The sequence below is a fragment of the Mixophyes fleayi genome, chromosome 6, assembly GCF_038048845.1.
Source record: "Mixophyes fleayi isolate aMixFle1 chromosome 6, aMixFle1.hap1, whole genome shotgun sequence".
Taxonomy (NCBI): domain Eukaryota; kingdom Metazoa; phylum Chordata; class Amphibia; order Anura; family Limnodynastidae; genus Mixophyes; species Mixophyes fleayi.
Window position 1 is genome coordinate 134,718,960 of NC_134407.1, and position 72,089 is coordinate 134,791,048.

Here is a 72,089-nt window from a genome sequence, read left to right on the forward strand (position 1 = left end):
TCAAGACTGCTTTCAGGTCCACTTCACATGTGCGAACCAGTTAGCCGATTTACACGTGCACATACACACTGAGACTGGCCTTGTAAAGTTAACCTTTATGGCTCTGTACCACTGTTGCTAGGGCAGATGAGTGTCGACAGATGCAGCAGCAATAGTGTATTGATAAATTGAGATAGCAAATGCTTATTTTAATTGCTGCAATAAGCATTAATTTAAAAAATCTCATATTGATAAGTAGGCCCCTTAAAAATACAACATTTGTGTAAAGTAATTATACATACATTTGTTGCACTAGCCAGGCACAGCCTCAGAAAGATGATGATCATTCAGCCAGGTGATACATCAACAAAACACAGTAGATCCATCAAGCCAGAGCTGGATTTAGACCTCATGGGGCCCTAGACAATATACTAGTTGGGGGCCCCCCTCCCAATAAAAATCCATAGCACTATGTTATTACCTTGATGTTTACGAGGAGCTGCGGCCATGACCTTGGCTATGGCAGACAGGAGATAACCACCAACCCCCTCTGAAGAATTAATGTGAGAATGTAGCAAGGTCTGTGCAAAATCATGCACAATGAGTGGTTAAGATGAAGATAAGACAGTTAGGGGCACAGTTTGCTGAAATACGTGACTTTATGTAACCAGAGTGCTATAAGTATGTGAATTTTGGAAACAATAAAGTAGAGTTAATTGCGCACACAGAACTTTCGGTGTCTATTATTCTCTCTGGCTGAAGAGCTCATAAACTGGTAAACTGACACTTACAGGTGAACTGACTGATTAGATCCAACTGCATTGGTGATCCACAGGGCCTGATCAACCAATAGGCTGATCAGGCTGCAGCCTGGGGAGCTGGGACCTGGGCTGGCGCAATGCTGGCAGCATTTATGATTTTGTGCCCCACCTCTTCCTCACTGTCTGTCGGGCGTGATGTCAAAACGTCCTGACTTTGTCAGTGAAGAGCTGCAGTCAGAGGAGCTGTCTGCTGGTGAAAGAGAAGAAGACAGGTAAGTAGATTTGTGTTTATGAAGGGGGCAGAGTGTGTGCAGAAAGGGGGACAGAGAGTGTGTTTTGTAAGGGGTAGAGAGAGTGTGTTATTTAAGGGAGAGAGTGTATGTTCAGAAGGGGGACAGAGTGTGTGTGCAGAATGGGGGCAGAGTGTGTTCTGAGGGGGACAGCATGCAGAAAGGGGTACAGAGTATATGTGCAGAAAAGGGGACAGAGTGTGTGTAATTTGAAGGGGGGCAGAGTATGTTCTGAGGGGGACAGTATGCAGAAAGGGAGACAGAGTGTGTGTTCTGAGGGGAACAGAGTGTATGTGCAGAAAGGGGGACAGAGTATATGTGCAGAGAAGGGGACAGAGTGTGTGTGTTTTGAAGGGGGGCAAAGTGTGTGTTTTGAAGGGGGGCAGAGTGTATGTGCAGAAAGGGGGACAGAATGTGTTCTGAGTGGTACAGCATGCAGAAAGGGGGACAAAGTGTGTGTTCTGAGGGGAGCAGAGTGTGTGTGCAGAAAGAGGGGCAGAGTGTGTGTGCAGAAAGTGGAACAGAGTATATCTGCAGAAAGGGGGACAGAGTTTGTTCTAAGGTTTACAGCGTGCAGAAGGGGAAACAGATTGTGTTCTGGGGTGACAGCATGTAGAAAGGGGGACAGAGTGTGTTCTGGGAGGACAGCGTGCAGAAAGGGGGGACAAAGTGTGTTCTGAGGGGTACAGAGTGCAGAAAAGGGGAGAGAGTGCAGGGGAGTCATGAATTGGGCCGCTGCAGTGTGATGAAATAGCTGGGGGTCATGATTTGGCTGGTTGAGCCTAATCATTGAGGGTTTGCAATGTTTGCAAATTTTCAAAACAGGACCACAACTTTCCAGAAGACAGCTAACAACAAAGCTGCAAGAACAGGTAAGAGAATCTGTCTAAATTTGTTTGCTGGAAAATACTATTGAATTTTCCTTTAACGGTTGGGGGGGGGGCACTACGGGTGTATTAGCCTAGGGTGGCCAGAACCCTTAATCAGGCCCTGGTGATCCACACCGAGACTGCTGACCTGAGCTAAGTACAGACAACATTGGAGGTTGCCCTGGACATAGGACTCTGACTATAACACGGGTGAGTAGAGTTTTCTACTCGTCAGGTTCCTCTATTTAGAGCTTCCAAATGTCCGTCTAAGGTATCAGGCACGCAGATCTGTAAGTTTCAAATTTACACAGTAATTACTATCTCAATTTTTTTACTGTTATTATAATGGTAATTAGATTTCTGAAAGATGAGTGATTTTTGAGTACATGTGTGACATACCAGCACCATCCCCAGAAATGTAGATGTTTAGATGAATTTTGCAGACCTTCATCCCAGATACTGTCAAAAAGTCTATTCTGCATAGACATCTAGTGTAAGGAGTTTAAGAATTGGACATCCAGTGTAAGGAGTCCACAGAACTGGACATCCACTGTAAGGAGCCCAACAGAATCAGACATCCACTGTAAGGAGTCCACAGAACGGGACGTCCACTAATAAGACAACCCACATAAACTAGATTAAAATCTCTATTGGGACTCAACAGAATACTGTCAATATGGGAAATATAGACAGTAAGCAGATAGATGATAGCAACTCCCCCATAGACATGATGCGCAAATATTTTAATATAAGGGGAGAGTAGAAGGTATGCAAGTAATTTTTCAAGAAAGCGGGGATAGTCAAAGAATGAATTGATATGTTTTGAGTGGATATGCTAAATGCATCAGAAGCTGAATGATATAATGAATCAAGTAGGTTGTGTACTATAAATGTATGTTTGATGCTGCACAGCTGAAAAAGTAAAATGTTCCCACTTTATTCTGTGTAAAAGATTTCAGTTTGTTAAGATAAGAAGGGGGCTATGGGCAGCGGGGAAGCTGCAAATCTCTCTCCCCCTATCTGTCTAGTGCGAAAGAAATCTTGCAAAAGGATTTTGTTATCTGACAATGTTTGTAAAATTGATAAGTTCACACTGTTTGTCAAGAGTAGCTAAATGTGTCCGGAGTGGTAATAATATATTGAAGCTGACTTGTATTTAGTTTAATGCTGGTACAGAATATATTCTGTTGAGTCCCAATAGAGATTCTAATATAGTTTATCTGGGTTGTCCTATTAGTGGACGTCCCGATCTGTTGGGCTCCTTACAGTGGATGCCCAATTAATTTTTTTTCCTCTGTGAGATTTGTCTTTGTCTTACTGTGTGTGAGGGAGATCCGTGTTTGTCTGTCTTGACCGTTTAACAAGAGACGTGTTTCAAGGTCGGAATAGTTGTATGTTTGTAAATGTAATGCCTGCATTACTCAATTGCAAGCTTTTGAAGAGATGCAAAAGAAGTTTTAAATCTTTGGTCCGTCACTGCACGAATCAGTGGATAGACAAAACTGTAAATAATGTACACATAGTGACAGGAGAAAACACTGACCTCCAGCTGGCTGGGGTCCAACGAGCTTTTTCTGTAGTTGAACAAAATTATTTTGTCTGTGTATTTGAGGAAAAATATCTTTCACTTTAAGTTAAAAGAGAAAGGTGCTAGTAAGCTTTTACATGCAGATGTTAAGTGGTTTTAATTTGTGTGAAAATGGCGCTGATTAATGTTCTCAGAAATCAGGGGGGTTTGTTATGCCCATAAAGAAATGTTACGAGATAAAATGCCGTCTGTGAGTGAAACTTGTTTAAGTGAATATATTTGTACTTTCGACACGGAAATCACAGAATCTGGAAATATGTGTGAATATTTGATGATGGGAGATTTTGTTGAGAAAATGTTGAGTGATTTGCAGGCACAATGCGAGGTGTCTAATGAGTACTCTGATTTATGAGAGGAGCAGTGTTGCTTTCAAAATGGCTGAATGCCTTGAACCTTTTGAGAACTGGTTGATTGAATGTTTGAAAACTAGGAAGACACATCAGAGTCATTCAAAGGGGCTGCACTAGGTGATGATGAGAAAAGAGTGGCTTTGAACACTCGCCCAGGTTACGTCACTTTGACATTCCCTGTTTCTGAGATTAGGGACTGCCCCTTTGTGGAAATTATATTTTCATAACATGGAACGCATTGTCTCACAGTTAAGCTACACAGAGAAACAAGCAAGTGTCTTATTAGTAGCTTTTCATTTCAAAAATGTTCACTGGTTATTTGATAATGGTGTACTGATACGGACAAGCATGTTACATGCAGCAACACACACTGATTGGGAAATGTGATTTAATGACAGTTACTGTAATCCCAAATGAATAAATGTTAATCTTTATGCAAAAGTTTTATCTCTTCACAAAAGGTCTCCAGCTACAGAGAAAGACCCTTTAGGCAATCCAGATTGAATTTATCCAACTTCCAATGAATAGAAGTTTGCAATATGTTTTGGTCCACAACCACAACAAACATAAGTAGAAACTAATGAAGGATTAAAATAACGTAGACTCTGCTGAGTAATGATTACTGTGTTTTGGAAAGAGATATTAGACTTTATGGGCTATTCGCATAGCAAATGCATGAACTAGGTGGTTTTTCTGTATGTCATAGAAGGTCAGAAGGTATGTTTTTAAAGAGAAAAGAAGAAATGAACTAACATAGTTGAATAGGAAATAGTGTTTGGGTTTGTTTTTGGGGTTTTTTTTTAGCCAAATTTTATATTGTTTGAAAGAAAGTAATGTAATGTCAAATTATGGTAAATAACAAAATGTTTTTATTTTTTTCCTCATAATAGTTTTGAGTCAATTAGTATTGTAAAGACATTAACTGCTCTTATTTACTGTACTATAATCGTCATATACTACAAGTACTTGTCTGTATCGTGGGTATGGTAATGCATTGATGGGAATTCAATGTTTGTACATAAATGGAAAAGACTTAAGACTTTATGAGCTATTATCCATTCTCCTGCATTAGCAATTTTGGCTGATAGTAAGTAATTTACACTATCCTCTGAGCAGAACCAAATGTTTAACCAATTTTAAGCTGAAGTAACTTCAGCCCAGCACTGGCTTTGCCAAATTATGACAAGCCTATCACATTATATTGTCATGAAGTCAGTGCATATGCACAAGGGGTACTGACACAGATACATTGTCACAAACAAAGGCCACATGCATACTACTCTGCACAATTAGACCTAATCATACGAGCAGCATCTACTTGTGTTAAAAGTAGAAGCTGCAGCTGATGTACTGCTTGAAAAGAGTATAGATATTGTGCTAGGACACCCAGTTACCTTAATGGGTCCGCATGCTGTGACAGAAATTTAAAACCTAGCACAAGAAAAACATTTGTCACTGGCCAGATTTACTATATATAAAGTAGTATTAATATTGCATGTTTTTAAAATATGGGAGGACACGTCAGGGTTCCCCTAGTGGAGGAATCCCAGTTTAAAAATGTGTTCCCCTAGCAGGGGAATCTCAGTTTGAAAAATAAGAAAAAATATACACACTATTTTTTTCTGAATATGATTGTGTAAAACTAATGAGACAAGAATCTCTAGTTTTATCTGACATTAAAGATACACATCAATCTTTTTGTAGATGGTTCACGCTAATACATAGATGTGTCCTCATACAGGGTGTGCTGTAACCACACACAGAGAAATAGTGATTCAACAGACTCTACCGAGTCACATGTCAGCACAAGAAGCTGGACTAAAGGTCCTGCCACTTGCATGCATATATGCAGAAGGACAAAGAGTAAACATTTACACTGATTCAAGGTATGCATTTGGAATTGCGCATGATTAAGGCCCTATATTGAAAAGCAGGGACTTTATGGGATCAGCAAGCAAATCAGTCCACATGAACACACCAGGGCACTGTTAACCGCATTCCATTTGCCCTCCAAACTGTCAGTGATGAAGGTGAAGGCACACACAGAGACACTACCTCTGAAGCCAAGGGAAATAGACTGGTAGACCAGGCCGCACGAGAAGCCGTCATAGCCCCAGTACCCCAAGAGGAGCCTTTTGACCCCAAGTTTGACCATACCACACTCCAACTTATGCAGAGACAAGCAACAGATAATGAGAAAAAGGCTTGGGCAAAACATGGAGCACTAGAAGTGCAAGGAGAGTGGTGTAAAGCTCAGTGTGTGTGTCTGCCAAAAGCACTTTATCCCATTATGGCCAATATAGCACACGGGAAAGTGCATCTGGGTAAAGATGCTATGGTTGCACTCACTAGTAGGTTATGGATAGCGGCAAGGTTCACCCAAGCAGCACAGGCGTTAGTGGCAGGATGCCTAATCTGTGCACAGAATAACCCGGGTAAGTCTGTCCCAACTCCACAGAAAAGCACACCCCAGACACAGTATCCCTATAAGAGGATACAGATAGACTTTATACACACTTTCCAAATGCTTGGGCTTTGAGAATGTGCTAGTCTGTGTTCACATCTTCAGTCGCTGGATGGAGCTGTGGAATGCAGGACAGCAAATACTCAAACAGTAGCCAGGGAAATTATGAGTGAGGTAATTTGTAGATATGGGGTACCAGAGGTCATTGAAAATGACAGAGGGACACACTTTACGGGGCAAAGATTCCAGGAACTGTTAAAAGACATGGGAATCACGTATGCTCTTCACATCCCCTACAGCCCCCCCCAAAATTTGGGATGTGTGGAGCACTTTAATGGTACTCTGAAATTAAAAATGCAGAAAATAATGGCTGAAACAGGCCTATCATGGATCTCATGTTTACCTATGGCCCTGCACTCAGTAAGAAGCACTACTAGGAAAGACACAAGTTTAACACCATATGATATCCTGTTTGGCACAGCAAACAGAACAAGCTATTATTTTCCACAGCAACTGCAGCATGTACATGTTGATTTGTTGAACTATGTTGCCTTATTACAGAAACAACTAACTGAGACACATGGTCAAGTGTTCTCTTCCATTCCAGACCCTAATTTTGAGGCAGGTACCCATAAACTGCATCAGGGGACTGAGTGGTCATGAAAAAGCACATCAGGAAGAGTCTTGAACCCAGATGCGAGAGTCCTTTCCATGTCTTATTGACGACTCCCATGGCAGCGGAAGTACAGGGAAATGATACCTGCATCCCACTGCAACATCTTCAGACAAGGGGAGTCTGAGTAAAATGTATTTTACAAGTTACCTAAAGGTCCAAGGGACACCAGAGAATGGTGTTCAATGATATTTGCAGGAGGGATATTGATTGCACGTTATTTTCTTTTACTCTAGGCTGTAGATGTGTACCAGTCTAGAATACAAAGCCAGGTCTGGAAGAACCAGTCTCACGCCAATAGTAATATAGAGATCATTATACATAATGATAAAAATTCCAATATAAATGTTCAACCCAACCAAATAAAGAAAAGAGCAACCCATGACTGTAGGGGTTTACACCCAATACAGAAATGGCCCAACACATTATTACATTTACACAAGACAATAGGTTAATATTGGACTACCTGACAGCTTAGTCTGGATGGTACAGCCTGACTGTAAATACTCAATTTGGAGCCCAGGGTTGCACTTTATTCATTAATGACACAGATGATTTAGAGAAAAAAATTGATGAACACTTACAAAAAATAAGACATGAAATATACATTTTTTTAAGGAGCATGCTGGAGATGCTTATCTAGAAAGATAGTTTTCATGGCTGTACCTGACCGATTCGTTCAAGGGTATAGAAGGATGGGCATCAGGTCTTATACATGTTGTACTTCAAGGACTGTTACTAATCATTATATATATATATATATATATACCGTATTTTTCGCTCCATAAGACGAAAAAGTGGGGGGAAAAGTGTGTGCGTCTTATGGAGTGAATACTGCAGAAACTCTCCGTTGAAACACTATTTTGATTCAATCCGGCACCCTTAGACTGGAAGTGGAGAGATTTGCGTTCCACTGTGGAACGCAGTGTATCCGCAGGTCTCTGTTTAGACGAGCTTGAACGCTGCGATCATGCCGCCCGTTCTGAAGGGGGACACTCGATCCCGGTCTTCTTTTGTCAGGCTGCATTCTCACGCATCTACAATCATATTTAGCGTGAGTCCATGTTTGACATTTACACCCGGAACACGGTCTTATTTTCTGAGTGCTTTTGTATGTGTTTTTATGTTTTTATTTGTGTATCTCTGGTCTGTATGGCCATTTTGTTCAGCCATTAAATCTTAGATTATTACCTTTCCCTATTTCCAGTCATTTATGGGACATTTTCATTATCCCCCACTCAGTTACTATTCTAGTATCATTTTCATTCGTGTTGCATTTTTGATTATTGCCTCCTTTCCATCCGATTTAGTTTATTGTTTTTTTCATATTGCAAATCCGCTGACTGCTACCCCCCCCCTTTTCTCTTTCCCTTACCTTTTGAGGTTTTATCCCAAGCAAGTGTGGACATATTGAGACTTTCTGATTTGAGCTCCAAATGCCATTTGAGAGACCTATTCACATTCATGTGAACCACCAGCCTTTATATTGCTATGTGTGTGTAATCATACGAAAGCTTTATTATCATCCTTTTTTGTGCCAATACCCACTGTCAATATATATTTATTAAAAATTTTATTACACTATTTGGTTCAGAATACTAGGTGCGTCTTATGGTCAGGTGCGTTTTATGGAGCGAAAAATACGGTATATATATATATATAGATATATATAATGAAACTGATGATGTGGCTTATTAACAAGTGTATTAAAGCTATGTGTTTCTCTTCCAGAAAAATTAAAGTTACCACACCTGTCTTAACCGCTGTACTGTACACTCCATCTAATGAGTGTGAACCTTGTGGAACTCTCAGTACTACTGCCACCTGTGATCTGTGCAGAAACCAAGAACCTTTTCCTTGGAAACCATATGCTCGTTTCTGAAGCCTATCCTTATGAAGATATACAGCAGAATGGACAATCCCTTCAATTGTGAAATAAGTGGACATATAACACTTGCCGAGGAAACTGTGTCATTTCCCCCTCCCTTTCCTTTTTTTCCTTCCCTAAGAAATCCATAGTTAGGAGACAAAATGGAAGCCCCAGAGCTTCTCATGTTCACTGATATATGTGAATATCTGACATCAGGACATGCAGCGGGTGCAAGACGGTTGTCGACTCATTGACCAATTATTAATATCAGCTAGGAAAGGGATCATGGACTTGCTACTGGTGGGGGATGAGTTGTTCTATGTATCCAGTTTTAGGCATCCCTATGCATATGTTCTGTTAGAAGGGTGTATGTGCATAAGTACCCATTTAAAACCGACAGCAAGAATGTGATCTCTGACAAGTAGTGTAGGGTAAATAATTAATAAAAAGATGGGAAATGAGAAATGTGATTTTTCTGAGCAGACGCCATCTTGTTACCTGTCACCCATTTAGTCCTTGTACAGATTAAAGACAGCTTAGATACAGCCAGCTTTCAGAAGTTATTTATTATTATCTTGTTGTTTATGAGGAGCTGAGTCCTTGACTTTGGATATGGCAGACAGGAGATAACCACCAGCCCCCTTGGGAGAATTCCTGTGAGAATGCAGCAAGGTCTGTGTAACAAAATCATGCACAATGAGTGGTTAAGACAAAGATAAGACAGTTAGTGTGTAGTTTGCGGAAGTACGTGATGTTGTGTAACCTGAGTGCTATAAGTATGTGAATTTTGTAAACAATAAAGTAGAGCTAATTGCACACACAGAACTTGCAGTGTATTTTATTCTCTCCGGCTGATGAGCTTATAAACTGGCAAACTGACACTTACAGGTGAACTGACTGATTAGATCCAACAACGTGACGCCCAGCATTCAGTGGAACGCAACTGAGCAGGAAGGAGGAGAGGAGGCTGCTGGTGGCCGCTGCAATCATGTGAATTTTTTTTATTTTCTTTTTCCTCCCTCGGTGACAGTATTTTTTTTTCTTTGCTGGCACCCCCATCTGTAAATGAGGAGCCAGGAGGGGAAGAAAATAATTATATATATTATTTTTAGTATTTATTTTATAATTTTTTTTACAGACAGCCATAAGCTTTCGGAATGTAGTGTAATATTGTTCAGATGTTTATGTGCATCCAATACCTACAAACTGTATGACCTCATTGACAAAAGCGCAAAAAAGCATTAGGCTACATTGACTAAGCCTACAAATTAGCTGCACCACTGTGAATAGGTGGCCAGTGTACTTTCACTTATTTATTTAAGACGATTCAGTCCCTGCATTTATTAAATATAAAATACATCATGAGGGGTTTGTTACCTTTTGATAGTGTCGAAGGAAGACAGCAAAAAAGAAACAAGTGGTTGCATTGAGATTTAAGCTAAGCATTTCCAATTTTCTTTCCTTGTAAACACTATTTAGTGTTAAAAAACTATTTTATGGCAGATTGTAGGTGCCAGATCTCTCCTCTGACCTTTAAATCAAATTTAGTACTTCACTGGGCGATTCACCTTCAAGCAAATCCTGACAGCTTAATAAAGTGAAAATTTCTACAATAAATCCAGCACTACCGTCATCCTTTAACAAAACGTGGCTGAAACCTTTGCCCGCAGGTGACTTCTTTGGCTTAAAAATGTGATCACATCCAGGTATAAACAAACTTCTCTAGTGATATACTAGACTGGAAGATGAATCTCAGTTTTCATGTAACCTTAGGTTCTTTGGCTGTATGCTTCATTTCAGAAAAAGCAGCTTCGCTCAATTATTTCCCACTGAGGTTAATTCTCTGTCAGATTAAAAGTATAGAGTCTAGACAAGTACATTCACTGCTGGCCCCTTCCCACTCCTGCATTACCTTTGAGTCATGATACAGCAAGAAACAGGATGAGCCAAGAGTAGTGAGATCTGTACCTATAGCTGCCATGTGCATATTCCTTTTGTATTATTTTTCAAGGCTTTTCTAATACAACACAGATATCCCAGGAAGAAATCATAGCATGCAGCAAAGTTACAGAGAAGAGTAAATAAAAGTTAGTCATTAAGGCTCATTTACTCATTACTAAATGTGAAATGAGAAACCTAGCTTAATTGTCATCCTGCTGCATACAGAGGCTTATAACTGTTTCTCAGTTTGGGAAGTGTCCCTATGCAAATGCCCTGTAGGACTGTTTGTAGGATTGTGGGTATTGATTGACCTCTTGTTACTGCTACTAAACAATCTTCATCTCATATGGAAAGGAACTCTGTTTGAATTACACTCTATATATGCAGACATAGCAGGAAGATATGTAATTGTGGATGTAACATTAAGTGAACAAGTTATATTCTTTGCAACCTCTATGCTCCAGACACATACAGCAGGACTTTCATTCTTGAGTTAGTCTATAAACGAAATAACCAATCAGATTCTCAACTAATCATAGGAGGAGATTTTAATATTGTCGATTTACAAATACTATACAGGAAAGACCCCTCCAAAGCCTAGCACCACCAATATGAAATAGACATAAAATATATGTCTAAACAACTACAGGAATCAAATATCTGGAGATTGACCAGGCCTCCTTGGAATACACATGTTTACCTTTATCACTCAACTCTTTCTAATGAATTAATTACTTGCCTATTTACTATTACATTCCAATTCACTAATGAACACAACACTAGATACATAGATTAAACCAATAGGCCTCTGGGATAATGCTACTGTTTGGGTGACAATTGAGGGAACCCATACACTGGGTGGCCTTAGGCAATAGAAATTTCCTACCAGTTTACTTCATACAATTTGAAACATATATTGAAATATAGACAAATTTGAAAATGTAGACAATCAAGAACACCTCACTGGTCCAATTCTTATTGTCAAGCAACCAATGCAGTGCTTAGAGGCGAAATACTTTAATTCAAAGCAAAATTTTACCAGAACCAGTCCGAAGCATATCGAGTGGCGCAAGTAAACTTAACTTAGACCTTTTAATACACTAAAAGGGCAACAACAATGGAAAATAAAATAGGCACAATGAGAAGACGGTATATTTTGAAAATATTGTTAAACAAATTGATCCAAAGTATATAAATAGGTAAATTTCAGTTCTATAAACTTGGAAATAAAACAGGAAGCATGCTGACTAACTTACTGAGAGGGGAGAGGTCCAACACTTATATTACAGCATTAAAAAACCCTGCAGTGACTATTAATCAAGTGGGAAGACATAGTAACCATATTGCAACCCTTTTATGAACATTTATATAAGCAGAATAATTTGTATCATGTGGCCAAGAATAATTTCTATGATAACATTATATTACAACAGATTACTGAACAACAAATAGAAAAGCTTTTTAAAAAATATATTTTCCCCATTTCAGTAGATATATTTAATGCCATCTTACAGAGGTTCTAAATTTAGTGGCGCCACCACTAGGGTGGATTTTGCTGTGATTCCCAAGTTTGGATAGTATCCTAACATTTGTATCTTTTCATTGCTTAATGCTGCCAAATTCCTAGCCAACAGACTGGCAAAAGTCATAACCTCAATTGTCTACCTGGTTCAGGTGGGCTTAATCCCATGTATATAAACTATGTATAATATCAAGAGATATAATATAACTATACAGTTGATCCAAGTTGCTTACTCCATGGCTCTCCCTGGACAATGGCAGACATAAATATCTCATTGGGCTTTACACACCTGCCCGCTATTAATGTATGGGGAAGCACACTTACTAATTATATGTGCTTATTACATGATTTCAACTCCTGAACAAACTATCTGCCAAACTATCTGTAAGTTCGGAAACTATCTGCATGCACATATTAAATTTAGACAATATATCAATTGGCGCTTTCCTTGTATCATATCTTAGGAACCCCTCCAGCCAGTACAGCAAAAACCGGAGTCTGCTCCGAAAGTCTGGTGTTCACTGTTGCCCCTAGAGGTGGGGACAGACTTGGCTGCAGAGAAACAGAGGGTCGTAAGATGTGCACTGATCCTGGGAAGAACCCAGGATCAGAGTTACCGAGGTCGTAGAATAGGAAGTGCAGGAGGGAGCCAGCAGAGACACCGAGTGGATGGTGTCAAGACTGATATATCACTCGTGGCCACTTGAATAAATAAAGAAACAGCTGATGTTCAGTTTTTAGGTGGAATCATCTGTGGATCATGTTAGGTTTATCTATATGTATAAGACATGGGCAATTTATCTATGTTTTTATTCTATAGAGGCAATATATTTATATATATATTTTATGTGAAGATCTGTCATCCAATTATTTATTATTATTTTTTTATTATTTTTATTATTTATTTATAAGGATAAGCATCCGTTGGACTTGGCTCCTTTAATTATTGAGATCCATACCACTGGAGATTGTATATCTCCGTGAAGTTTGACAAATTGGTCGGCTATTTTCGGATTACTACTGACGATCACGTGACTTAATTTGGAAGTTCGGCCATCTCCGATAAAGAAAATCCAGTTGTCGGACATTTCCGGAAAGTCAGCTGTTGATCACATGACTGACCCCATGTGACCGTTTGGATGTATTTAGACCAGCGCGGCTGTACTTTATTATTATACTTACCTCTGAAGAAGCGGCGGGACGCCGAGAAACGCGTTAGAGGTGTTACATATTGCAAATTTCACCAGGTGCTGGCCAGCCCAAACCAATAGTTGTTTTTGGATCCTTTCCGGGACCATACTTACGTGGATTGCTGTTTCCATTTTCATCTGAGTTACCAGATTATCTTCATGATGGGAGCTTGAGATTCACAGATGAGCATAGCGAAGCTAAGTATCCATTTTTTAGTTCTACAGTGCTTACCGCATTTGTGTTTGAACCTTGGTGTCACGGGCACTAGGAGTCTTTACCCAGGAATCACCAGATGGTAGGCTTACCAGAGCAATGTAGATGGTAATAGGGTACTCTGGTAGCTGGGTGATCACGGAACATGAAATGATGACCGATGAGATGCTCAGGAAAGTCTATGACTAGCAACACTGGTAATAATGAGGTAATGATACACAAGGAACTGTATGGACAAGGACACGTGAAGGTAGTCAGTGGTCTGCGATAGCAAGTTGTACCACTGCTATAGTGAGGAGGAATGTCCAACAGAAACAAGGAGGTGATGAGAGTCAGCGGTCTGCGAGTAGCAAGTTGTACCGCTGTCTGAGTGAAGGAATGGAATCCAAGTGGAGGTATCCAGGTAGTCAGTGGTCTGCGGTAGCAAGTTGTACCACTGCTATGTGAGAGGATAATGGAACAGGTGATACCGGAAACAGGGATCAGTGGTCTGACATCAGCAAGTTGTACCGCTGCATATATATGAAAGGAGGTGCACGGGGGAAGACTGCAACACAGGATATACACAGGCACCTTATACACGATCCACAGTAATATGCACAATATAGGTATATATATATGTAAATGACTGATCAGGTCTGCAATCTAGAAAGTCTCTTGAAGTAGTCCAGCACAATGATAACACAGTCAATGATGGCAATAGACTCAGCGGAGAGCAGACTCCAGAGAGAACCAAACACAGTCCAGCAAGATATGCAATACACAGCACAGTCAATGAGAAGTATGCATACCGTGGTTCAGCAGTAGCAGTCAGATGGGATTGCAGCGGTACCTGAGCGGCTGGAGGCCGACTGGATAGGAAGTCCCTGGATAGGAGAAGCAGCGGTCTAGCAGGTGCAGCGCACAGGTGAGTAGACCGACAGGGACACGAATCCACAGGAGTCAGCAACACGTGGAACTGGACTCCTAGGAAACCCAGGAGAATGGAGATGATCCAGCAGAGGGTAGTAGAAGAGATACAAATCCAATGCTGACAGGAGGGTAGAGGCCAGTGGAACACGTGAAGGCGTGGAGAGTGGATCAGCAGGAGATGGACGATAGCGCTGACCACAGCGGCAGGACTCAGCGGCACACGGAGGTAACCAGTAGCAACCACAGGAACCAACAGCGATGGGAAACAGGAGTGCAGCGCAGGGCAGGAGCTGTAGATCACGAAGTGAAGCAGATGGTAATGAAAAGCGGCAGTCTCGAGGAAGGCACAGCAAAGATGAGATGAGAGTGTAGTGCACGGAGGCAGCGGATAGTAATCAGCTGGCAGTCACGATGTTGAACACAGGCGAGTTGCAAGCAGGAGACTGTAGTGCACAGAGGCAGCGGATAGTAGTCAGCTGGCAGTCACGATGTTGAACACAGGCGAGTTGCAAGCAGGAGACTGTAGTGCACAGAGGCAGCGGATAGTAGTCAGCTGGCAGTCACGATGTTGAACACAGGCGAGTTGCAAGCAGGAGACTGTAGTGCACAGAGGCAGCGGATAGTAGTCAGCTGGCAGTCACGATGTTAAACACAGGCGAGTTGCAAGCAGGAGACTGTAGTGCACGGAGGCAGCGGATAGCAATCAGCAAACAGACTTGATGAGAAGCAGGTGAGTGAGGTAAAAGCTGGAGTGCACGGAGGCAGCGGATAGCAATGAGCAAACAGTCACATTGATATAAAATAACGTTGAAGTGGTGTAGAAGACTGTAGTGCACGGAGGCAGCGGATAGGAATCAGCAAACAGTCATGATGATACAGATGATGGTAGAAGTGGTATGGAACCACAGTAGTAGAAGTGGTTTGGAAACCACAGGAATCAGCAGCACTGAATACACAAGTAATACAGGAACACCTTCAGAGACTCATGAGGAATGAGACTCCAAGATCAGGCAACGTGGTAGTGACCACAGGTGCTTAATATAGGGAGGTTGCCTGATCTGCCAATTAAGTTAAAGGGGTATACACTGAAGTATAGAAAAGGGCTGCGCATGCGCAGACCCTCAGGATGGTGGACGGCCACGGTTCCTAAATGTCCGGGAAGAGGCACTCACGGTCCGGTGAGTGACAGTACCCCCCCTTTTAAAGGTGGGCACAGAACGCCTGGAACCGGGCTTGTCCGGATTTTTGGAGTAAAACTTCTTCAAAAGGGCAGGAGCATTAAGATCTTCAGCTTTGATCCAAGAGCGCTCCTCAGGACCAAAGCCCTTCCAATGAACGAGGAAGTGGAGGACTCCTCGCGAAATTTTTGCATCTAGTACCTCGGTAATCTCAAAATCCTCCTCCTGATGGACTTGAACTGGCTGCGGAGCTGAGGGAGGAGTTGAAAAACGGTTGATAATAAGAGGTTTGAGCAAAGATACATGGAAGGCATTAGAAATCCGAAGACTCTTAGGAAGAAGGAGTTTCACACATACTGGATTGATAACTTGAATGATCCTATATGGACCAATAAAACGAGGGGCGAATTTCATGGATGGAACCTTCAAACGAATATTTTTGTGGATAACCAGACACGATCTCCAATTTTTAGTGGTGGAATAGCCCGCCTCTTCTTATCAGCGAAAGATTTATATTTGACAGATGTCTTCTTTAAACAGGTTCTAACCTGAGACCAGATATTTTTAAAGGTCTGACAAACAGTCTCCACCGCAGGAACTTGGGTGGGCGGGAGGGCAGGAAATTCCGGAAAAGACGGATGGTGACCGTAGACCACAAAGAATGGAGTTTTGGATGATGACTCATGGTACATGTTGTTATGGGCGAACTCAGCCCAAGGGAGTAACTCTACCCAGTTGTCTTGATTGGCTGATGAAAATATCCTTATAAAAGTCTCAAGATCTTGATTGACACGTTCGGTTTGTCCATTGGATTGTGGATGGTAAGAAGATGAGAGTGCTAATCGTATGCCCAAGGTTTTACAAAGGGCTCGCCAGAATCTGGACACGAATTGTACTCCTCTATCAGACACAATCTCAGATGGACATCCATGGATACGGAAGATCTCTTTAATGAAATGTTCAGCCAGGATAGACGAGGAAGGCAAACCAGACAGAGGGATGAAATGAGCCATCTTCGAAAATCTGTCCACTACCACCCAAATAGTGTTATGGTTCTTACTAGGTGGTAAGTCAGTAACGAAATCCATACTAATATGGGTCCATGGTTTGGACGGAATGGGTAGTGGTCGCAGCAACCCTGCTGGGGTTCTGCGGGAGGATTTGAATTGCGAACATAATTCACAGGAAGCAATGAACTCTTTGACGTCTCTCCTCATTGAAGGCCACCAGTAACTTCGAGAGAGGATCTCAAAAGTCTTGTGTTCACCGGCGTGTCCAGAAAAACGAGAGGCATGGAACCACGAAAGGATTTTCCTCCTTAGAGTAGAAGGCACGAGGGTCTTCCCAAATGGTAGCGTTTTGGTGGATGAAGCAGCCAGTGAGATACATTTGGGGTCTAGAATGGTATGGTTGGAAACCTCTTCTATATCAGAGGACGTAGCAAAGGCTCTAGATAAGGCATCAGCTTTTTTGTTCTTGGCAGCTGGTTTGAAGGTAATTATTAATTCAAAACGGGAAAAGAAAAGAGACCATCTTGCTTGACGAGGGTTCAAGCATTGGGCAGACTGGAGATATGACAAGTTCTTATGATCCGTGAAGATCGTCACCGGATGGCGAGCTCCCTCCAACAAGTATCTCCATTCCTCTAATGCGGCTTTGATAGCCAGTAATTCCTTGTCTCCGATGGTATAATTCTTCTCTGCGGGTAGGAGACCCCGAGAATAGAAGGCACAAGGGTGGAATTTTTGCTGTTCCGAGCGTTGGGAGAGAATAGCTCCTAAGCCCACATTAGAGGCATCTACTTCTAGGAAAAAAGGGAGAGTCACATCAGGCTGACGAAGGATTGGAGCCGAAGAGAAGGACTCTTTTAATGTTTGAAAGGCTTGAATAGCCTCAGTAGACCATTGCTTAGGATTAGCCCCTTTACGAGTCAGGGCCACAATAGGAGATGCAATGGAAGAAAAATCTTGAATGAAGCGTCTATAGTAATTGGCAAAACCTAAAAAACGCTGGATGGCACGAAGAGTAGTTGGCTGGGGCCAATGTAGTACAGCATTTACTTTGTCAGGATCCATCTTCAGACCAACTCCGGAAACAATATACCCCAAGAATGGAATCTGGGGTAATTCGAATGAACATTTTTCTAATTTACAGAACAATGAATTTTTCCGTAGCCTGGAGAGGACTTCTGCCACATGTTGGTGGTGAGAAGGCAGGTCCTGTGAAAAAATCAATATGTCGTCCAGGTAGACGACGACACATACATATAATAAGTCCCGAAAAATCTCATTAATGAAGCCCTGAAAAACAGCGGGGGCATTACATAGCCCGAAAGGCATTACCAGATATTCGTAATGCCCGTCTCTGGTGTTAAACGCCGTCTTCCATTCGTCACCGGAACGGATTCTGATTAAATTGTAAGCACCACGAAGATCCAACTTAGTAAAAATACGGGCTCCCTTGATGCGGTCAAATAGCTCAGTGATCAACGGAATGGGATACCGGTTCTTGATAGTAATGGCATTGAGTCCACGAAAATCTATACAAGGGCGTAATGATCCATCCTTCTTTTTGACAAAGAAGAACCCAGCTCCAGCGGGCGAGGTGGAAGGTCGAATGAACCCACGCTGGAGGTTCTCCCGTATATATTCAGATGTAGCTTGAGTTTCAGGTAACGAGAGTGGATAGACCCGGCCTCTGGGAGGAGTCTTGCCAGGAAGAAGATCAATCGGACAATCCCAAGAACGATGAGGAGGAAGACGTTCAGACTGAGCTTTATCAAAAACATCGGTAAATGAAGCATATTGAGGAGGAAGTCCCGGTGAAATAGCTGAAATGGAAGCTTGCTGTACCTTGAGAGGAATGACTTGGGAAAGGCAATGATGGTGACATTCAGGCCCCCAAGACGTGACTTGAGGGGTGCGCCAGTCAATCTGGGGAGAGTGACACTGAAGCCATGGAAGGCCTAGGACAATCGGACTTGTCGTAACAGGAAGAATTAAAAACGATATCTCTTCATGATGCAGAGCACCAATCTGAAGGGTTACTGGAGACGTACTCTGGGTGATGAGACCGTTGATGAGACGTGATCCATCGATAGCCGTCACAGTAATGGGAGTTTTTAAGGTAATCATTGGTAGAGACCATTGATTAACTAACGATTTGGAAATAAAATTTCCTGCTGCTCCGGAATCAATCAATGCCTGTGACTCAAAGGTCTTGGTAGCAAAGGAAATAGTCACATCAAAAGCGCAGACTTTAGATTTCATAGACGATGGAGAGGACTCCAGGGACCCTAACTTCACCTCTCCAGAACTAGTTAGGGCCTGGCATTTCCCGATCTCTTAGGGCAGGAGCTGAGGACATGAGTGGAATCAGCACAATAGATACAGAGTCTATTCTTGACTCTTCGTTTCCTCTCCTCAGAAGATAACTTGGAACGTCCAATCTCCATGGGAATCACAGCGGGTGACACTGGACGAAATTGAGGGTTAGAGCGAAAAGGTGCTTTAGCAGAAGTCGTTTTCTCAGCCTCTCTTTCACGAAATCTCATATCAACACGATGGCATAGAGAGATCAAATCTTCAAGTGACGAAGGAAGCTCTTGGGTAGTCAGTGCATCTTTAATTTTATCGGAAAGCCCCTGCCAGAAGGCGGCAACTAGGGCTTCAGTGTTCCACTGAAGTTCAGAGGCTAAGATCCTAAATTGAATGACGTACTGGCCTACAGTATGAGATCCTTGTCGCAGACGGAGGATGCTGGAAGCAGCGGAGGTCACACGACCTGGTTCATCGAACACACTTCGGAATGTAGAAATGAATTTGGCACTATCTTGTAATATTGGATCGTTCCTCTCCCACAGAGGGGAGGCCCAAGCCAGGGCTTGTCCTGAAAACAAAGAGATAAGATAGGCCACTCTGGAACGATGGGTAGAAAAATTTTGAGGTTGGAGCTCAAAATGGACTGAACATTGGTTAAGGAAACCCCTACAAGTTTTGGGGTCTCCATCGTACTTTGACGGAGTAGGCAGGTGAAGCGTGGAAGCTATAGACACCTGGGATGGCAATGGGGAAACGGAGGAAAGCACAGGAGCTTCAGTAGTAGCTGTCACAGTCTGTCCAGATGTTCCTTGGGAGGTTAATGACTGATAACACTGAAGTAACAGCTGTTGGCGGGCATCCTGTTGCTCCACACGGCTAACCAGATGTTGCAGCATCTCTTTGGCGGTAGGTTCCACATCTGGGTCTGTCATGGCCTGATCTTACTGTCACGGGCACTAGGAGTCTTTACCCAGGAATCACCAGATGGTAGGCTTACCAGAGCAATGTAGATGGTAATAGGGTACTCTGGTAGCTGGGTGATCACGGAACATGAAATGATGACCGATGAGATGCTCAGGAAAGTCTATGACTAGCAACACTGGTAATAATGAGGTAATGATACACAAGGAACTGTATGGACAAGGACACGTGAAGGTAGTCAGTGGTCTGCGATAGCAAGTTGTACCACTGCTATAGTGAGGAGGAATGTCCAACAGAAACAAGGAGGTGATGAGAGTCAGCGGTCTGCGAGTAGCAAGTTGTACCGCTGTCTGAGTGAAGGAATGGAATCCAAGTGGAGGTATCCAGGTAGTCAGTGGTCTGCGGTAGCAAGTTGTACCACTGCTATGTGAGAGGATAATGGAACAGGTGATACCGGAAACAGGGATCAGTGGTCTGACATCAGCAAGTTGTACCGCTGCATATATATGAGAGGAGGTGCACGGGGGAAGACTGCAACACAGGATATACACAGGCACCTTATACACGATCCACAGTAATATGCACAATATAGGTATATATATATGTAAATGACTGATCAGGTCTGCAATCTAGAAAGTCTCTTGAAGTAGTCCAGCACAATGATAACACAGTCAATGATGGCAATAGACTCAGCGGAGAGCAGACTCCAGAGAGAACCAAACACAGTCCAGCAAGATATGCAATACACAGCACAGTCAATGAGAAGTATGCATACCGTGGTTCAGCAGTAGCAGTCAGATGGGATTGCAGCGGTACCTGAGCGGCTGGAGGCCGACTGGATAGGAAATCCCTGGATAGGAGAAGCAGCGGTCTAGCAGGTGCAGCGCACAGGTGAGTAGACCGACAGGGACACGAATCCACAGGAGTCAGCAACACGTGGAACTGGACTCCTAGGAAACCCAGGAGAATGGAGATGATCCAGCAGAGGGTAGTAGAAGAGATACAAATCCAATGCTGACAGGAGGGTAGAGGCCAGTGGAACACGTGAAGGCGTGGAGAGTGGATCAGCAGGAGATGGACGATAGCGCTGACCACAGCGGCAGGACTCAGCGGCACACGGAGGTAACCAGTAGCAACCACAGGAACCAACAGCGATGGGAAACAGGAGTGCAGCGCAGGGCAGGAGCTGTAGATCACGAAGTGAAGCAGATGGTAATGAAAAGCGGCAGTCTCGAGGAAGGCACAGCAAAGATGAGATGAGAGTGTAGTGCACGGAGGCAGCGGATAGTAATCAGCTGGCAGTCACGATGTTGAACACAGGCGAGTTGCAAGCAGGAGACTGTAGTGCACAGAGGCAGCGGATAGTAGTCAGCTGGCAGTCACGATGTTGAACACAGGCGAGTTGCAAGCAGGAGACTGTAGTGCACAGAGGCAGCGGATAGTAGTCAGCTGGCAGTCACGATGTTGAACACAGGCGAGTTGCAAGCAGGAGACTGTAGTGCACAGAGGCAGCGGATAGTAGTCAGCTGGCAGTCACGATGTTAAACACAGGCGAGTTGCAAGCAGGAGACTGTAGTGCACGGAGGCAGCGGATAGCAATCAGCAAACAGACTTGATGAGAAGCAGGTGAGTGAGGTAAAAGCTGGAGTGCACGGAGGCAGCGGATAGCAATGAGCAAACAGTCACATTGATATAAAATAACGTTGAAGTGGTGTAGAAGACTGTAGTGCACGGAGGCAGCGGATAGGAATCAGCAAACAGTCATGATGATACAGATGATGGTAGAAGTGGTATGGAACCACAGTAGTAGAAGTGGTTTGGAAACCACAGGAATCAGCAGCACTGAATACACAAGTAATACAGGAACACCTTCAGAGACTCATGAGGAATGAGACTCCAAGATCAGGCAACGTGGTAGTGACCACAGGTGCTTAATATAGGGAGGTTGCCTGATCTGCCAATTAAGTTAAAGGGGTATACACTGAAGTATAGAAAAGGGCTGCGCATGCGCAGACCCTCAGGATGGTGGACGGCCACGGTTCCTAAATGTCCGGGAAGAGGCACTCACGGTCCGGTGAGTGACACTTGGACTTTGCCTAAGTAAGTGAATATTGCCATTGCCGACCAAATACCTGATCAACTAAATATCGGCAGTAGAAGATATAAGCAATTATTCCTGCCTTTTGGGGTGCATAACATCTTTAGTGGATTCTCCTATAATCATGATGCAATTAACAGCCTTGTTTGTTAGCGCAAACTGACACACTATCCTTCTACCATCTGGACTGATATCGGGGTCCATTGTACCTTATTGGTGGAATTGACTCAGAATTACCAGTTTTGTGCACCATTCCATTCCCGGATTCAGCTCACTAAGATTATAATCTCAATATTTACCATTAAACCGAGATTGGATATCCAACGGCTATAAATTAATATTGCGTCATATGGTACCATATGCTAATCAATTTGGCCACATCTTGTTCTAACCATTGGTCAGTTTTACTATATATTTAGCTTTTTGTCCAATGTGTCAATAGTCTATTTAGCTAATTGCTTATCTCATATTGTATTTGTACATGCTAATTAAAATTGTAATTTAATGTACTTGGTGCTTTGCGCTCCTCTCTTTGTTGGCAAGTTTTATTTGAATATTTGACAGATCCAGATTCTGTCTCAGAAGAGCAGCAGCCCAAGTTGTTGGAAGGGTGTTTGCAGCGCCTTACAGTTATTTTGTTTCTGATAGAGAAGTTCCCTGATACACAGCAGCCTCTGTACCGGTGCTTGTCCAGAAAGAAACAGAACTTGCAGTGATAGGTAAAGATGATAACACTGAATGTATACAGTAGCCAAGAGTAACTACAACCCAGAGTAATGGTGAGAGTCCGGAGGTTTTAGGGAAACATTACTTAGGCGGTTGCCAGGGGTTACTACAACCCGCAGCACCGATGAGAGTCCGGAGATTTAGGGGTAACAGTTCTTAGGCAGTTGCCAGGGGTAAATAAAATGCACAGTACAGGTGAGAATCCGGAGATTTGAGAGAAACAATTCTTTGGCGGTTGCCAGGGGTAATTGCAACTCACAGTACCGGTGAGAGTCTGGAGATTTGAGAGAAACAGTGCTTAGGAGGTTGCCAGGGGTAACTGCAACCCACATTACCGGTGAGAGTCCAGAGATTTGAAAGAAACAGTTCTTAGGTGGTTGCCAGGTGTAATTGCAACCCACAGTATCGGTAAGAGTCCGGAGATTTAAGAGAAACAGTTCTTAGGGGGGTGCCAGGGGTAGCTGCAACCCACAGTACCAGTGAGAGTCCAGAGATTTAGGGGTAACAGTTCTTAGGCATTTGCCAGGGGTAACTACAATTATAGGCACACAGTGATATATGTAAACAGTCAATAGTACCTGTGGCAAGATTGAGCCAAAGGAAGATTGTTGAAATCTGAGCGCAGAGATGATGCAGGGGCTGCGTCTCCATATATTGTAGGATGAGCAGAGGAGCTGCAGTTACGCCAGAGCCATGCCTGGGAGCACAATTTTATCGGGGTCCAGGAGAAAACTGACTGGAACTGGTGAGTAGATAGTAGAATTGTCAGGAACAGAATCAGGTCTGGTACACGGGATATCAACACAGGAAAAGAGTCAAAACAGAGCCAAGTCGGTACACAGGGAAATCCAATCAAGAGTAGTCAGTAACGGAAACGGTCTGGTACACGGGAATACACCAAGCTGGCAGGAAACAACAGGAACAGGTAACAGGGCAAACACAAGGGAGCAGAACACTAAGGTAAACGTATATTACCGGCAATCATGCAGAGGATTAGCCGGCTATTTAAGGAGAGCTGAACCAATAGGCTGCAGGAGATAATAAGAAATCCAGGTGAATAAGTTAGGAGAAACAGGCTGGCCAGGTAAGGCATAATATAGAAATGACAGCATGAATTGAGGGCAGATTCTGACAGAGAAAAGACCTAACTGACCCTATCTAGCTAATCTATCAGCCTATCTGATCTACCTAAACGAATCTATCTAAGAACTAAACTAACTACCTATCTAAACACCCAGTGGCTCAGAGGCGCAGGCAGGGGGGGTTTCCTAGTCTCTGGAAACCCCTGCCCTGCCTGGTGTGCCTTATGTTTTTATTAACTTTCTTTTTCCCCACCCTCCCCCATGCACGGGGAGGGGTGTTGCCGCGAGCAGGGATGGGGTGGGGAGAATGTGTGTGGGGGTAGCAGGGGGCTTGTGGCAGTATAATGTGTGTGAGGGCACAGGGGGCTTGTGGCAGTATAATGTGTGTGAGGGCAGCAGGGGGCTTGTGGCAGTATAATGTGTGCAAGGGCAGCAAGCGGCTTGTGGTAGTATAATGTGTGTGAGGGCAGCAGGGGGCTTGTGTCAGTCTAATGTGTGTGAGGGCAGCAGGGGGCTTGTGAGGGCACAGAGGGCTTGTCTCAGTCTAATGTGTGTGAGGGGAGCAAGTGGCTTGTGGCAGTATAATGTGTGTGTGGGCACAGGGGGCTTGTGGAAATGTAGTGTGTGTGAGGGCACAAGGGGCTTGTGGCAATGTAATGTGTGAGGTAGGTAGTGGCTAATTAATGGGTGTTATTTTGTTTGTGAGGTGATGGGGCAATTTAATTAAATAGTGGGGTTGATACAGACTTATCAATGTGGGGTGGGGTGATTAATTTAATGTTGGGGTGGTTTGGGCGCTATTAATTAGTTTTGGAAAAAGGATTGCTATTTCTTAAAAGTGAATGCAAGTTATTTAATGTATGGTAGAAAAAAGGTTCATGTAATAAATGTCATTACTATTAATTTAATGTTGGGGTTGTTTGGGGAAATGGGTCTTTTTATTAAAGGTCAATAAAATTATTTTACAGTCGGGCTGGTTACAGGAAAGGGGCACTAATAATAAAACATGAATTGTTTTGATTTAATGTCGGACTGCATAGAGGCAGGGAGGCCTACTGTGTTCACTCATTGCTGATATTTCTATATGTCATATTACCGTTTATACGGTAATAGTGCGCATTATTACTGTTAGTACAGTAATCTTAAAGCTGATTTTTGTGAACAGAAATCTGGGTTAAAATTACTGTATTAACGGTAATACTATTAGCGCCGCGTTATTCCTGTCCGAATTTAATCCCCCCCTGAATGAAACATTTCAAGGCAGCACAGAGAAATAGAACACCTCAAAGTCCCTGTAAGTGGAAAATAAAATCAACTAAAATGTTGTTGATCTGGAAAATATCCAGGTAAATATGAAAATAATTGGGAAAAAAAATCAGTAAAGCCATAAAAAGGTCTAAGTGGGAGAGAAAGTATATTGCAGGTTCCTTAAGATCAGGAAACGAGCATCATACTCATCAAGGATAATGTATTTCATTGTAACATTGATGGTACAACGGTTAAATAAAGTGCCCACCAAAAGCTAACTAATGGTTTGAATTATAGAACTGCTTTGTGTTACAGCACTAATGACTTCTCCGTATTCTCAGAGACAGCAAGTGATTTGCTTTCCAATGGCATATTCATCCAGCTATTCAGATTTCTCTCTCTTTTATATGTATAAATATAACTAGACATGGCTGTACTGCAGCTTGTATATGTATTGTACTAAGGCAATTCTGGAACGCAATTTTCTTTTCACAGATGCACATTCCTTTTTTGCACCGGAAAGGTCAGTTTTAACACTGAATATCACATTCTGCGAGGGTCTGCAAAAACTTCCTGCTCCCATGCAATAATGAAAAAACAAAAACTAGTTCGCAGAGACACAGGACACCTATCCACTTTAGCAGCTCCCACTACTCCGTATATACACCTCTTTTTAGGGACAGTGTGTGCAGTGTGCATAGCTGTGAAAAATAAAAAAAAACATAACATAATTTTTTTGTATATTTTGTATGGCGCCACTACTCAATGGCAAAAAGAAAATCAGGAATTGTCAGTGTAATTACGTTTTTTTTACAAAACACTTTGAAGCGTTCACATAGTAACATTATATACTTGGCAGCAGTCCCAATTCTCTGTCCTCAAAAGGGGTGTGACTTGTGGTAGAAATGGATGTGACCTCATTAAAGGGGCATGGTTTATGGGAATCTGTGTGTCAATGTTGGCAGGTCAGGGCTTGGTTTGGGTGGAAAGTCCTAAAAGAACCGTAAATGACTGATTATGGATCTATCTTGGACAGCAATCCAAAGAAGGCCTAGTGACAATGTGCACTACAATGTTGTTATATTGTCTATGGGATTGGTATTTGCTATATGTCATCCTTAGACTGCATGTCTAGGTAATAATGTGCTATTTATTTGATAATGGTCACTTTGTGTTGTGTTAGGACCAGTAGTTAGGGACTAATACTAACATAATGTCTGGTACAATTTTTCACAATTTATATATATGCTACAGTTATAGCATGTATGTAATATAGGTCACAGTGTCCTGAAAGATATATCCCTAGAAAAGTTTGTCCCTGGCCAATAATTTAATTTTATTCTTTATCTTGGATGAAATTCTGATTATATTTTTTCATTTGCTATGTTTTAAAAGTTAATATTTATTGAACAGCAGCATCTAAAATGAAAGAAAATTATATTACAACCAAATTCAAAAACATGTCATTATGTTTTTCCCAGCAGAAATAATGGTTGAGAGGGTGTTGGATAGAGGATATAATATGTAGGGTGCATGATTACTTAGATCCCACAGCGTTAACTGTAAATTTCAATGTTTAATAATAAATAGACCCCTAATTGAATAAACAAGGAGGTAGCTTTATTCAAACAATATTTCACCTTTCTGTTTTCCAGCACAAAATAGCTTAGCTGCCACAATTTAGTTTCAGGTAAGAGTAGTTAATTTATATCAGAGAACTGGTTGACTCAGAGCAACACATAACAGCATCCACCTGTTCATTTCACAGGTTACAGTATACCACTCGGCTTAAGTGATAACTTGCTCTTGGGTGGTCTCTCTTTCGCACTCCTTGTGTAAGGAATTACCTTGACATTTGCACCTCCGACCACTAGAGGTCTCTGTATTTGCCCTTAGATTTCCAAGATGGCCAGTTTGGAATCAAAGAGAAACCATCTTGGATCCTGTTTCCTGTTTGGGACTATAAATGGTACTTCCTGGTTGAGACATATGCTTGAGTATTCTGCTTGCTCAGCTCCTGCTACCTGCTACTCTACCTTCATCATCATCATCATTTATTTATATAGCGCCACTAATTCCGCAGCGCTGTACAGAGAACTCATTCACATCAGTCCCTGCTCCATTGGAGCTTACAGTCTAAATTCCCTAATATAGACACACATTCACACACAGGCACAGACACAGACAGACAGAGAGGGAGAGACTAGGGTCAATTTTGATTGCAGCCAATTAACCTACCAGTATGTTTTTGGAGTGTGGGAGGAAACCGGAGCACCCGGAGAAAACCCACGCAAACACAGGGAGAATATACAAACTCCACACAGATAAGGCCATGGTTGGGAATCAAACTCATGACCCCAGTGCTGTGAGGCAGAAGTGCTAACGACTAGGCCACTGTGCTGCCTACCTTGCATCTGTGACTATCCACTTGTGTACTGACCCGGCAAAACATCTGACTACCCGCTTGTGTACCGACCCGGCTAATGTCTGACTACTCTCTGAATATCTACTCGGCTATTGGGCTTCAGGTAATACCACCAGTATTGTTACAGGATACTCAAGCCTTGAAATGGATCCCGCTGAAGATATACCTATTAAGCGGCGCGTGGCAAATTTAACCACCATGTTAATTGAATGCCAGACGGAGCTGAAATTCCTGAAGAACAGTTTTGTGACTCTCGAGGCACAGGTTAAGCAAGAGTTTTAAGTTATCTCACAAAAAACCTGTGACGCACATAGTGGTTTCCAGGAATTTCTAATTAGACTGTCTCAACATGAGGAACGTATCTCAGAGTTGAAGAAGGGGTCACCACAAGTGTCTGTAACTTCACTATCCCCTGCTGCTCTCCCTCTCCCACCAGCCCAGTTTGGAGGGGACCCTCAAAAGTTCAGCAGATTTATCAATCAATGCCAGCTGCATTTCCAACTGTATGAGTCCCATTTCCAGTCTGAAAAGTCAAAGGTGCGGTGTATGCTTTTGCTACTTAAGGACACTGCCCTTGCATGGGCTTCTCCTTATATTGAAACTTCTAGTCCAATATTAGACAAATTTGATGACTTCCTCAAAGTAATGAAACAAACCTTTGATGATCCGAACCGGAAAGATACTGCTGAAAAAACATTATTGAAATTACGTCAGGGGAGACGCTCAGTTATGGAATATACTGCAGACTTTCGAAGATGGGTCCTTGATACTACTTGGAATTCTGAGGCACAGCTGTCTGTCTACCGTAGGGGACTTTCTGAGACCATTAAAGATGAATTAGCCCGAGCAGAGGCACAAACTGAACTTGAACCTTTCATTATCCATTGCATTCGAATTGATGCTCGTCTGATTGAGAGACGACAAGAAAGGAAGGCCCTAACCTGGACATACCCCAGTTATCGAGAACCCACAACTTCAAACTATTATGGGAATTCTGAGGTAAAATCCACTAAAGAATTTGAGTCTGAACCCATGCAAGTAGACACACTTCACAAACATAGTTCCAATGAGAGAAGGGAGCAACGACGTCAAGAGAACTTGTGCCTTTATTGTGGCAAACCAGGACATTATGTCTCAAATTGTCCTAGAAGACCTCAGAAGACAGTGGCTAGCTTAGCAGATGCAGACTTTTCAGACCAGGAGTCTGTGATTTCCGACATTGCTCAGCATGTGAATGCAATTGTTCATTGTCTCTCCTCTTTAGCATCAACTGAAAAGAATAAGGGAAATAATAACTCACATTTCTCAATTCCAATTCGATTTCAGATCGGTGCACACTGCATTTCCAGTACAGCATTGGTGGACTCTGGTGCGAACGGCAATTTTATGGACATTATGTTTGCTAAGAGAAATAAGATTGAATTTAGAGAGAAACAGATACCAGTGTTAATGGAAACTGTGGATGGTTCTCCTGTGAATTCTGGTCCAGTTACTCATGAAACCGAACCCCTGGACCCCGTAATAGAGCCAAACCATCATGAGACTCTGACATTCTTACTGATCTCTTCTCCCCAGTTTCCTATTATTCTGGGAATTCCTTGGTTGGCTGCAAATAATCCATCAATTAACAAGGAATCAAAAACTATTTCTTTTTCACAAGACTAAATCTGAATCCTCTGTTGAAGAGGTGAGCAAGTTATATAATTCCCCTCCTCATGTTTTGGACCAGCTACCTCCACAATATAAGGACTTTTCTGATGTCTGTAGTAAGAGGAATGCTGACAAATTACCACCTCACAGACCCTATGATTGTCCTGTGGATTTGTTACCTGGGGCTGCTATACCCTTTGGACGTATTAATCCATTAGCCGAGCCAGAGTTAAAGGTCCTCAAGAATTATGTGGATGAAAGTTTGAAAAAAGGTTTTATTCGTCCTTCTACGTCTCCAGCAGGTGCACTTATTTTCTTTGTGAAAAAGAAGGATGGTTCATTACGACCATGTATTGACTATAGAGCGTTGAATAAAGTGACAATCAAGAACTGCTATCCACTCCCACTTATTTCAGAATTACTGGAGAGGCTTTGCTCAGCAAGTATTTTCACAAAATTAGATCTACGAGGGGCATACAATTTAGTTTGCATACAATCTGGCGATGAATGGAAGACTGCCTTTCAATGTAAATATGGACATTTTGAACATCTGGTGATGCCCTTTGTGCTGTGCAATGCTCCTGCTACATTCCAACATTTCATGAATGATATTTTTAAAGATTTAATTGACCAATTTGTTGTCATTTATCTCGATGACATACTAATTTTCTCAAATTCCCAAGAGGAGCATCAACAACAGGTTCGAACCGTACTGGAATGTCTTCGCAGACACTGTTTGTATATTAAGTTGGAGAAGTGTGAATTCCACCAAACACAGATTCAGTTCTTGGGCTATATCATCTCACCTCAAGGTTTGAGAATGGACCCTAACAAGGTCCAGGCTATAGTAGATTGGCCAGCTCCAAGAAACGTAAAAGAGGTACAAAGGTTTGTAGGGTTTGCCAACTTCTATAGACGTTTCATTAAAGACTTTTCCAAGATTGTGATGCCAATTACTCAACTAACCAAGAAGGGATTGTCTTTCCATTGGTCTCCAGAAGCGGAAGGGGCTTTTTCTCTGCTTAAGACAAAGTTTACTGCAGATCCCATATTAATATATCCCAACCCAGAACTTCCTTTCATCCTTGAGGCAGATGCTTCAGATTCAGCAGTAGGGGCAATATTATCACAGAGAATAGGAGAGAAGATGTTATTACATCCATGCGTTTTTTTATCTCGTCAAATGACTGCTTCAGAAAGAAATTATGATGTGGGAAATAAGGAACTATTAGCCATTGTGGCTGCATTTACTGAATGGAGACATTTGCTTGAAGGTGCTGCACAGTAAATTACCGTGCTTACTGACCACCGGAATCTAGAGTTTGTTCGGTCTGCCAAAAGACTTTCTCTGCGACAAGCCAGATGGAGTTTATTCCTAAATCGTTTTGATTTTGTTATCTCTTATAGACCTGGATCCCGAAATGGGAAAGCTGATGCTCTATCCAGAGCATACATTGAAGACTCACCAAAGCTTGATCCTGAAAAGACAATCCTCTCTAAGTCAAATTTCCTGGGAGCTATTGTCACTGGTGAGCTGTTGTCTGACATCAAAGAGGGTTATAGAACTGATCCGATCCTTTTAGAACCCCCTACAGATTTACACTTGACCTACCGAGATAACATTTGGAAGTATGGACATCGCTTGTATGTACCAGCAGCAGCACGATTAAGAGTACTGCAATTTGTCCATGACTCTAGACTGGCAGGCCATAAAGGTGTTTGGAAGACATATAAGAGAGTTGGGACCTGCGCTTCCCCCAGGTGTGTGTAAATGGAAGGCTGCCTCAAGGAAAAAATGAGGGGTAGGCTCCCACCCTCTTGATAACGTAATAGAAGATAATATCCTATTGGCGCCAAAGAGCAAAAGAAGGAGTGTGTATGTCGTAGAGCCACTTTAGTGGTACATAAGGGAACAATCATACAATGGCATAGATATAGATTGTAATCCAATATACATATAAAACAGAGTGCTTATGTAGAAATGATATACAGCAAATGACATATAACAATATTGATGCCAATGTTCAATGTTTGGAAGACACATGAATTATTATCCCGTTACTTCTGGTGGCTGAAATACAAGGAGGATGTCAAAAGATTTGTATCATCCTGCAGTACTTGTGCCCAGTTTAAGACTCCCCGCACTGCTCCACTTGGACTCTTACAGCCTTTGCCAGTTCCTTCTCGTCCATGGGGTTCAATTTCCATGGATTTTATTGTGGATTTACCTTCATCCAAGGGTATGACTACAATTCTGGTGGTTGTAGATAGACTCACAAAAATGGCTCATTTTGTGCCCTGTCATGGATTTCTTTCTGCAAAAGAAACAGCAGAATTACTAATCAAGGAAGAGTTTTGTCTACATGGAGTCCCTGATGATGTAGTCTCTGACCGAGGAGTACAATTTACTTCATGTTTTTGGAAGCAGTTTTGTAGTGCTCTTAAAATTAATATCAAATTATCATCTGCTTTCCATCCTCAATCCAATAGACAGACAGAACGCACCAATCAGACTTTAGAACAATACCTACGGTGCTACATTTTCCACAATGGCAGAGTTTTCATACAACAACTCTCAACACTCATCCACAAGACAAAGTCCTTTTTATGCCAATTTGGGGTATCATCCAAGCCTACTTCCCAAGTTTCCACATGATTCTTCCGTACCTGCTGTTACATCCAGACTAGAGTCGCTACAGAATAATCTCGAAGTACTAAGAGAGACATTGCAACATGCACAGGACAGTTATAAGAGAATTGCAGACAGACATCATAAAGCTGCACCAGTTTTAAATGTTGGTGACGATGTTTGGCTTTCTACAAGAAACCTAAAAGTAAGCATGCCTACTCCTAAATTAGGACCGAAATATATAGGTCCTTTTAAAATTTTGGCCCAAGTCAGTTCATCTGCCTTTCGACTTGAACTCCAAGGATTCATGTTTCCTTACTGAAGCCAGTAGTTTCAAATCCATTTCCCGGTCGTACCTTGCCTCCTCCAGATCCTGTTCAAATTGATGAACATGAAGAGTTTCTGGTAGAGAAAATACTAGATTCTCGCATATTTAGAAATAGACTTCAGTATTTGATACAATGGCATGGATATGGACCAGAAGACAATTCATGGGAACCAGAAGAGAATGTCCATGCACCTCGATTACTGCGTGAATTTCATCCAAGATACCCGGAGAAAACCTGCAAAGCATCGTCCAGAGGACGTTATTGAAAGGGGAGGAATACTGTAAGGAATTACCTTGACATTTGCACCTCCGACCACTAGAGTTCTCTGTATTTGCAAACTTGCCCTTAGATTTTCCCTTATCCAAGATGGCCAGTTTAGAATCAAAGAGAAACCATCTTGGATCCTGTTTCCTGTTTGGGACTATAACTGGCACTTCCTGGTTCAGACATATGCTTGAGTATTCTGCTTGCTCAGCTCCTGCTACCTGCTACTCTACCTTGCATCTGTGACTACCTGCTTGTGTACCGACCCGGCAAACGTCTGACTACCCACTTGTGTACTGACCCGGCAAAACGTCTGACTACCCGCTTGTGTACCGACCCGGCAAACGTCTGACTACCCGCTTGTGTACCGACCCGGCTAACTCTCTCTGGGTATCTCTGGGTAGACTACTCTCTGGGTATTTACTCGGCTATTAGGCTTCAGGTAATACCACCAGTATCGTTACACCCTGCCTGATTCCATTGCAGCCTACACTCCAATAACTCACATACTAATAGTCCATGATGCTCCAGTCTATGAATCTCCTTGATTTCTCCTGACAATTGCACTTAGGGGATCAGGTAAATGCATCACAGAAGTGACTATTTAGGTGTCTCTTTGAGCAAGCACCCATATTCTGATCTGACCTCACTGTACAGCTCATCACCTCAAGACTTCTGTCTCTCTGTTTGGCTATCACCGACAACCATTCCTCTGTTGCAGAGCATATCTTTCACTACGCGGGTACATTTGAATCAAGATACAGTCATACTCAAAATATTTAGCAAAGCCTCCCCACCAGGAAACACTGCACAAAACACTCCTCTTACCATGACCTTGCAGCCATGGCGACACTCAGACTACTTCGGTGGCATTATACTTATATAAAATACTCAAAAATCCTAGCTTTGCGATTTGAGGAGGCTTTGCCAATAGATATTAATATATATATATATATATATATATATATATATATATATATATATATATATATACACATATATATACACATATACATAGGTGGGCCCTACTTTTCGTAAGCAATCACAGGATAATATACATTTTCACTGTGGCTGGCAACAACACTTCTGATGGAAGTTAAATTTGGAGGGTTTTATTTAAGTTGATGAATGGCCAAATTGTTACCCTCTTACTATGGAGCCCAGGATTTGTCATTGCGCCCGGCCATTGTCTATTTCCAAATTGAAACTGTTTATGTCTTGCCCTGTGGACTATTTTGAGCATCCACTGAATACCCCAGATATCTTCCATAAATTCTAAATACATCCTAAAGCAGAGTCACCTTGCCTGAGCTCAGTATACACCAGACGTTGTTTGAGAGTTTTCCATAGCTATAAATGTAATAAATAAAACCACAAATTATAAGAACATGTCCACCCTCAGTCTGTGGCAGATGTCTACATTCTAAAGACACAGCTCAGAATCCTAATTTAACATCTTCTTATGGAGGCTTGAAAATGAATAGTCTGATCTGAATTATAGTATGTCTGCGTTTCCCCGTGAGGCTGCAGGGATATTAGAGTAACTTTGGCATATCATGCTGTGGCATACACAGTGTAAATCTGTCTTGTCTACACAGTTCTATTGCAGCATGACTTAGAAGCAGACAGCTGGCACTCTCCCCAAAATATAAAGCATAAACTCTTGTTGTATCACATATGGATTATTAACCTCTTTATCTAGAGAAGCAAATTGCCAGAATTTAACTTATAACTTATAATACTTTGCAAACACCTTTATAAAGTAAAAAGCCAAGTTTTTCCAGTCTCACCAGCTGTTGTGGAACTACAAGAATCAGCAGGCCTTTAGAACCGCTCTCAAGTTGATATATAACTACAAGTGCCAGCATACCTCCTCAGCCACACTGACATTATTACAAAGCTACAAGTAAATGCATTCTCTGCAAACTTTTCTCCAGATGATGTTACACTGCCTATCTCCAGTTATTTTGGAACTACAAGTCCCAGGAAGTCATGCATTGTAAGGCTGAAGAGCCACAGGTGGCTGTTCACCTACAAGACCACTAGTGAGTTGTACATATTCATCTGGAAAGGCACAGTATAACATACTCAGACAATCATTGTGTTCTCAGACTTCAGATATAACTTTCATTGTCTCGCTACTTAAAATTCACAGTTCTGTTTCAGAGGCGCTCCTGGCAATAATGATCTGTGTTTGAGATTGTTTATTTAATCACTGTTTTTGATGTAAAATTCACTGTCGCTGGAGTAATATTTTATTAATACTGGCCTTCCTGCATGAAAACTAACAAGGCTTCACAGGCCCAATAGATTAAAAAATAATAGGTTTGGTTCGTATTGTTATACGAGATACGTCAAACTGTTCAGTGTTTGACGCCTCTGAACATGTTGCTAGAGTTACTGGATGGAAAGGTTGTTACAGACTCTTTTTGCATAGACAATGCACTGAGGTTCTCTTAATGTGCCGTCTGTCTGGCAATATGCATCATAAAAAACACATCCAACTTATTTTGTCACATTTGAAGTCCTGCTTCAAAGAGACATGGCACCTAGGAGGACAGCTTACATTGCATCCCAAAGACAATCAACAGTGTCGGCTGAACGGCAGCTTAAATTTTTCTGAAAACACAAATGTTGTGGGATCAGTTTTACTTATTTTCAAATTACTGCATGCAATCATTTTACTCCACCTAATGATTAAAAGTATTTTGTTTATCCAGTGACATCTGCTGACGAAAGATGACATCATCCTAACCTTGGAAAAAAACTACCCTTAAATAAGTGACATTTTCTTTTCAGGAACTAATTCTGTACTCTGTGTGCTAGGAGCACATAACAATTTGCAAATGTCCAAGAGCAAGTTCCTGTAAAGATAATGGTAGTCATTTACAAACTAAAAAAAAAGGTCCCAGCTTTTCACCACACTCATTTAATTATACACAAATATTTGTAACGCAAGTATCTACCTAGCACATAAATAGCACACGAACACAAGCATCTTTTAAAATTGCTCTGTGCCTGCTGTTGATGCCTTCAGTGTCTCCCCGCTGGAGGGTTCAGGCAATCACTTAGGCTAGGTACACACTACAGTGTGTTCAGCAGATTATCGGGCCAATCAGACGATAGACGACTGATTGGACCGATATTACAGTAGTGTGTACAATGGAACGATGAACAATTATCGTTCCAAAGCACATGAAGTGGTTGATTGAGATTTTCAAACTGACTTGAAAATCTCATTCAGCATTGGAACGATGTCATTCCAATTCTGCAATGTGTATGCACTCACGACCAGGATCCCTATAGAGTTTACAGAGTCATGCTATGAGATTTACTAAGCTGCGGGTTTGAAAGAGTGGGAATGTTGCCTATAGCAACCAATCAGATTTTAGCTGCCATTTTGTAGAAGGTACTAAATAAATGAAAGCTAGAATCTGATTGGTTGCTATAGGCAACATCCCCACTTTTTCAAACCCGCAGCTTAGTAAATCTAGCCCATGATCTTTTTAGCCGATGGTTATAACAGATGAAGAGCACAGATCTAAAGATAAATCTTGTAAAACATGTATAGTGTGCACACATGAATCAACTTGCTAATCAGGAGTTTTTTTTCCATTTGTCGTTGATAGAATCGTTATAGATAACACATCGGGAGAAAATTTCTGTGTGTACCTAACCTTACCAGGAAGCAGACATATATTTGCATGCCATCTCTTCCTGTCTCTTCCACGACACAAAAAAATAACACATATTTTATGGGGGGTAATCGCACCATTTTAAGATGACGCAATATTTGCGTCACTAAGCCCCGCCCCTGCCACTTATCTATTGTGGGGGTGAGAACCGGGAGGTTGCCCTGTTCTCCTGGGAGGTCTCCCAGAAATGTGTGAGTCTCCCGGATATTCCGAAAGAGTAGGCAACTATGCGTTAAAGCAAATCAGCTAATGAATCTCTAGAGACTGAAGTGTTCTTTACATTTCTGTCTCCATTACTGAAGTCATGGTGTCTTACATCTCAGTCTTTGATTAAATCTTGGTCCCCATGAAAATGGCCAACTCTATAGGCATCAATACATGGACATAGGACACAATTTCTGAAATGTCATCATGCCACAGATGGTGAAGCCAACCACGTCTTGTACTGGCTCAGCATCAGGGAGAATGCCAGACTCTTCAGGGAGTGAGGGAGATCACCCCTATTTCAGGGAGTCTCCCTGACATTCAGGGAGAGTTGTCAAGTATGTTTAAGCCATTGAAGCCGGACAAATGGTTACATCTGGTTACAGATGAGTGAAGTTGCTGTGAATTTTCATGCACATTTTTCAGAAGAAAAGGCTGTCTAGAGAAGTATGTAGTTCCAGAATTACAACATCAAGTCCTGCTTTTGCTTTGCCATTCTATGGAATTGTTTTATGCTCTGTATTTTTACACTCTCATCTTGCAGAAATTATAGTCTATAAATATAGCTGGGGACAACAATAGTCAAATCATCCTGCTCTCTGGTTTCATTGGAGTATAATAAAGGAGTAATTTGTTTGAAACAAAAATAATAGGGGATATCTCATACAGAACATAGGGTCAATTTGTAAGCAGCCAATTAACCTACCAGTTTTCACGGTTTGGTATTCTGTACTCTTGAATCCGCCCAACAGATGTTACCCCTAGTAGGGCGCGGAGTCCAACGGGCAAATGGTTTTCACCAGCGGTCACCGCAAGGTGACTTGGACTCAGCGGCGTTTGCCCGCAGGTCGCGGTCCCTACCAGGGGTGTTGGGCAGGGTCCCAGGGAGCGATAGTGACTGGTGTAACATAGGCACACTGGTAAAGTTGTAAGTTCTACACCCAGAGAGCGGATAGACAACAGATGCAGGATAAACGTACAATCAGCGATTTAATGATGACTGAATGATCAGCAGGACAGTCTCAGTATATTAACACAAGGAACGTAGTACAAGGTGAGAAGTGCCACCGTTAATATTGTATGAATGAATACAATAGAGATATAATCGATATATTCAAATATAGCAAAATCATGAACAGTCCATGCAGCAGAGGAAAGATGGTAATGCAGCAGGTATATGGAACCACAATAAGGCAGCACAACATCGGAGGTATTAGTAACAGTCAGGGCCATTTTTTCCATTGGGCACGATGGGCAGGTGCCCGGGGGCTCCACGGGCAAGGGGGCCCCATAGGCAGGTCTCTTAATTAGAATAAATAATCCTGCAAAAGAAAAAACCTGCAAAAAAACCTTCAAGGGTCACTGAGCAAGTACATCTATCTATCTGTATCTCTATATATCTATATCTATATCTGTATCTTTATACATCTATATCTATATCTATATATATATATATATATATATATATATATATGTAGGAGCCCCAGTGCACTGCTTTGCCCGGGGACCCATAACGTTGTTAATTTGGCCCTGGTCTAGGCAGCAATGTAGTCACAGAAGATGCAGCAAGGGTAAGATGCCATGTAACACCTCAATATGCTTAGATGAAAATAGGAACAGTTCAGCCAGCAGGAGAAGATAAGAACCAGCAGCTAGATGATACAACCTGTAATGCCACTGAGCCACAGAGGCAAATGCGGAGTAGATGAAGCTAGAGTAATGCAATCTGTAGCGGTGACACGATAGGGTCAGATGTAACTTGAGCAGCACGGCCCGTGTAGCAGCAGCACAATGAAGACAAATGTAGCTTAAGTGATCCAGCCCGTGGAACAGCAATACAACAGAGGCAGGTGCAGCTTGAGTAGTGAAGCCCTTGGAACAGCAGCTCAACGGAGCCAGGTGAAGCTTGAACAGTATAGCCAGTGGAACAGCAACACAGCGGAGACAGGTGAAGCTTTAGCGGTATAGCCTGTGGAACACCAACACAGTGGAGATAGGTGAAGCTTGAGCAGTATAGCCCATGGAACAGCAACACAGCGGAGACAGGTGACGCTTGAGCAGTATAGCCCATGAAACAGCAACACAGCAGAGTCAGTTGCAGCTTGAGCGGTATAGCCCATGGAACAGCAACACAGCGGAGACAGGTGAAGCTTGAGCAGTATAGCCCATAGAACAGTAACACAGCAGAGGTACTGACAATCCAGGTGAAGCTCACGGAATAGGTAGGAACCTAATTAGACAGGTAAGTGCCTTTTCAAGTTTATTGCCAAAACCAGGAACCAATAGGAATCTAGCCAGAAGCAGACAGATACTCAGTCTGCACATGTGCAGATCAAGACTAAGGGTTTGAGGTCCGCTTAATGAGGCACAGGTGAATGTCTTAGTCTTTGTTTATGGAAGCCGAATGAGCACCGTGTGACACCAGTATGTTTTTGGAGTGTGGTAGGAAACCAGAGAAAACATGGGGAGAACATACAAACTCCTCACAGATATGTCCCTACATGACTATAGCTAAATCTCTTTGTGCTCAGTTATGCGGCTTAGCCTCCTGGGACCCCCAAGAGGCGCTGCACCTCCAGGATCTATTTGTTTCCATTAGGCTGGTGTGGAAGTCCCTTCGGCAGCCACTGAAGCTGGCTGCCGGGGGGGGGTGAAGGATCCAGGCTGCTCCTGCCGCCCCCTCTAGACCGAGTGACAGGGTAAGTACTTTCATTTTATTATCTTTATACACATATACATTCTACATTTAAAACACATCTACATTATACACATTTACACTGGCGCCTAGCACTGGAAGTTAAATCTCTCAGTGCTGCACTCTGGCGCTGCAGCGCCAATACAGACATTTTTTTTACCTTTTATTACTATATTATACATTTATACAATCCCCGGCAGCTAGCACCAGGGATTAACCCCTTCATGACTGCCCTTACATTTTTATTTATATAAAGGACATTTTTATTAAAGACATTTCAAGCAACGGCAGTGATTTAACCTCTCTGGTGCAGGGTAATAACCCTCCCAGCACCGGAGCTTAATTTCAAGATGGCCACCGCACTCGTGTGGCCACTCAGGACCTGGCCACACATTCTAATGCCGATTTAGAATCATTGGCTGGATTGCAAGTATTCCCATATTAAATAACAGTTTTTGGTTTACAACAAATCTGTTAAAGAAGAGCTATCTTTCCCAAGTAAGGCAAAAATGACAATACTTATTTGTCATTTTTGGCTATTATGCCCTGCAAAATTTGCAACCACTAAGACTCCAGCTGTTCCATGCTTCTGTCTAGTTGCATTACAGCTGCTATACTTGTTACTGTCCAAACAATTGATGTTCCCTGCTGCTCACATATACAGTATGTACAAGTAGTTATTAAATAACTGAGATCTATGGTTGTCTGGCCACCTATCAGCATATTACTCACTCCAATACCATGGACATGTATTGGAACAAACAAGTATTAGGTTTATTTAACACACTACACCACCAGATCTATAGTTCTTCTACGAAAGGATTAAATAATTACACAGCGATACTGCAATACAACATAATAGCAATAAATATGTTACAATGACCAGACTCTCTGTATGCAACCCCTGTGGTATTTGCCTCAACACATTCCAGTGGAAAAATGCTTTTCTCCTTACTGATGGCAAGGCAGTAGCCCTTCTTTGATATCGCTGGTTTTCGTCAGACACACACTTCTACAAGACACACGTTGCTCCTTGACCACAGGAATAAATGGGTAACAGAAAGGAGTAAAAAGTATTCTAGCTACAGTCAATTCCCTGTGCAGCAATTCTTAGGCAAATATAACTACTTGTTTCATCACAGTTCTGTTTGTTTATTATATATGGATAGATAGATAGATAGATAGATAGATAGATAGATAGATAGATAGATAGTTAGATTTTTCTTTATATTATTTTTATTTCTTTTTCAATTATTATTTGCTCTGACACAAGATCACACATATTATCCATTTAATTTCATCATAGCAAATATTATTTCTAACATTCAGCATAATAAAACATAATCTAGTAAATATTGTGAGCTATATGAACATTGTACATTAAATTCATTACCCTAAATGTTTGCTTTACATTAGTTAATTAAAGGTCTTGTACACACGGATGTTAATTTGGCTTGTGTACTGCGACACACTGAGGGTCCTTTTATTTCTCATCTAGGGTGGGTTTTGGGTGCCAGACACTACTAATATTTATGCTATTTCTCTACTGGGATCTGTGAGTATAAGGCCTAATTTACTCACAACACCAAAGCTGTTAATGTATATTAACACATTAAAGTCCACTGCACCATACTGTACTGTTATAGGCGTGAGATATTAAATGCAATGCATTGAATCCATACAGCAATATTTGTTCTTAAGCTTGACTTCCTCCAGAGAGCTTTAGGCTAAGATGCTCAGCAGTGATCTGAATGTTAATGTCCTCTTAAATGTTTGATTTGTATCATACTAAAAACAATGAAGTTATTTATTTTCTTAATTGTCTTTGAAATTATCATCAGGGAGTCTCCCTGTCACTGTCGGCTTCTCATTTGTTCTTAGTGTTAGCAAACAACAAAGAGTTAGAAAAATGAGTTATTACCATATTGTGTTCAACCAGTGGAATGTGGAACCTCACTGAGGGGATAACATATTCTATTGATGCAGTGTAGACACAGTAACTTGAAAACTAATGAGATGAACTCCATTTAGAGTGCAAACCTATGCCTAGCAACTGTACACAAAGCAGTTTTTACAGTGTGTCATCGCAAAGGGAATGAGAGTTTTTTCTTCCTCTATTATATTTCCTTTGTTTGTGCCCTGTGCTAAAGTACAGCAGTGAATGACTATAGAGTACTGACTCGAAAGAGCCAGCATGGTGCATAAGAGAATTATTTCTATAAATATAGAATATCTTTTTAATGTACTAAGACATTTCTTCTGCAAATAATTTAATTCAATTTGATTTTCTTTTTTCACAGCACCTATACTATGGTCTCTCTTTCCACCAAAAACAATGAACATGAAATGGATTCACCATGATGTATCTTCCCACCATTTACATTTGGCCCAGACATGATATCAACAGACAACACGAAGTATGCAGACAAAATAAAATGAGAAGAATAATGGTGTAAAGTGACTTACAAAGTTACTTTTTTCAACACCTTATTTTATAAAAAATAATACCATTTTAAAATTATTTTAACAAACTGCTATGGCAAATGTATCCAAATGAGGTAAAATGGGTACGGTTTACACTGACATCCAAAATGTATGTTGTTAAAGAATTGTCATTCAGTTAAATATGAATGAACTATACCTTACTATGCCTATATATGGAGAGAATAGGGTGCTGGGCATATTGAAAATGAAGGTTAAGCCTGCCTAGCATCTCCTCTCACCGAGTACTGTTGCAAAGGCCCTGTGCAGTCCATTGAAATGTATGTGCTTTAAAGTGTGTTCAGCCACTGCTGCCACTGTAAGCACTTTAGCTCCCAGGGGTCTACGAATCCCTCCACCTGAAAAAGTTGACAGTGACCCTAAGAAATGCAGAGGCTTTCTCAATCAATGTGCCATCCAATTCGAATTGGCTCCCGAGAATTTCATCTCTGAACATTGCAAGGTTGCTTATATAATTTCTCTCCTTATGGGTCAAGCTCTAGCCTGGGCCTCGCCCCCTGGGAAAGAAATTATGTTATGCTCCAGAATTCCTCTTGTTTTATTTAAAACTTCTGGAAGGTTTTCAATGAGCCAGGCCGGGTTTCATCAGCTGCTTCAGGTCTGCTGGCACTTCCTCAAGGTTCTCTAACTGCTGGCCAATATGCAGTACAATTTTGGACCCTCGCTTCGGAGCTGCATTGGAATAATGAGGCGCTTGTAGCTTCCTTTTGGCAAGGCCTAAATGAACGCATTAAAGTTGATCTGGCTTCTTGCGATCTTCCTCCCAACCTGGACGAGTTATTCTCTCTATGCATCAAGGTGGATATTTGCCATAGAGAACGTAACCAGGAGAGGGACCGTTCTGGCAGGAATTTTCCTCACCTGGCTTCACAGTTTCAATCTCCCGTAATTTCTTCCGAAGAACCTATGCAGATAGGCCGGTCCCGTCTTTCCCAAAAGGAACTTGACAGACGCATCAGACACCACTTTTGTCTCTATTGTGGTAATTCTGGTCATCTACTCTGTTCTTGTACCAAGAGGCTGGGAAACGCTCCCTATTCCACTAAAGATGCTGAATTCCTTATGTCTATAGTTCTCCTGACACTGGACAGTCCTCAGCAAGTATCAGCCTTCATGGACTCTGGATCCGCTGGTAGCTTGATGTCTGCAGAGTTGGCATTTAAGCTCCATCTCTCCTCTCAACCAGTGCCACAGCCCTTGGTGCTGACTGTGATTGATGGTAACCGCGTCACCAATAGCTCCATCGACCGCATTAGAAGTCCAGTACGGTTGTTGGTAGGAGCTCTCCACTCTGAATGGATAAGTTTCTTAATTCTTCCACAGTCCATCAAACTAGTCATTCTGGGACTACCCTGGCTCCAGGCACATTCGCCACAATGCGACTGGCACCGTGCCCAAGTCACCTCTTGGGGTTCTTCATGCAAGCATCTCCTAGAGGCGACACACCTCGAAATATCCAGAGCACAGCCAATGCTACTGCTGTGAATAATCAGGGCACATGCAGTGAGACTGCCCCCAGAGCTGAAGCCCACTATTAGTTGCTTTCCCTGAGCTGCCTATGGTGATTTGTTGTCATGAGACCTCGATTTATCCCAGGAGGAGCTCTACTACACTGATGCACTAAATGCAAAACAGTTGATCTTATAAGAATCATTAGTCTGAAAGGTGGGGAAGTCACTTCAACCATTATGCAGGGAAATTTATAGACAGATTGGGGACTGGCAGGTTATGGGATTGAGGGACTCAGGTGCAGCTATCATCCTGGCGTGGCCTGTCTTGGACCCGAGGTCTCAAGTAGTGAGGAATTGGAGTATTTATGTTACCATATCTTGGGGCAGATGTAAAACATGCCTGTAGCCACAGTGCTCCTGGACTGGGTCCTTGATTTCAACCAAGTACAAATGGGGGTCCTAGAGGGACATTTCCTATGGATGTCCTTCCTGGCATAGGAGAGAAAGGACTGTCCAGTTTCCCGCAGATAGAATCGGGTTGCCTGCCAAAGGTCCACAGCTTCACTAAAGAGACTGAGTGGCCCTGATGGATCAACAGCTACCTGAACCATCACCAGTGAGTAAACAGCCATCCAACATGATTGACTGCAAGGGGGACTTGGTGGAGGTGGATAGGGCAGAATTTAGGGAAGCCCAACAGATGAATTCATCACTAGCTACCCAAGCAGGTGGGTCTCATAGTGGTGGTTTGATTGTGTGGGAGAATGGGCTGATGTTATAGGTTACTGAGATGTGGATTTCTGAATGAAGAATGTTCACTTCCTGGATGTGTGCCACTATTTATCCTTCCTAGGTGATATAGTCATCTTTAATGAGACATGAGACAAGAATCACAAGGAATATTGCCCAGTGCCACATCAGACTATTCACCCTGACAAATTCCGGATCAGCATGGTGGAGGTACTATACCTGGGGCACCAGGTTGGAGGAGGAAAGATTTGAGGTTATATTGTCATAGCCAAGGAATTCCAAGAAAAATAAATCATTACAGTACTATTTCCAAACCCCTAGCAGACTTGACATCCAAGAAACATGCCAAGCAGATTGTGAGCAAGCCATCACCAAGTTGAAAGCTGCCTTAACTCAAGCCCCTTTTTCAGATTCCTCTGACTTCTGATGACAATTCATTGTACAGACTAATGTATCAGGTTTTGAACAGGGATCAGTGCTAAGCCATTGTCAAAGGATGGTCTGCAGCACCACATTGCATACCTCTCCCAGAAATTAGTGAATAGGGAGATAGCTAATGTTACTATTGAGAAGGAGTGACTTGCATTCACATAGGCACTTAAGGAGCCATACCATAAGCAGAAGTTTCTGTTGCTAACCGACGATGATTAACTAAACTGGCGGCACAGGACCACAGGAGACAATTGACAATAAATTGAATCCTGGTCCTGCAATCTTAAAACTATTTAATTTCCCACAAAATGGGCCAAGAATATGAGAATGTTGATGAACTCTCCCATCAGAAGACGTGGACCTTCTTTCCTGTATCCCCATTTTGCCTAGACATCGCTGCTTGCCTGGGGGCAGGACAATCAGACTCTGGCCTGATTTACTAAGGGGGAGAATATGGCAAGCACTGGGTGTTGAGCATGTTATAAATAAAGGATAAGCCCTTCTGGCATCCCTTCTTGCATAGTACTGTTTGTAAATGCCTTGTACTGTCCATTGAAATGTAATCTCAATATCAACAGAGTGCTGCTGCTGCAGACAGAGATTATGGTTGGCTCCCTTCTTTTATACAGGTCACCAATCCAGTGGGGAATTTTTTCCTGGGACCAGCCCATCAAGCCCACATCCAGTGGGAACCAGACGACGAATAAAAGGGGGAGCCCAGTTGTCCCATTGGGATGTTCTACCTTCTACTACAGACAGGCTTGTTTCTATGATTGGCTTTGCTAAGGCATCAAGGATATTGCTTCTTTGTGGGCTTGTAAAAAGCAGGTGGACAATCTGCTTGGTCCCCCAGATAACATATACCTCTGCCCCCACAAACCAGCTAGAAAGAGTGTGCTAAATAGCTAGCAATAAGCCTAGTATCTTCACACTAAACTTCTTATCTGTGATGCTGTCATTGGTTGCTCCTTGTCGAGTACACAACCAAAGAGCACAATCTCAGTCTGAGAAGCAAAGGTCAACACCAGACCTTTTGCCAGTCATGCTCCTGAATATGTGTATGTGCCCTGTGTTTGGGAAACTGCAAGCTGCATTTCTACTGAATGACAGTATGGTTGGTGTTAGGGAAACAGCAAGATGCAATGTTTTCTGAATGAGAGTTTATGTACGGTGTTCAGAAGTGGCAACTTACAGCTCAATTCCCTATATTAGGAAACTGTCTTGACAGGAACTGCTGTGTAAACCAAAGCTTGTTTGACTGTCCCATGCCAGGCTGCTGTGTTAAATCCAAAGCAAATATAATTGATATTGTCCTCAAATGACATCTCTGAGGCCATTTTTTTATAAACTGAGAGAGATGAGACAGGAACTGGAACTAGCCACATTAAAGAGTTGATATCAGCGTAGATGGCTCAATACAAGCTGCAAGAAGAAAACAGAATAAACCTTTGTTTGTTGCCTGTACTAAATTAAAAGAGCCAACCAAAGTGACCTAGCATGCATGTAGTGGATTAACTCTTCCGATTTTTCCTCAATGGTTTTTCCTTCATTCCGTGACCCTTATCTTGTCCATATTGTGCACTATATTTTCCCTATTCTCTGGTGTACAATAGAATTTATTATTTTTACTATTCTTTATTTATATACTGCCATCATATTATATAACTTTTAAAGAGAAAACTTAATTATTCATATTACTGAAGCTTACATACTAAATTCTCCACCATACAAACAAACACGCACAGAACCACACACTTTTGTTTAGGTTCTAGTCACCTACAAGTATGTTTTTACACTCGGAAGAAAACTGAAGGAAACCCACACACGACCATGAGGCTGTAAAGTTAATCCCTCTGCCACCATGTCGCCGGCAACAGCACTAAATTAAATTTATTGAAATCAGAAATCAAAGGCCATTTGATACATTCTGATTGGTTGTTTTCTTTTTACAAACTGGTTTCTAAACCTCTTTTGGCACCACATTTGCAATGTGGTTTCACCTGGCATTTGAAAGATTCTCAAATGTAGCTGAATTGTTTTACTCATCTATGAGTCACAAAAAGTTCCCCTTTTCTAAATAGGTACACAATAAGAAAGATGGGGGGGGGAGTGAGCATCATCCTCTCATTCCTTTTTTTTTTTTGAGTATTGAACAATGTTATTTGCCTCCTTTATTAAATACATTCACATGACTTCAAAGTGAACAAACAATACAACTTTTTTTTTCTATCTTCCCTTTGTTGTTTGTGGGAACAGGTTCACTTTAAAACATCAGCAGACATCTTGTTATTCTTTCAGACTAGGAAGAGTCTCAATCCCAGTCTAGGAAGAGGGGGAATGGTTTAATAGGGGTGTGGTATTATGTCAGGCCATACTCCAATGGAAGCATATGCCCAAGATGACAGTTCTGGCTACTTACCTCTTGATATAACCAAGGGAGATTCTTGTTTGCTTCTAAGATAGTTAATGTGTGCCTGTGTGTTAAATTCAACTTTTATTGTTGTAAAGCTGTCACATCCTATATGAATAAAAAAAATACAACATTCTTATTTGTCATAAAAACTAGAATGAAAAGACTCTACTTGATAGTTATAGAACAGAACCTCTTTACCTAAGCTAGCAGTGATCTGGTGTCCAGCAAAGCTCACTCAAGCCATTTCTCTAATATGGTCAATTCTCTTGTTGGAAAGAGAAGGAAAATTTTCATTGCCCAAAATGTTAGTGGTCTCTTATGATAAGAGCACATAGTGGATGTTGAGTCAGTTATCCAATCAACACTCTTGAAATTTTAGAGCATAAAATGCTAAATTCTCCTTCTTCCTACAACAGCATGTCATGCTTCAAAGTAAATCACAGTTATGGAGCCTAGGATGTGATAAAGAATCAAGGTTTATATTGATCAAAAAAAAAGATCCGGAGCTGTAATGTGAACTCCTAGAACCCAGGAGAACCAGGAGACAAACCAAAGGAGAAGGCAAAAATAAAACAACAATGACAAGCACATTAAAGAGAGAGAGGCAGGCATAAAAAGGGAACACCCAGGTGCAGGAGATAATTGGTGAAACAAGTTAACCCCTTCTAATGTCAAAGGAGAAAAGGCACAATAGCAGCTTCTCTGGTTAACAGAGGTACTGCCAGATAACAAGTCCAAGGTCCTGGAGGCAAGAGCTGCTAATACAAGCAGCATTCAATGCAGAAAGCTGCAGGCAAATCCTGACATAGGAGAACTGAGCATTACAGCAGTGCCAGTAGGCTGTGGATCCATTTTTGTCCCCTCAATGCTCCCTATATCCTCCATCATAACATCACTGTTCTTCATGACTCAAACTGCCATTTATATCATACAAAACAAACATAAATAAATTAGCCCAGTTAAATATTTACAATATGCATTTAGGATTAAAAGAGTTAAATTATGTTTAACTTTGTAATTTTGGTCAGGATGGAGTGGACAATCCCTTTTACACAGCCTTCCCATGGTGCTGCCCTTAACCATACAAGATCAATATAGCTGCTGGTTCCTATTGCTGAGCACACGGGACATCGTCCACAGCCCCTGGGGGTAGAATGGCTAAGCAAAACACAATATAAAGATTGCTGGGTTTTGGAAACATTATAGTTAGAAATGCAGGGAATAAAAGTCTTATTCTAAACTTTTGATCAAAAGTAAGGAAGAAGCCTAGCTCCAATACATATTTTAACTATTTGCCTTACAGTTGCTTGTGCTTTCCCACTGAGCCAAACAGCCAGGGGGATATTCAATTGAGTTTTTTTGTTTACTGTGTATTTGTTTTCTTTCAGCAATGAGCTGAGAAATGAATTCTGAGATCTTGATAAGTCAAATGCATTTATTTTTATAATATTCAAGAAATCATTCCCCATTCTGCCTAGATGCTGAAATCACAGCAGGGAAAGTCTTTTCAGATCTCACAGTCTTAGTATTACTCTTTTACATTTATTTTTCAGGCAGACGTCTGTGTTGTTAATATCATTATTCAAGTTTTATTTTCTTTTTACCTGTCTTGTTCTTTTGTGGTAACAAATTCAGAAATGTGGAGTAACTAACTACACAAGATACAGGCAGAAGCTGCAGTTCTCTCAGTACTCCTTGATGATCATGAATTAGTCCCCTAAGCTTCTACCAAGGTTGAGGTTAAGAGCAATGTCACATGAGTGATTAAAATACTGGCTTTTAAATGCTGTGTTTAATCGCTAAAGCAGTGATACATAGTGAAAAATTGAGACTCAGAACTAGCATTTAACGGTGCTAATAACACCGACAGTGACTACCACAAGCAAAAATAAACAAAACTCACATGCCCGGCTCCTAATAAATCATAACTGACCTTAAGAATGACAAAACAACTCCCCGACAGTGTGCTTACAAATCATGATCACCAGTAATACAGGCAGCCTGTTTTTACGTCATTTTAAATTGCGACCTTACATAGTTGATGAGGTTGAAAAAAGACACCAGTCCATCAAGTTCAACCTATTTTGGATCTCCTGCGATCCTGCACTTATATTTGAAATTAATCCAGAGTAAGCAACCGCCAATCTGTTTCAATTGTGAAAATCCCCCCAGACTCAATATTGCAGTCCTATTTTTACCCTATATCCACTACTATCCTTCATTTTAAATTAACGGTGGTATCCCTGGATACACCTTTCCGCTAAAAATTTGTCTAACCCTTTCTTAAACATATCTATTGAATCTGCCATCACAACCTTCCCTGGCAATGAATTCCATATCTTGACTGCCCTTACTGTAAAGAACCCCTTCCTTTACTGGTTGTGAAATTTCCTCTCCTCCAACCTTAAGGGATGACCACGTGTCCTGTGTATGGTCCTTGGGGTAAAAAATTCCCATGAAAGCTCTCTGTATTGACCCCTAATGTATTTGTACATAGTAATCATATATCCCCTTAGACGCCTCTTTTCTAAAGTAAACATGCCTAAACTGGCTAACCTTTCCTCATAACTTAATGACTCCATACCCTTTATCAATTTTGTCGCCCTTCTCTGAACCCTTTCTAGTTCCAAATTATCTTTTTAATAGAGTGGTGCCCAGAACTGTACTGCATATTCAAGATGAGGTCTTACCAACGATTTATACAGTGGCAAAATTACACTATCTTCCCTTGCATCTATGCCCCTTTTTATGCATGCCAATACTTTGTTTGCCCTTGCAGCTGCTGCTTGACATTGAGCACTATTGCTAAGTCTACTGTCTACAAGCACTCCCAAATCCTTTTCCATTATAGATTCTCCTAAATTAATTCCATTTAATTTATAGATTGCGTTCTTGTTTTTGATCCCTGAATGCATAACCTTACATTTATCTGTGTTAAACCTCATATTCCATTTGGCCGCCCAATCCTCCAGTTTATTTAAGTCCTTCTGTAGAGAAGCTACATCTTGCTCTGATTTTATTACCTTACAGAGTTTAGTGTCATCTGCAAAAATAGAAACTTTACTCTCTAAACCATCACCAAGGTCATTAATAAATATATTAAAAAGGAGTGGTCCCAGCACGGAACCTTGAGGTACTCCACTTAAGACTTTTGACCAATTAGAAAATGTTCCATTTATCACAACTCTCTGTTCCCTATTCTCTAACCAGTTTTCGATCCAAGTACAAATGTTGATTCCTAGACCCAGTTCCCTTATTTTGTAAACCAACCTCTTGTGTGGCACTGTATCAAAGGCCTTTGCAAAATCTAAGTAGACCACATCTACTGTGCTGCCCTGGTCTAATTTCCCACTAACTTCCTCGTAGAAACTAATTAGATTAGTTTGACATGACCTATCCCTCACAAATCCATGTTGATTCCCACTAATAATTTTATTGCGTACCAAGTAATCCTGAATACTGTCCCTTAAAATACCTTCCAGTAGTTTCCCCACTATTGATGTCAGGCTTACAGGTCTATAATTCTCTGTTTGTGATTCCCCTTTTTAAACAATGGCACCACATCTGCTATTCACCAATCCCTTGGTACTGAGCCTGATGATATTGAATCTCTGAAAATTAGGAATAGCGGTCTAGCTATTTCCGAGTTTAAAATATAGCACAATTTTTATAGCACAATCCTATATAGCACAATACTATATAGCACAATTTTTAAAGCGGCAATGCCGCTTCTCATCGGACCTGACTCTTACACTTAGGTTTAGCGTTAGGAATAGGGTTAGAAATAGGAATAGGAATAGGGTTAGGCTTAGGGTTAAGGTTAGGCTTAGGGTTAGGCTTAGGGTTAGGGTTAGCATTAGGGATAAGGTTAGGGCTACAGACCCGGGATTGCCGCTTTAAAAATAATGATATACAGGTCGCAATTTAAAATGACGTCAAAACAGGCTGTTGTTATTACTGCTGATCGTGATTTCTTAGCACACTGTTGGGGATTTGTTTTGCCAATCTTAAGGTCAGTCATCATGTATTAGGAGTCGGCCAAGTGAGTTTTGTTTCTTTTTTTTCGTCCTACTGCCTGTTGTTTTTACCAGCTCCGTATTTTCATACCCCACCCACTATGTTATCAGTGCTTTAGCCATTAAATGCTGAATATTAAAAATGTAAAGTATTTTAGTCGCTCATGTCATAATATTGAAAGGAATTAGCAAAAGATGGTATTAAGGGATAATTGTGGCTGTTGAGTGTTTTGTGAATTAGGTTAGGATCCTCCACACTCAAAAGTTGTTGTGTATTGTGTTAATCAATATATTAATATATAGGGTTCTACTACTTATATCCATGCTGCACTATGGCTCATAGATTCAGTGACAGTAAAATGTATTCACTCTTTTAGCATTTTTCACATTTTATTTTCTTACATCATATAATTAAAATGGATGTATTTGGGAATCCACTAATTAACACAAATGATATTTATTGACTGTTGTTTATGTGCATCTGTAAACCTTCATTATAAAACATATTAATGTTTAAATATAAGAGAAAAGGACACTGTTTTATCTGAAATGTTTTTTGTACATGTTTCCTCAATAAATAAAAGAGACAGTAACTGACAAAAAATGATTGCATAAGTATTCACACTCTTGTTTTAGCAGATGGTGCAATCATCTTAGCTGCAATTACAGCTATGGAGCAGATTCAGTGAGTCGAGAGGTGTTTCTGTGCATAATACTGGCAGAAAATACAGAAATCTCTGCTCATTTTTGCACCAGGGTTTATTTAGGTTTGCCTTTGCAGAATAGGTGAATAATTATGTAATAAATTACTGTCATTGTTTTTTTCTGTACACTTTAAGAAAAAGTTTTGGAGTTGTTTTATTATACATTACAGTACTTTATGTTGATCAACGATCAAAATGTCCACAAAAATATAATTTAATCTAAAATTGAATTACATAAAGTAAGAAAATAGGTTGTAAAAAATACCAAAATGGTTAATACTTTCAGAGGCACTTATGTAAATTGCATATTTACCAACATGCATTCTTCTGCTTTGGGAACAGGTGGGTCTGAACCTCATAAATGCATTTAAGTCTATGAAACTTAAGGGGTTCTCCATTAACATTACTACTGAGTTCTTTAGTGAGGGACTATTGTTTATTATTTTGTAGTGGCAGAAATAGATGTATAGGTAGGTGAGTGTATTAGGGAAATTATAATATAAGCATAAGGACTTTTAAGTGCACTTCTGTAGGAATGTTAACTAGCTAAAGCAATCTAACAGGTATATTAAAAAGGTTTTCTTGTTTTTGAGTGTTGTACCTTCTATAACCTATAGATGTCACTAATTTAAAGTGTATCCATCCAGGGGAGGGCTGGCAGACTTTAGCCCGGGGGGCAAGCAAACATCACTGGCCCATAAGTAGCAGCCCATCCTTAAAGGGTGGTTTTTGGTACAATATATATTTATCTATATAAAAAGAGGCTATTTTAGTGTTGCTTAATCCATATATATATTTTTATGCTCAGGCCTAGAGCTGGATTAAGACTCTGGGAGGCCTGGGCACTTTAGACAGGGTAACCCCCTATGATCTAGCATGGTTATCATTTTAGACAAATACACAGGCAATACTGTGAGCCCGCACTGTTGTTAGTTGCACACAGTTCTGCCTTCACGAGCAGTACACGGTGAAGCGGGACATACCTTCCAATTGTCGTAAGCAAAACAGTCACCCAATTTCGGGGCTGTCCCACCAGATTCAGGACAGTTGGCAGACTGTCCTGCTCTCTCCTACCTGTTCTTGTTACTTTCACCACTTGTGGCTGCTGGTTACTTTAGCTCAGTTGCTGGTTGTCTGCATCCTGGAATATTGTAGGCCCTTTTTGGAAAAAAAATGGGTACATAAAATTTAGAAACCTCCAACCAGTCCCAATGTTAAATCAATAGCACCCACATGTTATACTTAGGCCTCCCTCCAGCCACAACATTAAAATAATAATATTTACATTTGCTAAATAGATCTCTTTCCCTCCAACCAACCCTGGCATTAGATAGCAAACACTTTTAATATATAAACCTATTTCCCTCCCTCCAAACAGCCCCAGCAATACTTTAAATAGCATTTACATTTAACAAATATTACCATTTCCCAAAACAATCCCAGGCATTAAATAATACATAATCACATTTAATAAATAGACCTCATTCTCCACAAACAGCCCACAATCAATAAATAGCTCCCAAAACACCCCAGCATTAAATTAAAGGTCCAATTACCCCATTATAAATTAATTGACCCCACTATTCTATTAAATTGCCCCACCATCACCCCACAAATTAAATAGCATACAATAATTAGCCCCCACCTGCACTCCACAATTAATAACCTACCTCCCACATTATATTAAGACTCCCCCTCCCTCCCACACCACATTCATTTACTGGTCCCCACACAAACTGCATTCATTTACTGGCCCACACACACACACTGCATTCATTTACTGGCCCACACACACACACACACACACACACAGCATTCATTTACTGGCCCACACACACACTGCATTCATTTACTGGCCCACACACACACACAAACACACACACTGCATTCATTTACTGGCCCACAAACACACTGCATTCATTTACTGACGCACATACACACACTGCATTCATTTATTGGTCCACACACACATGCACACTGCATTCATTTACTGGCACACACACACATACACACTGCAATCATTTACTGGCCCACACACACTGCATTCATTTACTGGCACACACACACACACACACACACACACACATACTGCATTAATTTACTGGCACACACACACACACATACACACACTGCATTCGTTTACTGGCCCACACACACACACACACTTCATTCATATGCTGACCCCTCACACACACACACACACACAACATGTAGTAGCCCCACCCACACACATCACATGCAGTGGCCCCCACACACACACCACATGTAGAGGCCCCACACACACACACACACACACACCACCTGTAGTGGTATACGCTGACAGAGACACACACACACACACGAAAAAAAACCACTGACATACTACCACCCAGCCCCCGCCGGCACATACCTTCAGGGCCATCTTAACAACGTTATGGGCCCCCGGGCAAGGCAGTGCACCAGGGCCCCTAGATATAGATATAGATATAGATATAGATATATAGATGTATACAGAAACAGATATAGATATAGATATATATATATAGAGATTGAAATAGAGATAGATAAATGTACTTGCTCATTGACCCTTGAAGATTTTCTTGCAGGTTTTTTCTTTTACAGGATTATTTATTCTCATTAAGAGCCATGCCTATGGGGCCCCCTTGCCCGTGGGGCCCCCGGGCAGCTGCCCATCGCGCCCAATGGAAAAGATGGCCCTGCTTACCTTATTCCAACCGCCCGCGTGCTAGATGTAACTCTTTACACATGGGACGGCACCTGTCACGTGGTGCGTGTCCCATGTGACATCAATAGGAAGGAAGGCAGGTGGCCACACTAGTGGAAGTGAGGGAGGGGGGTCGGATCCTCAGGATCTGCGGCCAATAGGTAAAGGTGTCTGGTCTCGGAGGAGGGGCCAGCCTCCAAATACAAAACACTAAGGGCCGGCCCAAAAATAGATTTTTGGGGTCTGGCCCGGGGGGGAAATGTGCCCCCTACCCAGCCCGCCTCTGTATCCATCATCTACACACTTTGAAAGCAACCACTTTAGGATAAAACCTATCTATTTACCAGGAACTGGTAACTACATCAAGGCATCTATTTCTAGATAAAGGATAGGCTCTATCCCACAAAGCAAATTCCCTTCTGTGTAAAGTTGCTTCTCCAGTTGTCTCCAAGAACCATTTGGCTGGCACTGTATGCATTTACTTGTATCTCTAATGGCAAGGAGGCACAGAATAGTAACATTATTTTAACTTCAATGTCTGGTTAAAATTTGGATTGCATTGTGAATGGATAATATAATGAAACAAAACACATGAGTAAAGAGACACACTCCATTTGGGAAGTAAATCTGCACAGGAGCAAATTCAGTTTCATTTATTCAGGTACATCAGAAATCTTTTTTTTTTTGGCAAATCAAACACTGTAAATAAAGAAGAATAAAGATTGTGGAGTCAATCAGCAGTAGTATGCCCATGTGCAGGTGGGGGCAGGAGTAGAGCGATTTTTGGACATGTGGAACCAATCAGTATTATGCCTACCTGGCTGAGTCACTCTGGGTGCAGAAAGTGAAGGGGCCTAAACACTCTTGACTCATAGAGCTGTGTGCACTACACACCATCCTCCCATAGTAGATGCAACAGTGGCAAGAGCAGGACAATTGAAGTTAAAGGTTTAGGTAGAGTCGGTACACAAGATAATAGTAGAATGACAAACACCCAAATAAGAGCAACTTACCCTATAACAAGCAATATTTATGTTTGAGAGCAAAAATCTATAAGCAGCATAAGCCTATTAGAGTGCACTAATAGATCATGTTTCTGAGCGAATCTCATGCACGACCACATAGACACAGTGTCTAACTAAGCACAAAAATGACAGAAAAAAGGTACGTACATGCCTAAGAAGCCAAACAACCCTCATGCAAAATTTTTTAAATATTAGACATGGATGATAATAATGATAACAGTAATAGCTTTAGTCCAAACAAATACATCTTTAAAATCTAATAAAGCTTGCCGTTTTAAGCATAAACAATTTTTATAGTGATTTTCATAACCTTCCACCAACACACGTCTATGATACAAGACAGCATATTAACTAAAACTAAATTACTCCATAAAACAACTACCTAGGGAGTAAGTATTGCAAGTACTGAATATGACATTTATTATTGCCACGGTCAGAGAAAGGCAAAGGTTTTTTAGACCTCATTCAATACAAATAAAGTTATTTCTTTTGGCCCTGAATAATAGTAAATCTTGTGCTCTTTACTGGAATTTTCACAGCTGACTCAAACTGTAGTTAAAGACTCATAACTAGAGATTTACAAATCCCCTACATTTTGGTTTATTTCTGTTTTATGCCAAACAATAAAACAATCGTTTATCACTGGTTCAAAAAAAGTTGTTTAAAAAGATGTTTTAACCTGGCCATAGCCTGGACTGGTTGTCTCTTATGCGAGGGGATGAACAACATAGGGTCTCACTGCAAAAGCCTCATCCAGCACCAAGGAATAACAGACTAGTTTGGTCACTCTATAAACCCAAAGCACAGGGGCCTTCTGACATAGAGGGACATAGCCGCAGCCTGTTCAGCATGAGATTGATTTCCCTAGGTGAACATTAGGAAAAAACAGCCCAGTACTGATAGTACTGGGGCTCCACCCAATGTCCCTTGCTGGTGGTTGTTGGAATAATGCATAATAGGTAAAAATAGCAGTTTAATATGTGATACTACTTATCCAAGCAAGTCGTGGGACAAGTATTACAATTGCAAGCATACCCATGGCTGGCACACCTTACAGGCTTTTGTAGCCTACTGTCAGGGCATTGGTAACAGGATAGTGTTTTCTTGCTGAGATAGATGCTGCTGTACCAGAGGCGCAGAGTCTAATGCACCCCATGTCTTCTCCAGGGATCCCGCAAGGAGGTTTGGGTTTCACTTCAAGGGATGCGCGCTTTGCGGTTCTCCGGGCAGCACCCAGCGTATGAAAAAGGGGCGTATGGTGTTAAACAGTCCAAGATCAGACCAAGCGGGTAGAGAAGTACCGAGGGGAAATCCATAGAATGGTCAACGATGCCAAAAGTCAGAACCTGAACTAGCAAGCGAAATACCAGGAAGATCCAAAGGGAGGTCAAGACAAGCAGAGGTCAGCAGCCGAAATCCAGAATACCTAGGGAAATCGAAAGGAGAATTCAGGGAGAAGCCGGGTCAGGAACAATAGGTCAGGACACAAAAATGCAAGAACACAGTGCTGGAGCAGAGTTATAACCAAATACTCTGGCACCTTTTGGGAGCCAGAGAGGTGATAGGCTGACTGCGGTAATGGCACACACCGCTGTCGGGAGAAACTTGTGCTCTGGCCGGAAATGACACGTCTGGTTGCCGGGCCTGTGCCAGAGCCAAGTGGCAGGGATGACGCCTGACACCTACTGGGACCTGTAGTGACATGTAGAAAAAACTGTTAAAAATACACACGCCATAGAAGAAATCCTTTATGACACACCCATTCCCTCATTACACCGTGAATAAAAAAACATATTAACAATGCTGAACTTTATATATTTTCTTTTTTTGGACAATTTACATTAAAATGACAGTGAAGTTAATGATGATGACTGGTGTCTAGACTATGCGGTTGCATCAAGATACATAAAATGCTATGTATTGGACATCATAACACTGGTGTTTTGCAGTAAGCACACAAGCATCACAAAAAGCTGGCTAGGTTTTTTGATATAATGTTTCAAAAAAATGTTTAAAAAAATTGTCACTTTATATAATTATTCTAAGCATACCTCCTGATTTATTTACATATTTGGACATCATCAACAACATTTATTTATATATATATTTATTTATATAGTGCCAGCAGATTCTTTAGCGCTTTACAACTGGGGACAAACGCAGTAATAAACAATACTGGATAAAACAAACAAAGAGGTAATAGGGCCGTGCTTGCAAGCTTACAATCTATAGGTCAATGGGAGTCTGATACATGAGAATAAATCTGCATATTGCATATTGGTCAAGCCAAATTGCAAAGATAAGAAGTGATTTGTATGCTATGTGATCCATTCCCACAGTAATGTTGGTCTGGGGTCAGAGGGTTGTTGTCTTGTGTGAATTGTGTAAAGGGTGGTAATAGGGTAACCTAGTGAGGTTAAGAGGGTGGTTTAGGAATATTATAAGCTTGTCTGGAAAGGTGGGTTTGCAGAGAATGCTTGAAGGTTTGTAGACCAGAGGAAAGTCTTATTGTGCGAGGGATGGGATTTCACAGAATGGAATTCAAGGTTACATGTAAAAGAAGACATATAACTATGTGATCCTCATTGAAATACAATAAAGTGCACCCCTGTCATTAGTAGCTGGTGTTGTTCATTTTGGAAAAATACTGTGTACAGCAAGAGTCTGATTTAGAGTTAGGCATAAGTCCATTTGCAGTGCATAAAAATATGCATATGTCTACCAAAATGCTGCCATATTTAAAATTGAGAATATCTCAGACTTGCAGTCCTTTGTGCTTGAAGAGGTGACATTCATGTGTAAGTTGTGTATAGTAAAGGCATGGAGATTAAAGTCAATCATGCCCATTACAGGACCATTTATTTTTTTCTTGCATTAAACCTTAATATACACCATTTACTCATTGTATTTTCAGTGTTGATGATGATTATTTCTGCATTTATGCGATGGATGAATTTAAACACTAGATTGCAAGTTGCATGTATCTAAAGTCTGCTCTACTGGCGAGAGATCTCCCCATGACTAATCCACTCATGTGTCATCCCCGATTCATGTCCATTTTATTGAATCCCCCAATCTACACCTGACTAGATCTTTTAGGATGTTTTACATACCCCTTTGGCCTCTCAATGTTCTTTTTTCCCTTGATTTTTATTATCTGTCCCTCTTTTCCTTTTTGTTTTTTGTACCCCCAATAATTGAAAAACTTATTGAAAACTATTGATGTTAAAGACTCCTCCAATGAGAGCTGTTCCAGGAATATGACACATAAGAGCTTTCCTTCATATACAGAGCATTTTTGCGCCTGCAGGGCATTTATTTGCATGTAGACTCAATGATAGTGAGCTGCCCAGGTCTTGAAGTAGGAATCCAGCCCAAGCTATAATGTTTCTACCACAATGCTTTACAGTTTATAAGTGGCTCCTCCAGCATGCTTTGTTGTTTATAATAGGCTCCACTCCCATGCTTTACAGTTGAGACTCTTTTGTTTTAAGGCATGATATGTGAAAAATATGACATGTGTCATTAGTCACCTGTAATCTATTTGTCAGGAGGCATTCTTCCAGAAACATCATCTACACCCAGGTGCTGTCTCCTTTTCACTCTTCAGTTCTATATATATATGTTTATTTGTTGAGAGTAGAGTCTAACCTCCCAAGAAGACTGTTAAATATGTTTCGGCACTGATTAAATCAAGAGATGGCCAGAGAACTTTTGATATTAACATGAGTTTTTTGGACACTATGATGAGCATCTTTTGGCCAGCGTGTGCTAATTTGATGGATTGCCTGCTAATGGAAGAATACCAGTCATCTGTAATTAGGATCCCCACATTTGGCATTTGAACCTAAACAGCATAGAGGCACTGCAATTAATTTAGGCATCTTGTTAAAGGATCCTGTGTGTTTTGCCATAATAATGATACAATGCATTTGATCTTATTGATAACTAATCTCAATTATTGCGATATAATGCAATTTGCAAGTATTTGCTGTTTTAGTCACATCGAATAACATGCACCCGTCACATCTTAGATGTACTTAAGAGACATTATTATACAGAAGCTTTTTAAGCATTTGCCATGTACCAAGTCAACCGTAAATAAGGAATCCAAGTTGTTACGCATTCAAACTAGAAATCCGTAAGAGTGACTTACGCAATTCCTTGCTTTATACCGCCTAAGTATTAGACATCTATTGACTGCCATCTCAGATAGATAAATCCTTTCTCTCAGTTATCTAAACATATAAACAGATGGAAAGGTACAAACTCTTTTACTTAACAAAGATAACTTTGAGATCAAGTATACAAATCAAGTAAACAGTACATAAAATGCTTACATACAATACAGATAATACATTATAGCAGTAGTTCCCAAACTTTCTCAGCTCGAGGCACCCTTAGGGTCACCATAGTTTTTCCAAGGCACCCCTAAGCAAAAATATTTTTTAAGTAGTTGGGTCAAAATGACGTAAGATGTATTTAGACCCCTTCACCATCACATTGTGCCCCTTTATCATATCACTCTGTATCCCCTTCGCCATCTCACACACTGTGTCCCCCTCTTCGCCATCTCACACCCTGTGTTCCCCTCTTCGCCATCTCACACCCTGTGTCCCCCTCTTCGCCATCTCACACCCTGTGTCCCCCTTTTCCCCATCTCACACTCTGTGTCCCTCTTCATCAGCTCACACTCTGACCCCCCTTCAGCATCTCTCTCTATCCCCCTCCTTCAGTGTCTCTTTATCCCCCTCCTTCAGTGTCTCTCTGTCCCCCATCAGCGTCTGTGTCCCCTTCAGTGTCTCTCTGTCCCCTTCAGTGTCTCTCAGTGTCCCCTTTCAGCCTCTCTGTGTCCCCCTTCAGTGTCTCTCTGTCCCCTTCAGTGTCTCTCAGTGTCCCCCTTCAGCCTCTCTGTGTCCCCCTTCAGTGTCTCTCTGCCCCCTTCAGCCTCTCTCTGCCTTCTTCAGCCTCTCTCTGTCTTCTTCAGCCTCTCTCTGCCTTCTTCAGCCTCTCTGTGTCCCCCATCACCCTCTCTATGTCCCCCATCAGCGTCTCTGTGTCTCCCTTCAGTGTCTCTCAGTGTCCCCCTTCAGTGTCTCTCAGTGTCCCCCTTCAGCGTCTCTCAGTGTCCCTCTTCAGCGTCTCTCAGTGTCCCCCTTCAGCGTCTGTGTCCCCCTTCAGCGTCTCTGTGTCCCCCTTCAGCGTCTCTCTGTCCCCTTCAGCCTCTCTCTATCCCCTTCAGCCTCTCTCTGTCCCCTTCAGCGTCTCTCTGTCCCCCTTCAGCCTCTCTGTGTCTCCCTTCAGTGCCTCTCTGTCCCCTTCAGCCTGTCTGTGTCTCCCTTCAGCGTCTCTCTGTCCCCCTTCAGCGCCTCTGTGTCCCCCTTCAGTGCCTCCCTTCAGCCTGTCTGTGTCTCCCTTCAGCCCCTGTCTGTGTCTCCCTTCAGCCCCTGTCTGTGTCTCCCTTCAGCCCCTGTCTGTGTCTCCCTTCAGCCCCTGTCTGTGTCTCCCTTCAGCCCCTGTCTGTGTCCCCTTCAGCGTCTCTCAGTGCCCCCTTCACTTCCTTTACTTACCTTCTTCCCTGAAGACTTCTCTGCTGCTGCTCCTCACTGAGGCTGCCGGACATGATGACGTCACGCCGGGCAGTCAGTGAGGAGGAGGATCCGGCGCTGGATGATGGGTAAGTTTGTTTTTATTTTTGTTTTTTCTTTTTTTTTCTAGGGCGATCGCGGCACCCCTGTGACAGCGCCGCGGCACCCCAGGGAGCCGCGGCGCACAGTTTGGGAACCGCCGCATTATAGTTTTAATAGACATGATAATAATGTTGAATTTACTAAGCTACTTCAGAAGTAAATTTATAATCTAAAATGTATTTGTTATCGTATTGTGTTGTTGTGTTAATCTTATATTTTAATAATCCTAATTTGTGTATTTAAATTCAGAGATTCCTTTGTGTGTGTGTTTGTGTGTGTAGACGTATACTCACACGTGTGTGTATGCTGAAAGACAGAAATAATGTATATGAGCATATTATCAGTCTTTGCTCTTTGTGTATGCGTGTTCATGTAAAAAGAGAGAGAGAGAGAAAAAACAAGAATGACTGTGTGTGTGTTTCATGTGTGCAAAGAGGATGTGTTGAAGAGAGAGGGATAACATGCATCATGCATGTGTGTAAGAAAGATAAATGCCTGTAAGCATATATATATATATATATATATATATATATATATATATATATATATATATATTTATTAGAAAAGATTGAAACATTACATATGTCTTGCATGTGTCATGCAAGACAGATCTAAGATGGTAAACAGAAATAGATGGATAAAGGTATAAGAATTTATTGCAGGATAAGTTAGCTTACAGTGGAATGTTGCAATGTGTGTCCAGTAGGTGTAAGAAATGTAATGTAACAAAGAGAATTATTTCAGGTTGGATTATATGTTATAATCCTCAACCCAGAATGCACTTCTTCAGGTGGGGGTGGTGACCTTCACTACACAATCCCCAATTGGAACTCTGTGCTTAGCTGAACTTTCTGTGCAACACATGTTTTCTTTGGTTCAAATGCTTCCTACCAAATGTCACATGTTATTCTGTTTGTTTGATATTCTCTGGCTACCAGCCATTTCACATCTTAATCTGCACATGCATTCAGCGCATGCAGACAACAGTGGAATGCTAGGGGTCATTATACGTGGCTCAAGCTCTGCCCTCCATGATTGCGTTATCACGAGTGCATCAGCGGCGATATAGAAGCTCCTTAACATATCTATTACATGTTCTCTGGAATCACATTTTCAAGGCTTTTAACTAATATTCTGATTCAAAGCTTCTTTTTTAAATTATATAGGAATAATTTAGATTGTTTGTTAATAGAGTTAATTATCAGTTGTTCAGTATACAAAATTATTGGAAATATTTAGCATAAAAACAGTGATGCTTTCAACAATACAGTCATCATCTAATGATCGATAGAGCACTAAGATGAGTATAGTCATCTTAGTAACCAAAGAGACAAGGGGCCTGATTCATTAAGAAAAGTAAGGCAAAAAAATTAGTAAATTTTCTCATGGACAAACCATGCAAGGAGTGAAAAGTAGTTTATTATTTTGTTAGTTAAATACTGGCCTTTTTTCATGCAGCATATGAACACTTGATAACTTTAATTTTATACTGAAATATAAAGTTGATCTAGGACAGACCATACCTAAACTACAAAATCTACCATCACATTTGAAATGTACATTCCCCCACCAATGCAACATGGTTATGCCAAGGAGCAAAGTTACTCCTTTTTTTGCTTTACTTTCCTTAATGAATCAAGCCCAGGCTGTCTAATGTTGACATATTTAGTTAAATATGCAACATCTCTGGTAGAGATAAGCTAAACATTTATGCAAATTTTTCATTTCTACAAATTTCAGTGTTTTACAACTAGCTTATCAGTTTGCAAAGGTCACACAGAACATTTTTTCATTTGAAACATTGTTTTTAAAATGTCATTGTTTTTAAGCAGTTCTATAACAATACAGTTTATAAAAAAAAGTTTGCAATGTATTTGCTAACCTTTATATGGCACCAACATTTTACACACAGCCTTACAGAGAATGTTTTATTAATTTACATTTCTGCTGTCCCAGTAGAGTTTACTGTCTATATTCTCTAACACACAAATAATAAAAAATAAATTGAATTGAACAGATGTACATTGTGAATACCATTATAAAGCCCCAAATGTTTTCTTTCTGCAAAGCCCCAAATGTTTTCTTTCTGTTTTGGCCATTCATAAAATATCAGTTATCTGAAAATAGCACTATTGACCAAACATTATGAATTGTTGTACAGACCTGACTGCTCATCTGCTCATCTCTTGTCATTGGTCTTAATCAAAATATAGTCAAATAATTAGCTACTACATTTGTATTGTATGCATAACAATACAAAAATCACCTGCTGAATACAAAAACTGGAGACATTTATATCATCAATCATGCAGAAAAACCTGTTTAAATTTTTGGGCAATAATATCATACATATATTACACCGGCAGTTCCCAAAGTGTGCGCCGCGGCTCCCAGGGGTGCCGCGGCGCTGTCAGTGGGGTGCCGTGGGCCAGCCCTAGAAAAAAGAAAGCAAACAGAAACTTACCAATCCGCCCGGCACTAGGACTCTGCAGCCTCCTCTCTCCCGCAGCTGTCACTGAATATCGACATCAGTGACAGCTGCGTGAGAGAGGAGGCAGCAGGGTCCTACCGCCGCTCGGATTGGTAAGTTTTTGTTTGCTTTCTTTTTTTTATAGCTGGCGCCTGGCGCGGGGCAGAGGAGGGGGACAGAGAGCAGAGGAGGAGGGCAGATGGCAGAGGAGGGGGACAGATGGCAGAGGTGGGGGACAGATGGCAGAGGAGGGGGACAGAGAGCAGAGGAGGAGGGCAGATGGCAGAGGAGGGGGACAGAGAGCAGAGGAGGGGGACAGATGGCAGAGGAGGGGGACAGAGAGCAGAGGAGGAGGGCAGATGGCAGAGGAGGGGGACAGAGAGCAGAGGAGGGGGACAGATGGCAGAGGAGGGGGACAGATGGCAGAGGAGGGGGACAGAGGGCAGAGGAGGGGGACAGAGGGCAGAGGAGGGGGACAGAAGGTAGAGGAGGAGGACAGAGAGCAGAGGAGGGGGACAGATGGTAGAGGAGGGTAACAGCGTGAGAGAGGGCAGAGGAGGGTGACAGCATGAGAGAGGGCAGAGGAGGGTGACAGCATGAGAGAGGGCAGAGGAGGGTGACAGAGGGCAGAGGAGGGGGACAGCGTGACAGAGGGCAGAGGAGGGGACAGAGGGCAGAGGGGGCAACGTGAGAGAGGGCAGTGTACCTGGTTGCAGAGGGGGCAGTGTGCCTGGATGCAGAGGGGGCAGAGTGTCTGGATGCAGAGCAGCATTTTTGCATACACCTAAATAAGTATTTCGGTCGTGACCTAAATACTTATTACAATTTTTTGACCCAACTACTTCTAAAACAGGACTGCTCAGTAATTATTTTGGAGGGGTGCCTTGAAAAAATGTGGAGACTCTAAGGGTGCCGCGAACTGCAAAAGTTTGGGAACCACTGTATTACACTATACTGACTAGCCCTTTGGACTATACACGAGTAAAAAGGCATTTCCTTTTTACTGGCAAATTTTCTATTACAAGTGCTGAATAACAGTTAAAAATGTACATCCACCAAACTTGCCTATAAGCTCTGCCCATTTTCCTTGAGGGCAGCCTGTTTCTGCTTTGTTTCACAGATGGAGCAGGAAGTTAAAATGTCATGAGCATCCTGCTTCATACATATAGTGCTCTATTATGTATTAAAGGGGATAAAAAGCCAATGACAATGTTTACAGCGATTGGCTGCGAAGTTCGGGACCAGATAAGCTTACTTAACCGAATAGGGTGTTCCAGTATAGGATGTGGACTGAACACATGCTGCTTTCATCTAATCCTGGAACACTCTCTTCAATCAGGTATTCTATCTTGCTGTTACCAGGTCTAATGGTCAATTACTACAAATATCGCTTTATGTCTGAATAATTTCATGTTCATTAATGCCCCCCAATGATTCTTGATTTAACTAGTTGCAGAACGTAATTACGTTTTTACACATTGCACCATCTAAACCTGCATTATGGTCACTGTTCTCACCTGTTTCCCTCTTTCTGCATTCACTTGCTGGGCCGAACTGAGCAGGCAAACACCTGGTCTGCTCAATACTTGCTGCATTCTCTTGATTGGCTAATTGCCTTTCAGCTCTGTCTATTTAAAGCACCTGCTTCTCTACCAAGTGGCCAGATCTCCAGGTCTACTCTCCTGTTCAGATGTCCTGTTCCCTGGCTCCTATTTACTGCCTGTTCTCTGAAGTCTCCAGCACATCTATCCGCAGATCATCACAGCCTTTGTGACTACTCCACTAACCTGTCGTAACGCTCTGCAGATTATTGGTACCTGTTCTCTGAAGTCTCCAGAACATCAGTCCGCAGATCATCACAGCCTTTGTGACTACTCCACTATCCTTGTGGTAAACGCTCTGCCGGTTATTGCTACCATCGCTACCAGCCACCTGTGTTAATCAGCAACTGCTCTACTGTCTCCTAATCTCTCAGCCATCCTCGTACTCCTCATCCGAAGCATCTTCAGTTATAGTCCTGGTTCTCTTTACAGTTTCGCTCATCACCTCTGAGAACCGCAACCTGTGGTCAGGGAGCTGCGAAGACCAAGCGCCCTTGCGGGAGACTCTGGCGAAAACCTCCCACTCTGTTAGACTCCACGATTTCTAGGAGGTAGGGCCAACGTGAGCAGACTGTACAGGTACTCCTCTGACCCTACTGGTTGTGATACACGTCTCTGTTAATTACCACAAAGATATAGTGTCAGGGACAGGTTTTTTTTTTAAAAAAAAAAAACTATTAGTGATGCTAAATCTTTGTCTCTGTCTCTCAGATTTCATTTACATATAGATGCCTTTGGCAATAATCAGAAAATGAGCAGAAACTGATAACATTTAAAGAGCTAAAAAGGTTAAGCATTTATGAATGACGTCATAAGTGTTCACAGCATAACATGAGAAAATGTTAATCTATGGCGACTGATACACTGTAAAAGGCCAAACCTAGAATGGACAGTTTATAATGTCAACTACAATTTTTTTTTCTTCGTATGTGATACACATTTAAATGAAGCACTCTGAAAGCTTCAATATCATTTTGTTACTGTGGAAGTATAACCACTGCCCATTAAGGCATCCTTAAAAGGCACAATAATATTTTGACATATCTCCTATAGCATTTCAGCATTTAGCAAGTTTTACAAGTGTTGTTGTACAAATGTTTTATTTGCATGCAAATGAAGCTTGTGTGTAACTAAACGGAAGTCTTCAGTGAAGTGCGTAAATTAAAAATGCAGCACAATTAATGGCAGTGATTAAAAATAAATCAATCCATCCCACTTTTACCTTGTCTTAATCAATAGTAAAGTGCAGGAATTATTTCATCCCAGCCAGTGCTAGCATTAACACAGAGTTGAAGCACATATTTGTCAATCTTTGCCTAAAGATGTCAGAGAATTGAATGTAGTTAATGTCCACAAATTTGTATTCTTCTGTGTTTGGTGCATGCAGGGGAGAAAAATCCCTAGACCTTCGACTGGCAGGGGGCGTCAAAATTTTGCCACTTATTGTTTTGTGTTCCTGTATACATATATATTATATGTATATATATATATATATATATATATATATATATATATATATATATATTTATCTATTTGTTAATTTGGCAATTTTCAAGTAATGGAAATTCAAACTTAGCACTTAATCATGGTAATTGGTTAAATTGGCATAACATGCAGCTGCTTATGCGCTTATTACGCTCTCTGTGCATGATGCATCTATCCCCACAGACCCATGAGAACGCAAGAGCGATTTAATGGGCTGGCCATTCTCAATATTAACTGTGATGTGGCATAAGAGTTTGATTTTTCCAAATTGATTGCTGCATTTGCAGAAAAAAAGCTAGAAAATCACTTCTAATTTGAAATCTTCAATAATCCAATGCATCAGTATATGTACACAGTAATTTATTCATACAGTATTTTATTTGTAAATGTGAATAAAGTTAAACATTAAAGTCAATTTAAAATACATTTTAATGCACTTTTAATGGGGGGGTTAAGAAAGAGGGGTGGGGTGCCTCTTCATTTGGGTTTTCCCAGGCCTATGAACCTCTGAAAAGGTTTGGGTGCATGAATCAATCTAAAAATAAAAATAATATTTTGTGTGTACTATTTTACATATGCCTTTCATGCAGTGTTCAGAAAGTTAATCTTGCGTAAATCGCTAATCTCAGTATTTAGATTTATGTCAAAGTTATAGTAAAGATTCAATAGAGGAAATTCACATAATTGTGAATACCAAAAATTGTAGCTCTCTAAAAATGTTGACCAATTATAAAAGAGAGGAAAAGATCCAGAAAGGTAGATAAACATGCAATAGAGTGAATTGTAGGCTTCCATTACTGCCAGTGAGCAATCCCCATTAACAGTGACTATTTACTGGTCATGTGAAGCTTTTAGAGTAAGCTATCTTTTGGCAGGTATATATTAAGATATAGTAAACGAACTGGAATATCACATTTGCAGGCAGGAGTATGCTCACTGTGCTTGTGAGGAATATAAAACTAGCAATTCTGCCTGCTATTAGTACATTAGCTCTGAATGATTATATCAAATTGATGTTGCAGAACCTTCAAGCAGAACCAAATAAAAACAATATCTTAATTAGTCAGCAAACCTTTGCCAAATGTTAATAGTGGTCCATTTTTTAAAGAATGTTCCTATCCTTTGTTTAACCTCCCCTAAAATTAAGTCACAGTAAGTTTTAAATCAGAGTGGAGCTTTCTGTCTTTGAGCTTCTGAACATCAAGCTATTGTTTTGGGTATGCCCCTGGCCTATACTATTGAAATATGAATTTTACTGTAAGGATTAACACTGTTTCGTAAAGACTGCAGTGTGCATTTGATTTTATAGAGCTGCACTTTATTATAAGTTTCATAGAATGAACAGGTGTTCATTGTGTTTACTGATTGGCATACAGAAGTTTGAACATTTGGTAGATCCTGTGCAGTTTATATCTGCATAAAGAACAGCACTTGATATGTTTGATAATATTATTGACTAAAAAAAACTGCCCAAGACAACAAGTCCTGATGGAGAGCATGCTTATTAAAACAAGGTCCTGAAATCTATAGCAAGCAATCAGATTTAAACTAGTTATGTTACGGTTTGGTATTTCTGTGTTTCTATGAGATACATGATCCTTTGTCTTTGCATCAATTTTCATAAATGTCCCCCGATGCCAATATCTCATACAGTCTCTAGTTAGGTAGAACCTCAGGATGTCCACAGAAAGTGACACAAATGGGCAATTTTGGAGCTCTTCACAGTGATTTGTAAATAATGCTCTGTTACCAGGCTTGCGGTTTTGTGTGATAAAGGTTACATTTCAGAAAGGGAGAGCTGAGGGTGTGCCAATGTCAGTTCTGCATGGCAGCATAGACTGACTAGCAGGATCCCCCCCCCCCCCCCCCCTGCCAGACCAACGGCTCGCAAACCTTTGTGATAGCTTTATTCATGCAAAAACAGCACACCCAGGAAAAAGCATTGTGCAAGACTATGACATTTTTTACCTAACCAATCTGGGCATTTTCTGCACACCATCTGAGCATCATGATAACACCTGGACGCACACAACTTCCTCACTCACCCTTGGCATACCACTCATGGAAGGTCCAACTATAGAAGTAGGAGCATGGCACACAGCCTACTTTTCTGTAGTGATTATGTATGTCACTGCTGGTCCATTGCGTGCCACTTTCCTGTACAACACATGGTCCTTATGACCACCCTATGAGGTACGAAGCCCCCACCATTGTTGTAACTCAGCACAACACAATTCCACCTCCTTCTGTATTGTGCTGTTAGACAATTTTAAAACGACTACTGACAGGTCTACCCCATCTCTCCTATATAAGTGAGCACCCCAATGCTCTCTCATCCATGCTAAGTCCTTCTAAATGCTTAACCAAGTCCAGGGATTTTACTTTTCCCACATCATTCCCCATGTTGAATCATTACCACATAGGGGCAGCCCCCATTTCTCTCTGCTTTCAACTCCTTTCTCATCCTTTCCCCCCCATACTATGCCTCTCCTGCTCACCAACTCGCTCTCCTTGCCTCCCAAACCTAGTCTAGTTTTCACTTAGCAACTGCAGCTCTACTGTGCCACTGTGCACCTGCCAGCCAGACATATGGCTTGTAGCTATTTAATCTCCAACTCCCAAGCAGCTTGAAATCCAAATGAACACCCCTCATGACTGCTGATGTTGCTATGCCTAAACTGAAGGAGTGCCTCACAAATTTTGTCTCATTCCATCTCAATGCTTATGCGTTTTTTAAAAAATGCTGTAAACTAAAACCTGGTCAATGGGGATGTGTCGTGCACCAGGAAAACTTCCTCACCTTTGGCCTATGACCCATGTACCACTACCAGCTAAACCACTGGAACTGGGTGCCCACCTTCCCTTACCTATCTAATCTACATTCAGTATGTGGATCTTGCATACCACAACATTATCTGATACTTTTATGTTCCTTCTCAGCAAACCCATGCCATATGACTTGCTGGACATTGCCACTGTCTCACTGACTTAGAAAGCCCCACTGGATGCCTTATAAATACAATTGTAAACAATGTTGCTTCCCCTGCGTGCCTAAACATTGCAGGTGCTATAAGCACTAGATTTTTCAATCTTTCAACTGTTACTGGCTCTCAGGGGTCTGGACTTTGGTATTATTCATGGTCCGACTCATTATAGTCTTTGTTACATCCATCTCTCCATACAGCTTAGAGAAAAATACATTGACAGCCAGAATGCTGTTAGCACTGGACCTCGGCTCTTCAGAAGCATGGAGTTTGCTCAAGAATGATAATAGCCTCTGCAGGTAGTTACGGTCTACGGAGACACATTACGGAGGGTGTGGGATAAGATGTGCATTTTGAGGGAGCGTTTGAAGAATTGTAAATTAAGGGAGGTCTGGTAGGGAGACAAAATGAGTTCCAAAGGTGGGAGCAGAGGCAGAACAATTCTTGGATATTGGAGGAAAGAAGGTTTAAAAAGGTGAGAGAGTTGAAGGTCAGAAATGGGATGGTCGAGCTGGGGTGTATCTTATGACAAGGTCAGCGGTGTATGGAGGGGAATGATTGGGAAAGGCCTTCTAGGATGAGCTGCTTGATTGAATTGTGGAAGCAACGGGGAGCCAGTGAAAGTATTTAAAGAGTGGTTAAGCGTTTGTGGAGTGGTGGGAGAGGAAGACTAGTCTATCTATAGCATTCAGGGTGGACTGGAGAGGGGAATGGTTGCTGCAGGAAAGGTCATTGTTACAGTAGTCAAGTCAGGAAATAATGAGTGAGTGGACCAGAGTTTTAGATACTTTCTGAGTGACAATGGGACATAGTTTGCCAATGTTGCAGAGGAAGAGGCAACAAGACTGCTAGAGGGACTTGATGTGAAGGGTGAATCTGAGGACGGAGGTGAGCATGACAGTGCTGCAGCATGCATGGGAAAAGGGGAGAGTGAATTTGTCGACTGAGTAGAAGATGTTGGGAGGGGTGTAGATATTAGCAAGGAAGGAAATAATAAGCTTGAATCTGAACATGCTAACTTTGAGGAAGTGTTAGGACATCCAGGTGGAGATGTTGGAGTTGAAATTGGGCACGCAAGATTGAATTAGGGTAAGAGGTCAGGCAAGGAAAGGTAGATTTGGATGACCTCGGTGTAGAGGTAGTAGTGGAGGCCGAAGAAGCGTATGCCAGGAGAGGAAGTGTAGATAGAGAAGAGTAAGGGCCAAGAACAGAGCCTCGAGGAACACCAATAGAGTACCAAGTCCATCATGAAAGGCTTATCAAACTGCCAGCAATTTGGTCCAACACCATCTCCTTGACAAGTTTCTCCCTAACCACATTTCATTTCACATTGCTGGACTTCAAATTGGGGCTATGGCCCTTTTAACTTGAATTCAGAAATAATTTCTATAACCCATAGAAAGTAATTGGGTTTCTTCACACCTTGGATACTTAGCCAGCCACACTTGCATCCTGCCCAGATTCACCAAGCTAGACACTTTTGCAAAATATGTCCACTACGGGAAATATGGTCACATGGTCGCCTATCCTCTGCACACATTTGCACATTGCAACTTGTTGAAAGTCCAGCACTTAAGCCTATCATGCCTCTATAAGCTAGACTTCTTTTTCCTGTATTCTTTGTTGTGCTCCATTTTTCCATTATGGTATTGGTCTGAGATTTCAACCAAATGCCTTATCGTATTTCCTCCAGACAGACCCCCATGCTCACCCAAGATTCTCTTCCTGGACCGACAACCGTTTGTGATGCTCTCCTGTGCACCTGCATATGTTGCCGATTGTCTCATTAAGCGAATAGATTTTTGCGGTTCCTATTCTATTGTAAGCATGTAAGGGCTAGGATATGGTTCTGAATGTATGAATTTGGTTTGAATGTGAATGTGAAGGCCAGTTTACAAAATTGCATATACGGTATAATAAAAGACATATAGCATAGAACACACTGCAAAAATGTGATGTTTTAAAAACTAATGAAAAATCTTCCTAAAATCTAGCTGCAATGATCTAAGGGTCGTTTAACTCTGTCCTTCCTATGGATCCTTTCACAGGTACATTAAAACATGGATTTATCTTAAATTATGGATTTATAAATATGTGAGTAGTTTGTATATGTACATTGTTTAAAAATGTATAATTGTATGTGTGTCCTAAAAGCCTACATTTCTATCTCACATATTTACAAAATACACATGTGAACACATGTGAAAGGGTTATTTGACATTGTTCCTTTGTAACTCAGTAATATAGAGGTAAACTAAGCAGCAATACCAGAGACCATCACGTTGTATCCAGAAATACATGTGCTAACATTATTTCCTTTTCCCATTATTGAAAGGGACTATAGGATATCTGTCACACATTGCACCAGTTAACCATTCATTCATGTCTCTGTTCATACCTGTTTTCCTTGGTTTTTACTCCCTGCATACATTTGCTGGTCTGAACTGAGCACGCACATTCACCTGATTGGCTAATTGCCTGTCAGCCCTATCTATTTAAAGCACCTGCCTCCCTACTAAGGTGTCAGATCTTCAGGTAGATTTTGCAGTGGCAGCTCAGTATCATTTAGCTGTGGCGATGAAACAACATTGTTTACTTGAGGTGAAAAGTGACTGGTGGCCAATGGGAAAGAGTTTTGTGGCTATCATCACCCCAGACAATATGCATAGACTTTATTGTAATACATAATTTTCATAATAGTATTCAGCCAACTTGCACATAGTTGAGACATATATGTAGCTATCATATAAGTACATGGGCAGCATAGGTCTAAAC